Genomic DNA, 72,089 nt, shown 5'->3' with positions numbered 1-72,089 from the left:
CTACTACTTGCACACAACCTAGAGACATGATTGCTCTCGGATTGTAATTTGCAATGACTATGCAAGAAAACATAATTCTGTTACGCGAAAACTCACACACACAAACCCGCCGCGGCGTCAGCCATTTTGCGCGCGCCGGTGCGATGGGTGTGTGAGGGTCACGAAGAGGCATGCCAGGATCCTTGCATTTGCTCCAGCTGGCGCTCGCCTTCCCCCGCATCGCGAACTCATCGAACCAATCGAACGCAACTCATCGGCCGCTCCTCGCTGCCTTTCGAGGCCCGAGGGGCGCCGCGGTCGGGCCTCGAAAGGGAGCGAGGAGCTGCCGATGAGTTCGATTTTGTGGCGAATGGACGCGCTTTTTTTTAGGGCTCCGTGGCAGCGACGATATCATAAGCTTTGGGTCTGCTTTCAGCTTGCTTCTGTTTTTGATTTGCTGATCCTTTGGACCTTTAAGTAATAATTTGGTGGGGTTTTTTTTGTCTCGCTTTTTTCGTGTGCGCGGGTGTGTTTCGTCTACGTTTGGTTTTGCAGGATAGGTAAAGCGTCCATTCGCGCCACGTACTTCAACACGTGCAACCGGGTGGGACGTTGAGTCTTTATAGTCGTTAAATAGTAGCTTGGAAGTGGCAAGACTAATAGCTATTAGTGGTTTTACTGTGTGTGTTGGTAGGAAAGTGAGAGCGCGGCCACGTGGTTGAGCACGTGCGAAAACGTGTCATACCTTAAGTCTCTGTGGCATTGATTGATTTTAAAACACTGGTGAGAATTACTTTGCGACATTTTAAGGATTTAGATCCCGTGCGTATCAGTTTTTGCCAGAAGGCACGTACTCTGCATTGTTAGTATTATAGTATTTGCATTAGAAAAAGCTGTGCAATACATGGCAAGAAAGCCGGGAAAGCGGGCAGTGTGCGGGCGGACCCTCAAGGTAGATGAGGGGACGGATGAGAATGGAGAGGGAATCGAATCAATCGGCACACACTGTGATGTCGATGCTAGGCTGAAGAAAATGGAGGCTTTCCAGGAAGAGCTTGTCAAACTGGTTGAAGAGCTCAAAAATGAGCTAAATAGGGAGCGTGATACACGGAAGGTACTGCAAAAAAGTTCAGCCAAGGAAAAGCTGAGCAGGCGCGTCATTGTTAACGAGAATGGTCGTGACAATGGAACGCAGTCGCCCGACGTGACAGGAAAGGAAGTGCCAGCAAATCACGTGGAATGCATGCAACGGGGTGAGGGGTTAGCTGGAAAGAGCGGCACCTACCTTGAGGTCGCCACGCGGAAAAAGCAGGAGCCCAGGGGACAATGCCCCTTGTCGAGCCCGAATCACGCGGAAAAGGACAAAGGGAAGCAGGGAGAGGTAGGAGAGAGTGAAAGGGTGATTATCGCTGGTGATTCAAACCAGGCTAGGTGCTCAGAAGCAATTGTGGAGAGGGTGAAAGGCAATGAGAGAGTGGCGGTAGGGACATTTCAGGGGCGGACGCTGGGTTCTGTCATGGAGCGAGCAAAAGCAAAGCTCGCGGAAAATGCCCACGTGCGCAACCTTGTAATAGTAGCAGGTGGGCTAAATGACGTCCTAAAAAGGAAAGGGACAGGACTAGCCCAGCGCTTGGCGAAGGGGGTGGACGGCTTGCGCGAGCTGTCCCCTCAGGTGCAGATCGTGGTGTGCACGGTGCCGGAGGTGCCTGTACGTGACAATCACGTACTATAGCCGTAGTGGCTGCTAATGAGGCGATATGGAAAATGAGCTGAGAGAAAGGCTTCGAGGTTGTGACAGGGATGTGAGAAGGTGTGGTGGTTTTAAATGAGACGGGATGCACTTCAATTACGGGCTGGCATGAGAAGTGGGCTGGCGACTTCTAGGTCGCGCTGTTGCTTTGTAGAGGGTCCACGGACGCCCAGGAGGCCAGAGTAGGTAGTAATGAAGAAGGTCCCCTAAGAGAACCTCCGAATAGTATCGCCGTCAATAACAGAAAAAGGATGAAAGCAAGAAAGAAAGCTCGCCATGCAATAGGCTACATAAATAAACAGGTCGGCAGAAGAAAGGAAAAGTGGGCAGAGACTGAGGAACAGTTAAATAGAGGACAAATAGGAGTGTATGCGTTTACAGAAACGCACCTTAGAGATTCGGAAGAGCCGCCAGTGATTGAGAATTATGTTTGTGAAGGGTGCAACAGAACTAAGTCGGAAAGGGAGGGGGAGTCGGAATGCTCATTCACCAGGGAGCCAAATGGAAAAGAGTAAATTCAAGATTTCAAGAGCATCTTTGGTTATCAGGTACAATGAGAGGGAAAAAAACTTGGCTGGGCGTTACGTATTGTTACGGTTGGCGTGTAGCACCCCGTACAAAGAAGGATGCTCGACTACCATGCCCCATCGAAACGAAGGGTGAATTCCCAATTTGTTCCCCGCAGGGGCGTCTGCGCAAGCAGGCATTTGGTGTGTTGCGACACCACGTACCCGAGCACACGAGGGTTGGTACTTCCCGCGTGTAGCCGTGCGCGGCTTAGCCGCGTCTGGGGAAAGGGGGATCCTGGGGGTTGAGCTGATGCTGGGTGTTTGGACCTTTAAGGCCCCCCGGCGGAGGCAACACACCCTTTTTGCCTCTGCTTCACATAGACGGCACCTCCAGACTGACCCACCTGGAGGACATCGGCAGTCGCCTTTTCCTGTCTCTCCCTCCTCGAATCTTCGTCTTTATCTCTCACTTTTTGACCTTTCCTGTCTCCTTCTCTCTTCTTTTTACTTCCTTTCTCCTGGCGGCAAGGGTTAACCCTGTGTGGCTATCCAACCTTGGGTACACCATATTCGGTTATAGTGACGGCGTACGACTGGCGTCGTGCAGACTTGTATGCAAGCTCTGCCGCGTCCCCTCGTTGGGCTCCGTGGTGGGCGGTCGGCGCTGTTGCCGAATGTATACATTTATTCATGGAAACTTCTTTCCCCTCCCTTGCTGATCGCCCTCAGAAACGAGGGCGCACCGAAGATGCCTTCAAGTTTTTCGGACGCCAAACCCAGAATTTTCCCCGCTTTCACGTTATTCATTCTGAAAAGCCAAACAAAGTAGTCCGAAACATTTCACCATTCCTTGTTTCAAAATCCCTGACTGATGTTTTTGGCCCAGGTTACAAGGTGTCGAGGATGGCAAGCGGCGACCTCCTCTTGGAACTCCGCGATGTAAAACAATATGAAAAACTACAGCAACTAGTGTCATTTGGAGAGACCCCCATAACAGTAACCCCGCACCGTACAATGAACACCACCCGCGGCGTTGTGTCAGACGATGACTTGCTGGAGCTCACTGAGGCTGAACTCTTGGAGGGCTTCAGCGAGCAAAATGTTATCAATGTCAAAAGAATAAAGATGAGGCGAGATGGTAAAGAGATCCAAACCAAGCACCTAATAATCACCTTTGGTTCAAGTGTCCTGCCCGAGTCAATCGAGGCCGGGTACATCAAGCTTCGTGTCAGGCCATACGTGCCCAATCCACTGCGATGTTTCAAATGCCAGCGCTTCGGCCACAGTTCGCAGAGCTGCCGAGGCCGCCAAACATGTGCGAAGTGCAGTGCCCACGAACACACCTCTGAAGCTTGTGACAATGCTCTCCACTGTGTAAACTGTGATGGGGAGCACGCCGCGTACTCGCGATCGTGCCCATCCTGGAAAAAAGAAAAGGAAATAGTAACAGTTAAAGTAAAAGAAAATATAAGTTTCAAAGAGGCACGCAGGCGGGTATCTTACCTGCCCAAGAAAACATTTGCCGATGTGGCGCGTAAGGGGGCAGCGTCACAACGGCCTCCGGTGGCTGTCCGACCTACAGGCAGTGAGTCGGCAGTTACGCCATCTGCCCCCGCGACGGTTGCAGCTAGCGCTGCTCCGCCAACCGAGGAGAAGGGACCATCGACCCCGAAGGTGGGCGCAGCCGAGGCTGCCTCAACCTCCCAGGTCCCTTCCAGCGCTGGCAACGGCCGGCGCAGCCAAATTCCCCAGGGAGCCCCATCGACCTCCGGGCTGGTGGGCGCAGGGGTCTTGCCCTCCAAGGCGGGACCCTCGCTGGTAACTTCCCGCTCGCAAGAGCACGTGTCCAGCGCCTCGCAAGAGGCAATGGACACTACACATGTCCTCAAGGCGCAACAACCGCCTAAGGAGCGGCGAGGCTCCCTCGAACGCTCCAGAAAGGCCAGAACCCCCGTTACAGGGCCTCGAAAGAGCTCTGTAACCTAAATCATCACCTTCCTTTCCGTACACACAGCACTTATTTACTTTCAACATGGATACACAAATCATTCAATGGAATGTCAGAGGTCTTCTTAGGAACCTTGATGATGTGCAAGAGATTATACACAAACACAATCCAAAAGTGCTGTGTCTACAGGAAACACACCTAAAAACACAACACACAAGCTTTCTCCGACAGCATGTTACTTTTCGCAAAGATCGCGATGATGCAATCGCATCATCGGGAGGTGTTGTAATTGTAATCCAAAAGAGCATAGCATGTCAACATTTACAGCTACGAACGGCCCTTGAAGCAGTGGCGGTTCGAATAGTTTTGCTTAACAAACTTATCACTATTTGCTCGATTTATATACCCCCACACTACAAACTAAACAAACATGAATTTCAGTCCTTCATAGATGAATTGCCAGAACCCTATGTTGTTCTTGGCGATTTCAATGCACACAGCACCTTGTGGGGAGACTCTCGTATCGATGCGCGAGGGCGTCTCGTTGAACAGTTCCTTTACTCTTCTGGAGCGTGCCTTCTAAATAAGAAAGAACCCACATATTGCTCGCTTGCGAACAGAACCTTTTCGTCAATAGATCTTAGTATAGTTTCCGCCTCTTTACTGCTCGAACTCGAATGGGAAGTTACGAGCAATCCTTGCGGGAGAGATCACTTCCCCGTATTGCTAAGAACATCTAAAGAAAATGAATTTCTTCCACAAGCTCCTAGGTGGAAGATTGATACAGCAGACTGGGAGAAATTCCGAACTTTAAGTAGTATTTCATGGGATGACGTGTCCTCGTTAGGAATTGATGCTGCCGTGGAATATTTTACAGCCTTCATAATAGATGCCGCAGCTAAATGTATAGCACAAGTAAATGGATTGGCATGCAAACGGCGTGTCCCGTGGTGGAACGACGATTGTAGGATCGCTCGTAAGAAACAAAACAGAGAGTGGGGGTTGCTGCGCGCCTCCCCCACTGCGGAGAATCTTATCAGTTTTAAAAAAGTAAAATCCCAAGGCAGGCGCATCCGCCGACAGGCCAGAAGAGAGAGTTGGCAGAAGTTTTTATCCGGTATCAACTCCTATACAGATGAGGCCAAAGCCTGGAACAGGGTTAATAGGATAAAAGGGCGACAAACATATTCACTTCCTTTGGTGAACACACAAGGTGAAACACTGAAAGATCAGGCAGACTCACTTGGAGAACACTTTGAGAACGTGTCGAGTCCAAACCATTATTCGCAATCCTTTTTGAAATACAAGCAAATAGAAGAATGCAAGCCAATAATACGAAAATCCAGACAGAATGAACCTTATAACCGGCCGTTTAGTATTGCTGAGATGAGAGCTGCCTTGACCACATGCAAAATCTCTGCACCGGGACCTGATAGAGTCATGTACGAAATGATCAGAAACTTACACACTGACACCAAACTTACACTACTCACGCTTTTCAACGCTATTTGGGCTACGGGATACCTCCCATCCACATGGAAAGATGCGATTGTGGTCCCTGTTCTTAAGCAGGGTAAGGACCCTTCCTTGGCTGCAAGTTACCGTCCGATAGCTCTTACAAATTGTCTTTGTAAGCTTTTTGAAAAAATGGTTAACCGCAGACTTGTGCATTTCCTTGAACTCAACAATATCCTCGATCCCTTTCAGTGTGGCTTCAGAGAAGGGCGGTCCACAACCGATCACCTTGTGCGCATTGAGGGAAACATTCGCGACGCCTTTCTACATAAACAATATTTCCTATCCGTATTCCTCGATATGGAGAAGGCGTACGACACTACGTGGCGCTATGGAATCTTGAGAGACTTGTCGGGAATTGGCATCTGTGGCAATATGCTCGTCCTAATAGAAAGCTATTTGTCCAACCGTACATTCCGCGTGAAAGTCGGCAATTCATTGTCGCGACCTTTTATACAGGAAACTGGTGTACCTCAAGGTGGTGTACTTAGCTGCACGCTCTTCATCGTGAAAATGAACTCCCTTCGTGCTTCATTACCGCCAGCCATTTTTTATTCTGTTTACGTAGACGACATACAGATAGGCTTCAAATCCTGCAACCTTACTGTATGTGAGAGGCAAGTTCAACAGGGCTTGAACAAAGTGTCCAAATGGGCAGAAGAAAACGGATTTAAAGTTAACCCCAACAAAAGTTCTTGTGTGCTTTTCACAAGAAAGAGAGGGCTCATTGCAGAACCCAGTATCGAAATGAATGGTCAGCGAATTCCTGTGAACAAAGAACACAAATTCTTAGGCATCATACTTGATTCGAAATTAACTTTTATTCCACACATAAAGTACCTCAAGGTCAAATGTTTAAAAACAATGAACTTACTCAAAGTGTTATCCCACACAACATGGGGCAGCGACAGGAAATGTTTAATGAATCTTTACAAGAGCCTCATTCGATCACGGTTGGACTACGGTGCCGTGATATATCATTCTGCAGCCCCGAGCGCGCTAAAGATGCTAGATCCGGTCCACCATCTAGGAATCCGACTGGCCACTGGAGCTTTCAGAACAAGTCCTATTGAAAGCTTATATGCAGAATCGAATGAGTGGTCACTTCATATCCAGAGAACATACATCAGCCAAACATATTTTTTGAAAGTCCACTCTAACCCTAAACATCCCTGTTTTAACACCATTAATGATATGACATATGCTACACTGTTTCATAACCGTCCTTCCGTAAGACAGCCTTTCTCGCTGCGTGTGAGGGAGCTTAGTCATGAAATGCGTGTTCCACTCCTCGAACTTCGCCTAATGCATCCAGCCAAGCTGCTACCTCCTTGGGAGTGGCAGCTCATACAATGCGATATATCTTTCATGCAAGTTACGAAACACGCTTCAGACATTGAAATCCAAATGCATTTCCGGGAACTCCAGCACAAACACTCCTGCACGGAGTTCTACACAGACGCATCGAAGTCACACGACGGGGTGTCCTACGCAGCCGTCGGGCCATCCTTCTCGGAAACCGATGTACTACATGCAGAAACTAGTATCTTTACGGCTGAGGCCTACGCACTATTGTCGGCTGTGAAACATATCAGAAAATCAAAACTCCAGAAAGCAGTCATATATACGGATTCCCTTAGCGTTGTGAAGGCCTTGATGGCATTCTGTAACCACAAAAATCCGGTAATTAACGAACTCTATTCTGCTCTGTGTAAAGCGTATATAGGTAATCAGCACGTCATCATATGCTGGGTGCCAGGTCATAGGGGCATCGAAGGTAACGTTGTGGCGGACCAGATGGCCACGTCAGTTGCATCACATTCTGCTAATCACACCGCTGCAGTTCCTGTCACAGACCTGAAGCCCTTCCTACGGAGGAAACTACGGAACCAGTGGCAACGCCTATGGGACGCGGAAACAAATAATAAGCTCCACGTGATAAAGCCACAGTTAGGATTCTGGCCTTCCGTAACAAAATCACGCCGGACAGATGTCCTATTCTGTCTTCTAAGAATAGGACACACATTTGGCACACATAACTTTTCACTCACCGGAAACGAGCCTCCAACCTGCGGTAGATGCGGGGAGAGGCTCACCGTCCTCCACGTCCTTCTGGAATGTCGGAAAGCCGAATATGAAAGAAAGAAACATTTTCCCATAGCATACCGGCAGCAGATCCCCCTTCATCCAGTAATGTTACTCGGCCCAGAACCGCTATTTGACACCAACGCGGTCCTAAGTTATCTGAAAGATGTTGTGTTTCATGTTTTTAGCCCCACATGTTCGTAGCGTCTCCTCTCTTCAGAGGATGGCGCTGTGATAACTATTTTGAATAGCACATGCCTCTAGGCCCTTGTGGTTGAAGGGCTCTGGCGAGGCAGCAGTGCTCCAAGAAATTTTACCATCTTATATATTTTATATTTTGCATCATCCTTCTACGATGGATTTTAATGTTCATAGTACTCGTCATTAATCATCGCCATAATTTTATAGCACATAGATTTTACGCACTTTACAGCGACTATTTTTAGGCCACTTTACAGCCAAGTCACATCTTCGTCACAGAACTCATCATTCCACCGCGAAATCACTAACACTGTCTTGGCGCTCTTTGGCCATATCTGGCCCTTGCGCCACTAAACCACATACATTACATTCCCAATTTGTTTTGGTTGTCTCGAGGGGTTGCCGGTCTGGCTGGCACCACGCAGTGCTTACAGGCCCCTTTGTGTGTGTGCGACTTTAGAGGGACCCTTTTCTCGAACTGTAAAACTCTACAGGAGAACTTCCGCGAACCAACGTCGCCTAGAAGAAAGGATCGAGCCACGACGAGGACTTACGTCAGCTGGGACAATGGCTCAGCCGCCTATCCACAACCAGACGCGCTTTCCGCGAACCAGCAACGCGCGAAAGGAAAGGGATCCGCCGCCTATCCCCTGCGAAGGCGGGCTCGTGAAAGGTCGCCGGGTGAGTGAGTGCCGCCGCCAAGCACCGTGGAACTCAGTGCATATCACGTGACGTTGACGTGAGCAAGATCCCGCCTACGACTTTAGTAGACCTATTTAAAGGGCTCCGCAATGTACTTTTTCAATTTATTATCTTCTTCTCATCTTTCACCAACCATTAAATGAACCGTGCAAGTTTCGCATTAGCCATCGTCTCGTCCTTGTCTGGTCGCTATGGTCTACCGGATGCCTGCAGCCCGCCGACAACACCATGCTACCCAACAGTAACGTCGGTCGAGTTTCGATAAACAGGCGTTGCAAGAACTGATCGGTAGCGCTGGGGTACGCTACCATGCAGAACGCAACAACTGGCGCCAGCGGTGGGATACGCTACCCTGGAGAAGGCAAGAACTGGTTGGCAGTGATTGGGATACGCTACCCTGGAGACCCGAACTTTGGACATCTAAGAGATCGTCTTCTCTTCGTCCTGGTGACAACGTTCGGAAGGAAGGTGTCAGGATTCATGACTGCATATGGTGAGTGGACGGCTTTTCTTCACTAAGATATCACTTGGCTTTACGTATTTTTGGGGGAAAGTACAGTGCAGTGATTTTTCTTTAACCGTTGACGGAAGTTTTGAGTACGTCGAGGTTGTTATAGAGTGAAGAGTTAGCAGCACTAAGGGCAGCCATGAACTTGAAGGCACTAAAGAAGCCGGAATTGTTGAGCTTGACCAGAGATTTGGGCCTCCAAATTGCCCAATCAAAGAGAACGCCGGAGATCATTGAGGCGATCGAAGCGACCGGGGCAGACAACGATGAACTTAACGAATGCATAGAGAGCATTGCACATAAGGAAGGAGAGCGCGAGCGGGCAGCACGTGAGGCCAAAGAGCGCGACCTCGAAATGAAGCGCCTAGAGATTGAGCTCCTGAAAGCTCAAAATACTGAAAGACCTAGCACAGAGGCACGTGAAAGCGAGCGCAGAATGACAGACTTGATGCCACCCTACGCAGTAGGAGGGGACATGCGTCTGTTTTTGGTGCAATTTGAGCGCACGTGTGAGAAGGCAAAATTCGCAAGAGAGACGTGGCCGCAACGCTTGCTTACGTTACTGCCACGTGAGGTAGCTGATATCATTGCCCGCATGGGGAAAGAAGAAGTAGAGGACGTTGATAAAGTTAAAGCGAGGCTGCTTAAAAAGTATAGATTATCAGCAGACGCATTCAGGCGAAAATTCAGGGAAGTCGAGAAGACCAAAAGTGGGAGTCATACATTTTGCATACACCTTGGTGGTAAACCTGGAGGAATGGCTCAGAGAAGAAGGCGCACTCGGCGACGCCGAAAAGACAATGCAGTGCATTGCTTTAGAACAGTTCTACCGCCGGTTGCCAGAAAACATGAAGTATTGGGTTTAGGATAGGCCACGCGTGGACACCAACACGAGAGCGGCCGATCTCGCTGAGGAGTACGTTACGCGCCGTGCGTTCGAAGGCAACGAAACTCCTAAGAACATAACTTATTACAGACCCGACAAGCCAAAGCGATGACCAAAGTCGAGTCAGTATAAATCAATGGAAAGGTCAGATTCGGCGAAAAATAGTGACGAGGACAGCGAGGGAAAGGAGGAGTCACCCGAACGTAGGGCAGACAACAGAAGAAAAAAACTTTCGCGGCAAAGAAACCAGTAGTTTGCTACAACTGCCAGCAAACGGGGCATATGTCCGTGGGGTGCAGAAATCCGAAACTAGTGTTGATGTCACTAAGTAGTAACGTGGAAAATCTGTACTTGCTGGAACCGTACATTCGAGACCTGATGGTAAACGGAAAACCATGTCAGGTGCTTCGTGACTCGGCAGCCACAATGGACGTGGTGCATCCGTCGTACGTAGATGAAGGCCAGTTCACGGGAGGATGTGCTTTGATAAGGTAAGCCGTAGAGGCCTCCAGTGTTTGTCTCCCTGTGGAAAAGATTCGCATTGAAGGCCCTTTTGGAGTACTGGACACTGAAGCCGCCGTCTCGGCAAATCTCCCGCCGCAGCATCCGTATTTGTTTTATAACAAATCCGAGGATTTGCTACGACGCAGGGGAATCGGGTTTAGTGAGGGAATAGTGCAAGCCCTAACTCGTTCCAAGGCAAGGGAGCTCGCGGCCAAGGCAGTGTACGAATGTCCAGTGGTGGAGGAAACAGGTTTGACGGAGGATTCTGCAACCAGCACCAAACAGGACAATCTTATAGGGGTTATTGCGGAACGTACACTAGCTAATGAAGAGGTCAGGAAAGCACCGGAGCCTGAAATGTCTCAAGGCAGAATGCAGAAGAAAGTTATTGGATGTAAGCCCTGGAACATTGATTGCTGAGCAGGAATTGCGCAAACTCCAAAGCAATGCTAAGCATTACCAGAGTCCATGGAAGGACTCTGGCATTACTATGACAGGACGGGTCGAATGCAACGCTTTGAAGTTGGGGAAAAGGTAATAATCCTGAAACACTCATTGAAAGACAAACTACCGGTTCAATGGGAAGGACCGGTTGACATAATTCAAAAATTATCTGAAACAAACTACGTAATCGCGGTACCGGGAAAACAAAGGACACAAGTGTACGAAAGCAATCTACTTAAACCCTAACGGCAGAGGGGGGCCATCGTGAACATGTCCTGTAACCAACCTGAGGAGATGCCTGTCGACTTTCCCGAGTTAACATCAGTAACGGGGGCAAAAGACATTCACGAGACCATTGACAAGCTAGTAGAGCAGGCAGAGTTGAATCCCAATCAAAGGGCCGAACGAGGGAGCTCGTGTTTGAATTTCAAGTCATATTTTCAGAAACACCGGGCAGGACCACTGCGATCGTTCACGATATAGAGTTAACCTCATCGGACCCAGTTCTTTCGAAATCTTATCGCGTTTCACCTCGTCAACGTCAAGTCATGGCCGCTGAAGATGTTAGAGCTAGGTGTAAATGAACCCGGAGAGAGTGATTATACCTCGCCTCTTATCTTGGTTGAGGTCCCAGGAAAGGAGCCGCGACCGTGTATACACTATCGCCGGCTCAACATAATCAGGAAGGACCAGACCTACCCAATACCACATATCGAGGAAAGGCTTGTGAAAGTGAGCAGTGCTAATTTCATATCTACGCTCGATTTAGTCAGAGGGTACCGGCAGGTTCCGTTGACCGAGAGGGCAATCTACGAAACACAGAACCTCTTAAAAACCTCTTCAAACGGCTACAAACGCCTATAGACATCTTGGTCTATGATAAGACTGAAAATAGAATTTCTTCTAAACATAACCTCAGCACTTGGAATACGCTAGTATATATTCTATCTGCGGCAAAATCCACTACTGGTGTCACTAGAGCCTATTTTGGTAAACACATTCAGAATGTCTAACTCAAGAACTTTTTTAGTTCTTATCTAAAAGTGCATAAAATGCCAAACGACGTGTTAAAAGTGCGGTTACCGTCGGCCGTCGGCGTCGGCTAATAAAAGACGCCACAGACAAATCGAACTCATCGGAAGCAACATAATAAGTTGGCTCTAATGTTAAATAATTTCACACCAGAACTTCAACAATCAAGGGCGTGTTATTGTTTTCCATACGGGGCGTGCACACGACGCCTGGAAACCATTATATGCTCACGCAGCAGGTATACTGACAGCAGCAGGAGCGAAACGCCGGTGTTGCACAGCGGTGTCAGGGAGCCACAGCGTTGCGATCACTTCGGCGGCGCGCTCCAAATTGGAGGCACGCTCCAAATCCGTCAGGCATCTCATTCCGTGCCGGAAACATTGGGAGGCAGGAAGTTTGAAAAAACGGCCACTGCCGCCCGCAATGTCTCGGTCGTGGGTTCGTTATGCCAGTTGTGCGTCATTCCAAGCCGTTCTATACATTTATACTGCATATTAACTGGAGTCATTTAGCTGTGCTGATGCTGTTTGCCGTGTGTTTTGCATCAGTGCTTTGTGACATCGGCTGTATTGTGTGTTTTCGCCGACGGCTTACTACCACAATGGCGGGAACTGCGTTCGCGGCCTTCCTGTCTCGATGCGTCTTTGTACGTCGCACGTTTGGATAACACTTTTTCTGGTAAGTGAAATACATTGCACTTCGTTTTTCGTCAACAATGTGAATATTTTTAGGTGTTGCTCGCGACGATTCTTGATGGATGGGCTCTGCTGCCCTGCGGGTTTTCGTCATCTTTACTTTTATACGAGGGTTCTGCTTGTGTTCAGCAGTTCAGCACTACCGCGCTCCACGACTTCCGCAACACCAGTCAGAACTTCGCCCTGATCTTTGTGGTTAACGCAGCACGAACCAACCGAAGGGAGTGCATTCGAAGACGACGCGCTGACTGTAATGCTGAACCATACTGAACTCGCCCTATTTTGTGTCCTTTTGTTCTTGCGTGTGCGCGCGTGTGTGTCAGTGACTATGCAGTTTGTAGCGTTCCCACTTGATAGCAAAACAAAAATATAACTGCAATGTTTACTTCATCTATACAATTACAAATGCAATCGTCTGCTGATGTACAAATTTCACTTGTGTTTTGTTCCAAATAAGCAGCAACACTTTTAGCCTAGTAGGCGCTTCATCTGGGAGTGCAATCACGACAGCTTGGCATTTATTAATGAGTGACTGTGACTTGGTCACCTTATTTGTAATTGCAAATCTGTCTTTCAACTGACTTGATGCTCTCTTATTTTGTTCCTTTCACTCTATAGACGGCTGGACATCCTTGTACCTTGACGCTAGCTGGAAGTCGGGACCTCATCATGATATGTGTAAGCCAATGTACTGTACCCTCTCTGGTCCTCCCAGTGTTATTTATATGGGTTAAGGCCAGGTAGCGCTTCCTGGTAAAATAGCTAGTTGGTGTGTCACAAACGCGCATATTTTTTGCACTGGTCCATTTTAAGCTGCCACTATTATAACCAATTTCTCAGTGCCAGTGTACATACACAGTTCTACTAACAATTACTTTCCCTAAGCCTTCCAAAATTTACCTGTAGGTAGTCAGTGCTATGCAGGAACTCAAAAATTAGCTCTGTTGCGTCACACGAGTATTCCACACATGAGTAAAAATTTGCTACAACAGTGTACATTACACCTTGCTTCCCTAATGCACAAATGTATTCAAGACAGTATTTGATTAGTTCTGTATTCTAAATGTTTTCTGTGTGATTTAGTTTCTTTACAGGAATTTACTGTACAGCATCAGCAAGCAGTCTAATTTAAGATTTATGTGTGCTGTAAAAGGTGTGCTTTGCCGCTAGAATTGATAAAACATGGGCCGAGGCTTCCATACAAGGACGAACTTCAATTTCGCTCATCCACGGTCCGCACTTGGCTGGTGCTTGCAAAGTTAATCACATCAGGTAGCTTGTTGCCAGACTGTTTTTTAACCTTATTGTGAGGAGATCACACACTGACGTGTAGAGGCGCCTGCGTCTGAGATAGAGAATGTGCTGCAACATATGTGCGTGTAGAACAGGCATGACGCTGAGGGTTCCCGCAGTTTGCAGCTAGAGGTGCTTTTAAAATTTTGTCATAACTGCAATTTTACCTGTGTTGTTTTTTATCACCTATTTCAATAATATCATTGCAGGTATTATCAGAATTTAGCAATCTATTTGCCCTGGCCTATTAGCCTGCCACATTTGACTTTTCACTAGGTGGGCAATCATTCAGCATGGACCATTACTTGAATACACCTTTTTGCGTGCAGTGGCTTCTCAATTACAAGTCAACATAGATGCTCAGAATTACCTGAAGCTATAGATGCACTGATGAATTTGCTACCTATACGAATCACTTTGCACTTTCTCGCGCGAACAGCATGTTAACACTTCCAAGACAATGGACAATGTTATCGTTTGATCACATCATGAGATACTTGCAATTTTGTATGACGTATCATCCAAGGTAATGCATCATTTGTGTGAGGTATTGCCCTAAGCCAATTAGGGTCACATGAAGATATATCAACAAAAGTGATTGATCCCACTAGGAGTGTTGCTTTGGAACGCTACTTTATCACCAGTCCTCCTTTGCATGCTACCTGCTTACTCTGTACTGTGTCATGTTTAAGTTTGAAAGAAAGGCAACAGCTAGACAGTGCGAAATGCCAAACTTGCTTTTAGTTCAGCAACATAAAACGCTATTTAACTTTTTAATTAAGTTAGTATATCATTTACCTGCAGAGTGGATTACTCTTTTAAACTGATTATATTTTGCAGGAAGCTTCTCAGACTTGTTTGACAGGTTGATAAGTGGCTTTTTAGCCACAAGACACCATATATATTTAAAGGCTGACTGACTCTGCTATGCAATTTAATAACTATATGCCAGGAAATACACTAGTCATTTTAAACGTCATCACATGGATACCTTAAGATACCCGTGATTTAAGAGAAAGGAGTGCTTAAATTTATTTTTAACGCGAGCCAAACTTCTTACTTAGTACATATTGCTAATTGAAGTTCCAATTTCAACATTTCCATTTTCTCCCTCGCCTTATTTTCCTCTTCTGTGCAGATATTGCTTGCCCTTGTCTACAAGAACCGTCACGCGTGGCCTGTGACAGCAAGCTTTTGGGGGCAGCAAGTGCTCTCCTACGAAGGCTGGCCTGCTCTGGTAGCGGCGGCAATCATCTTCAAGATTTATCCATGATCACCTTTGCTGCTATTTGTCACTCTTGTTAATTACACTTTCTGCATCTTTTGTAATTTATTAGGTAATAAAGTATGACTATGTGACATGGTGTGAAGTACATGTCTTGCTGCATTTTCGCTTGCAATCATCTTTTATGCATGAAAAGCTCATGGTACAGTGTATAAAAAAATAACAGCATATTATGATTTATCTTTCAGTTCTGGTAACATGCAACGTGCAAGGAATTCACTAATGGATGGTATGCCAAAGAACTGGCCATTATTTCTGCGTTATGCTGTGCAAGCACGTGGCGTTACCTTACAAGGCGCACCCACAAAGTAAGTTACAATTTACTTTTAAATGAAGCATGGACATCAGAAGAATATATATATATTGCTAGTTAGAGTGGTTCGCAGAGTGTTTTTCCAGATGTGTACTATCCTCTATTTCTTAATTCATTGCAGCAAAGCGTTGTGTTTCGTATACTGGAGTCAGGCTATTGTGCCCCCTGTAGCTGAAATCAGGATGCAATTTTTGCCTGAACTGCAGCTTCACTGACAAAATGTTTCCCTGCTAGAAACTATTTCAATTTAGTGGAGACCTAGCAGGGCGAAGTTTTGTCAATAATGACGTGTTTGATGCAGGGATGTTCTTGTTTAGGTCAATGGGCGAACATTGGCATGATATCAGCATACAATACAGATCTTGTTTTATTTGCAAAATAAATCTGACAGGCGGCATTCAATTTATTGGTCTAATTAAAAAGCACTAATTGACCAACGAGGCTGTACTACTCTATTCCCATGGTTCACATCTGGAAAAACTACCTGTGCATCACTCTATCCGACAACATAAACTTTTTTTCTGATGTCCATGCCTCGTTTAAAATAGATTGTAACTGTGGGCAAACGTTGTGTTACTGTAACAGCTGCCGCAAAAATTAGAGGGAATGTCTAATAAAAGTATTCAGTTCTTGTCAAGCTGTCCATTAGCCAACTTTTAGCATAATATTAGCAGGGCTTACTGAAGTACTTCTAGACGTCAATGGCTAGATAATGTCTTGATCAAGACAGCTACTAGATTTTTGAATTAGCCGTACAATACATCTTTTAGACGTCAAATAGCTGCTTGCGTGTTTCGTGGGAAGCAGGCTTGCGGCGTTTATTTACCCGATCGGAACCTTTCAGTCGAAAGTCCTGAGCTTTGGATTGAAGAATGCTCCCTATTGTTTCTCTAGCCTTATGGACCAAGTGCTACGGGGAATGGAGGACTTTGCACTTCCGTATCTCGACGACATAGCAATCTGTTCTTCTTCCTGGGCGGACCATATGCAACACTTGCGAACCGTGTTCTGTCGTCTACGAGAGGCTAACTTAACTGTCAAGGCTCCTAAATGCCAATTATGGCGCGCGGAGGTAGCTTATCTAGGTCATGTAATAGAGCAAGGCCATCGTCGGCCCTCCGAGGTTAAACTGACCGCAATAGACTACTTCCCGCAACAACGCACCAAGCGGGACATCAGGTCATTCCTTGGCTTGGCAGGTTATTACCAAAGATATCCCGCGTAATTCCGAGATTGCAAGTTCCTTGACAGATGCTCTAAGGTATTGCCCTAAGCCAATTATGGTCATATGAAAATATATCAATAAAAGTGGTTGATCCGGCTAGGAGTGTTGCTTTGGAACACTACTTTATCACCAGTCCTCCTTTGCATTCTACCTGCTTACTCTGTACACTGTCATGCTTAAGTTTGAAAGAAAGGCAACAGCTAGGCGGCGCAAAATGCCAAACTTGCTTTTAGTTCAACAATATAAAACACTATCTTTTTAATTAAATTAGTACATCATTTACCTGCAGAGTGAATCACTGTTTTAAACTGATTATATTTTGCAGGAAGCTTCTCGGACTTGTTTGACAGGTTGATAAATGGCTTTTAGCCACAAAACACCATATAATAATTTAAAGGTTGACTTTGACTCTGCTATGCAACTTTATGACTATTGGCCTCGAGCTCCACCACTGGAAAAGCTGGCGCCACCGTCGGCGTGACGTGCTAGGAGGGATCACGTGGCCACAGCGGCCGCGTCGGCTGCTTCGGGCGCGCCGAAGCGAGCTGGAAACGAGTTCAAATTCCCTCGTACGCTGCGGTCCTCATTTAGTGGCGAAATTTTCCCGCTTCGAGTCTCTCCTTTACAACGCTTCAAAGCACTACAATAGGTAGTGGCTGCCTTTGAAGGCGCGCAACATGGTAGGCTACTGCTCGGTTCCGCAGGGCCGTACGCACGTAACGGAGGCCGGTGTCAGCCTTATTCACACGTCGCCGCAGGACAAGAAGCTGCGTGAAGCTTGGCTAGCGAAACATAAAACCGGCAAACAGTCATCGGCCACAACTCGGGTATGCACGAAGCACAGACGCGACGAAGATTTATGCTACGTCGCCCGGTCTGCGATGTTCTGAAAACGCGCACTGAGACGCTCGCCCGAGTCCGCTGCCCGACTAATGTCATGACGGTTTGGTCTATGAACTTGTCGATGCTATAGACATTGGCAAGTTCACTGGAGTGAAAAGGCAGCGGTAAGATGCACATTTAACGAAAGCATGGCATATGGTCATGTTTTTGTTATGAATTAATGCACTGGATTACAAAAAAGGAGCAGCGGGAAACACCGATAAACATACAGTGCGACGCAACTCGAGAAATAATATTGAAAGGTAAAAGAATTTACAAGAATAGAAAGATTGAATCGTCGCGACGGGACATCACAGTCCCCGTAGGTGTCGAAGTCTCTACAATGAAATTATTTTTGAACAGCTCTGATAGCGCCCACGCAACAATGGTTGCTTGTATACTGTCAAATGCTCATATTCTGCGGCCTAAATCTCATGGCACGGTGCGAAAACGCGCGCGCGGAGAAAGCGAAACAGTGCGCGGACAAGCATGTAGACGCGCAGTCGGTCTCTGCGAATCTGCGCGATCGCTGCATTGAGGCTTCGCTCTATTACGCTCCATTTAGTTATACAAACACTATAAGAACATATTTCACATAGTGTGCTCTCAGCGTTTGCCTACCTTTCATGCAAAAAGCCGTTTCGGGAGACTCCATCGCGGCGACCGCGCGCAGTGGCGTTCACTGTACGTATTTGGTAAGGAGATAGCGTCTGTAAACGATTGTGTGCTTTCAGTTTGCCCAAGATTATTATTTAGACAGTAAGAAACTTCTCTCGTTTCGAAAGTACTTATAGAAATGTCCGGGAGAGCTCCCGCGTGATCCCTCATACTACACCAGCGAGGCGCTTCCGATAGATGGCGACTCCGTAACTCCTCGCCGCCAATATGCCAGGAACAAGGTCTCTGAGTTGTGGTGCTGGCTTACATTCCCAGGGTTCTACTGGGACACAGAAATACTCAAGAAAGTGGATGGGAAAACGACGCCGCTGTAGCTCAATTGGTAGAGCATTGCACGCGAAATGCGAAGGTTGTGGGTTCGGTTCACACCTGCGGCAAGGTGTTTTTTCATCCACTTTAATTTCCATTAATTTATCGTTTCTTTATTTCATTTATTAAGCACAAGTATTTTCCCCTATGTTGTCCTTGGTGTCAGTGTTTGTTGGCTTCTTATGATAGGAAATACAATAGTCATTTTAAACATCATCGCAATTTAAGATACCCGTAATTTAAGAGAAAGGAGTGCTAAATTTATCTTTAATGTGAGCCAAACTTCTTACTTAGCACATATTGCTAATTGAAGTTCCAATTTCAATATTCCCATTTCCTCCCTCGCCTTTTTCTTCCTCTTCTGTGCAGGTGTTGTTTGCCTATGTCTACAAGAACCCTCACGCGTGGTCTGTGACAGCAAGCTTTTGTGGGCAGCAAGTGCTCTACAACGAAGGCTGGCCTACTCTGGCAGCGGCGGCAATCATCTTCAAGATTTATCCATGATCACCTTTGCTGCTATTTGTCACTCTTGTTGATTACACTTTCTGCATCTTTTCTAATTTATTAGGTAATAAAGTATGAGTATGTGACATGGTGTGAAGTTGATGTCTTTCTGCATTTTCGCTTGCAATCATCTTTTATGCATGAAAAGCTCATGGTACAGTGTAGAAAAAAAACAGCATATTATGATTTATCTCTGGTAACATGCAACGTGCAAGGAATTCACTAATGGATGGTATGCCAAAGAACTGGCCATTATTTCTGCGTTATGCTGTGCAAGCACGTGGCGTTACCTTACAAGGCGCACCCACAAAGTAAGTTACAATTTACTTTTAAATGAAGCATGGACATCAGAAGAATATATATATATATATATATATATATATATATATATATATATATTGCTAGTTAGAGTGGTTCAGAGTGTTTTTCCAGATGTGTACTATCCTCTATTTCTTAATTCATTGCAGCAAAGCGTTGTGTTTCGTATACTGGAGTCAGGCTATTGTGCCCCCTGTAGCTGAAACCAGCATAGAATTTTTGCCTGAACTGCAGCATCACTGACAAAATGTTTCCCTGCTAGAAACTATTTCAATTTGTAGGAGACCCAGCCGGGCAAAGTTTTGTCAATAATGACGTGTTTCATGCAGAGATGTTCTTGTTTAGGTCAGTTGGTGAACATTGGAATGATAGCAGGCAATACAGATCTTGTTTTATTTGCAAAATAATTCTGACAGGTGGCATTCAATTCATTGGTCTAATTAAAAAGCACTAATTGACCAATGAGGCTGTGCTACACTATTTCCATGGTTCACATCTGGAAAAACTACCTGTGCATCACTCTATCCGACAACATAAACTTTTTTTCTGATGTCCATGCCTCGTTTAAAGTAGATTGTAACTGTGGGAAAACGTCGTGTTACTGTAACAGCTGCCGCAAAAAATTAGAGGGAATGTCTAATAAAAGTATTCAGTTCTTGCCAAGCTGTCCATTAGCCAACTTTTAGCGTAACGTTAGCAGGGCTTACTGAAGTACTTCTAGACGTCCATGGCTACAAAATGTCTTGATCAAGACAGCTACTAGGCTTTTGAATTAGCCATTCAAGACATCTTTTAGACATCAAATAGCTGCTTGCGTGTTTCGTGGGTGGGCAGCAGCTTAGCGCTGCTATCGGGAGCTTATCCACGCGTTTTTTTCCCTTCCGCAGAGCGAGCTACGAATGAAACATTTGGTCATTTCGAGCCGCAATGAGGCAAGCTTGTTCTTTTGGGCATGAACATCATGGACAACCGCTGTGTTCTATTGAATGTTTCTAAGCATGACGAAACTAACACCTGACAGTGTCACATATGTACGTACGTTCATTGTATAATTTCACAAGCTAAATCGGATACATTTAATTTAATTTGTAATCGGATACCGCGCGTTCTCGACTCTGCCGGGCGACTTCGTCTGCCGTATACGCACGACACACTGCGACTGCCGTGTGCGCACCGCAGCGTTGTTTGGCCGTGGTCGTAAGACGATCTGTGCACAGCAGGTGTAAAAACCAACTTCGATGACCATTTTGCGCACTAAATCTTGTGGAAGGTCAATATGAGCCATTTGCGTGATTACAGCAACGTATATATACTTCTGTACACTGATAACGAGCGAGAGTTTGCTACATTGCGATTTATGAACGGGGCTGTATAGTGCGCCCCCCCCCCCCATGAGCCGCTACTCTTCTCAACTTCTTTGTGAGTGTATTCTTAGACTGCCAAGATTTGCTGCCTGTGTTAAGGAAAAGGCAGGAACGCCCGCTGGTGACGCAGCACTTTTTTTCTTCTGTTACATGGGCGATGTATAAAATTCTTGTGCTTTTAGAGCGGTTTATGTAACATGCATAGTGACAGAGTGAAACTAAAGCTAATGGATGTTCTGTTGTTTTGTATTTCTTGTTATGCATCAAGCACAACATTATTTGGGTATGCACCGTAGCATTTCAACATAAAACATATGTATGCTGACTTCAGTTTATTGCATGTGCAAGGCTTACAAGCTCAAAATTTGAAGCATGTGTTGTGAATATCACCTGGCCGTTGGTTTCAACCTCAAGATGCGTATGTATAAATGAGCAAAGGATAAGTGGAATGCCCATACACTCTAGGCTTCTCAAAGTCTTCAGCACAAAAGTGGTCCTGCAGATGTTTGTTGTATGGTTAGAAGTGTGATGCTGGTCACGCTAACGCTGGGCTGCCCAAGGAGGCTCCCAGGGCTTTTTTGAATGAAACCCTGTTTCAGACATGTGAAACAAGAAAAACATGGAAGACAGCTGCAATAATAAGTTGAAAGACCCAACTAAAGAGACGAAGAACACGTTAGAAAGGTTTAGAAGTTTACGCAGTGAGACAATCAAAATAGCTCCATTGAGATGTAAACGCGCATGTGGCCGCAAACACGCAGCTTCAAGGATTGCTAACATTTAACCCATTTCTATTTTTCTACCAGTGCCAACACAACTGCACAGAAAGCGGCCGTTATGTGGACGCACGACATGCACTGACCATGTTTTTATTGACTGCGATCGTCACGGTCTGCGAAAAACAAGTGCCATATATGGGTCGAGTGACTCGAGGCGACAGCGCGCTCACGTGCTCGGAGAAATAATACGAATACCTGGTGCACGTAAGGAAGCGGAATTCTCGCGCGACAAGTGTGCCTTCGCGTGCCACGATCACGGATTAACCGCGTGTGTTGAGCAACAAACGCGTGCACGTGTACCCCCGTCAAGCGTGCAAGACGCGAACGATCCCTGCTATGAACTCCTATTTTCGTAGCATCGCTAACACGGCGTGCACTTCGCTTAAATATCTTCTAAAACAGTGCCGAAAAGCACAAGCAAGGTGTACTTATACCTCGCACACGCGGGTGTTTTTTGTAGGCTTGCTTCCGGCATTACGCTTCTGCTTCCAGCTTTACGTCTCACGGAGAGTCCGTTTTCGTTAAACTATAGGCTGCGGGTATAGCTCGCAGCGTGATTGGCGTGGTCTTTGAGAAGTGACGAGCCTTATTGCACTCGCAGCAGGGCAGAAAAAAAGTGCAAATCGACGCAAAACTCGGGCTATAAACGTGCTTTGCCACAGCCAGGGCTCAATACTACCCAAGCCGGTACTACCCAGATAGCGTTTTGCGCGCCGCCACCAGGCGCCGCTGCTATACCTCAAACTCCAGCGCAAGACGCCCATTGTGCTAGTTTGGGCAGTCGTGTGTTTCTCACTGTTTTCGGTTGCGCTGTCCTTTGTCAAGTAAGTATTGTGCTTTGTTGTCTTACTTGGCGCTGCATGTGCAGCGATTTGTTTGTATGATTTGGAGAGCAGCTGAGTTTTTCATTCGAGAGCGCCTAGTGGAGGACACTAATTTGCTCTTCAAGCTCATTGTCTTGTCGCCATGGCTATGCGAGGCGCATTTTCAGTGACGTTGCAATTGAGGCGTTAAGAGTAGTATTAAGATGAAAGAGACGAAATGTTGCTTTTGGGTGCCTGGCATCGGGATCGGCCGTCACGCGTGAAACTAGCAAGTTTTGCAGGATGCGAAGGAAGGCGGGAATGCTGTGTCTGCGCACATTACCAATATCCTCTAGACAGCCGTCACTGTGGTATTTCAGTCTTCCGTTTAGCAAGAATGTTGCAAACAAGAGAGCTGACAAACTGGCCCACGGCGCTGTTTCTTGGGCGCCGCTTATTGACCATGTTTGCTCAGGTGCTGATGCTCTCCACCTTGGGCCTGCTGCCACCTTCTTTCGAGCGAGTCGTCTTGCCAGAGACCGGCGAAAGGGTAGGACCACCAAGCTTCTGCGACCTATCCATGGATCCTCTGCATGTTGCGCCGCTTTATTCGGATGCATCGTTCCCCTTCATCCGACAACATGGGACAGCATCGGCTAACCCGGCAGCTGATAAAAGCGCGCATTTCGACGGCAACTTGGGCCACGGCGCTGCTTCTGGGGCGCAACGCTTATTGACTATGTTTGCTCAGGTTAGTTACTATGAAACTCGTTGCTACCGAGGCAATGATGTTTGCCTCTTAGCAGTGCCGTGGCCACCCGATTTTTTTTTATTCACATACCCTAAGGGCCCTTTACGAGCATTACATAGGGGGTTAAAAAGGAAAAACCAATAAAGTGATCATATTGCATAACACAGTGAAAAATCAGAAAAGCATAATCAAACATGCGCTCAGGAAAACAGGGAACATATCAGGATAAAAGGAGTGTTTGAGAACACGCACCCACGTGGACCACAATGCTCAAGACAGTGCAAAAATGAATACACTTCTGATAATAATCTGTTAAGGACCAGCACAGAGTAAGCACTTCAGTTTGTTTACAAATGCGTCGTAATTATTTTCGGAAACGATTGCTGCAGGTAGTTTATTCCAATGATAAATGGCAAGGAACAATGGCGAATGACGCATAAGTTTGGTGTGAGCTGTCTTGAGTTGCAATTTGAAGCAGTATAGTCTGTGGGATGTCGTGTCTGCCGAAGGACGAATCCCAACATAAAAACGTAACGCTTCTTTATTCGACTAACGATGGCAGCGGACGGACATACCAACGCAACGTTCGTCACAGTAGCGGAAGGTAGAAGGCGGTCTGTCTCAGCCAGGCAGCCTGTTTTTATAGCCACCGTCGGTGACGCATACCTCGGTTGACGTGGCGGTGGCGCTATGTTTTATCGACCATGCAGTCCAGCGCGCAGCTGTGTTATGCCGGGGCCAGATGATAAGAAGACGGAGGGTGCGCAGAAGTATGCGCGGAGTGTGTCGCCACAAGTCTAATCGGGGGAAAATGCGATGTGCTGGTTTGATATGAGATTCTGTGAACGGCGAAGGACTGTGATAGAGCTTGTGAAAGTTGTTATGTTGTTTGAGTGAGTTGCGTTGGGTTTAAAGATGCTGCGGCACGAAGCCGCGAGTGACAGGCTCCATTGAGAAGAACAACTCTGGCGACCACGACTGGCCTAGCCTTTATTAAACTGTCGGATGTGTAGGGGGCGCCAGAAGATACATAAGACTTCTTGAGTGACGATTACAACAATAAAACACGCACTTCATGACGTTCAGTTCTGAAATCTGGCCGGTGGCCGTATGGCTCTTCCAGCCCTTGTCACGTATGTCGAAGCATGTCTTGCTTCTTCAGGAGAGTTGTGAGGCGTAGCATCGTGGGCACTTATTGGCCCTGATTCATCCAGGGTGTAAGTCTTCTGCTGTACGAATGGCTTCACGGACCACCTAAGAGCGTGGCCTCAGGTGCATACAGTTACGCACATAAATTGCTCCACTTGTGGTTTGCACTGTATAGCGCCTTCGTTGAGGACCAACCTGTGTGACGACTACTTCTTTCCAGTCATTCTTGTGCCTCACCCATACAGGTTGATGTTTCTTCAGAGGTTCAAGTATTCGAGTGTGGTTGTCTCCATATCTGTGGTGTGCACTCTGCGTTTGAGGAGCTTCTCATATGCATCTGTGGGGTATTGTGGTTTCAGATTATGGGGCAATGTCGGTATGAACGTTCTCAATTTCCTGCTCATTAACAGCTCTGCTGGGGAAGACGCCCCAATGGTTGGGGTTGCACGGTGGTTGAGGAGAACCAAAGACAGATCTTTGCCATCGCTGTGCGACTTGATCAGCATGGACTTAACAGTCTGTATTGTTCTCTCGACTTGCCCATTAGACCTCGGGTAGAGGGTTGATGGCGGTTCATGAGCAATGTCCCATCCTTGGAGGAATGCTCTGAATGCTTGCGAGTCAAACGGTGGTCCCTGATGAGAGATGAGCACATTGGAGAGTCCAAAACGTGAAAAAGATGTCCTTCAGGACCAAAATAACTGAAGTTGCCGTAGTGGTTTCCATACGTTTCACTTCAACATACTTTGAAAAGTAGTCAACAACAAGGATATATGTATTGCCTTGACAGTGAAAGAAATCAACGGCCAACTTTTTCCATGGTCGTGCTGGCAGATCTCTGTCAAGCAATGGTTGCTGAGGGTTTGCCTTCTGGGTGGATTGGCAGGTGTCACAGCTTGAGACAAGGGTGGCAATGTGCTTGTTGAGTGTGGGCCAACAAACACTGGCTTGCTAGTCCTTTACAAGCCACAATGCCACGATGTGCCTGATGGAGTTTCTCTAGAACATCAGCCTGGAGAACTGCTGGAATGACAAGCCGTTGACCACAGCAAATGAAACCGTCTGTGATATACAGTTCACTCCTTATGTGAAAGTATTGTCTTGCCATAGGATGAACATCAGAAGGGCGATCAGGCCATCCTTGTTGAATGTACTTGGTTAGTTGTTGCAAGACTGGATCCCGACTTGTTGCTTCTTGGATCTGCTTGAGCTTGGTGGGCGACGCTTGAAACAGACTGGACGCCAACAGTCCTGGATCACTGTCTGCAGTTTCCATCTTGGATTCGGGGTTTGGGGATCTTGACAAAGCATCAGCCACAGTTAGCTGTTTCCCCGGTACATACACAAGTTTAGTGCTATAGCACTGCAGCCGGAGCAAAAGTCTTTGCAGTCTTGGTGACATTTTTGTTAGGTCCTTTATCTGCAGTCCAACAAGAGATTTGTGGTCTGTTTCCACTATTACAGAGCGTCCAAAAGTGTAATAGTGGAACCGCTCACATGCGAACACCACAGCTAGAAGTTCTTTCTCTATTTGTGCATAACGTTGTTGGGGAGGTGTAAGAGCTGCAGAAGCATATGCGATTGGTCTGCCTTGCTGCAAGAGAACCGATCCCAGGCCGTATCAGCTGGCATCCGTTGAAATTGTGATCGGCTTGGATGGGTCAAAATAACGCAACACAGGTGCTGTTGTGAGCTTCTGTTTGGTGAGCTTGAAAGTGTCTGTGCTGGCTTGTCCAGTGCCACGCTACATCTGCCTTGAGAAGCTCACGCAGAGGACTGGTAGTTGCCGAAAAATTAGGGATGAACTTCGTGAGATATGCCACCATTCCTAAGAATCTTTGCAGTTCTGACTTGTTTGATGGAAGTGACATGGCCTCAATCGATCTGACCTTGTCAGAGTCTGGGGATCGCCCATTTGAAGAGAGCTGGTGACCCAGATATGTAATGGCTGAAAGTCCTAACTTCAGTTTTGGTTTGTTAAGCTTCAGGTTGTTTTGTCTAGCTATGGTCAGAACAGTTCTGAGATGGATTTTGTGTTCTTCCGAAGTCCTTGAGGCAACCAGTATGTCATCAAGATACGGCTTCACAATGGCCTGCCCTTCAAATACCTTGTCAATGGCCTGCTGGAACAGCTCGGGGGCTGTCGCAAGCCCAAACGGTAACGGCCCCATGGTGTTGCGAATGTGCGAAGCCGTGAACTTGGTTGATCCAAAGTAAGTTGCTAGAAAGCACTCTTGGCATCAATGACAGAGAAGACGGTTGAGCCATTCAGACTTGCAAAACGCTCTTCTGGTACTGGTATGCGGTAGTGTTGCCTTTTTAGTGCTGCATTGAGGTTCCGTGTATCAAGGCACAAACGAACAGTTCCGTCTTTTTTGGTTATCACAACTATGGGGGGACCCATTCACTATGTTATCACTCTCGCCTGATTACGCCATTTTCCTGCATGCGCTTCAGCTCTACTTTGACCTTTTCCTCGAGTGCACTAGGTACTCTGCGAGGAGCACAAACTGTCGGCACTGCACCTTCACGCAGTTGGATGCTATAACGTCCCGGAACCTGGCCGATTCCTTCAAATATGCCAGGGAAATCATTCAGTACCTTCTGAAACTGTTTTTGCAGCACTGTGTCAGTGGACTTTGCCGTTGCTTGAAGGGTCTTTACACGGGAAAGCAAGTGCAGAGTTGTGCATGCAGCGGCTACTAATATCGGCTTGAGTGGCTCCTTGACCAGCAGAAGTCTCAGGCGGCACTCCGCGTTTGTTTACAGCACAAGACAGTTCACATTCACTGTCTACTGGAAGCTGGTGGCCACTGTACGTATATAGTCACTTTAGCTGTGGTTGGTTTGGTTGCTGGTCTGCACGGCCACTGCTTGAACATATGCTCTGAAATTACGTTGACGTCCGAACCGATGTCTAACTTGAATGTCACCTCGTGCCCGTTAACACTGACAGTTTCGCTCCAGTCTGTTGCGTCGGCACTGACACTGCACGCAGTCATGCAGCCCAAGTATAATTCCTCCTGCGAATCTTGTTGTAGATACTCATGAAGCAGTCCGACTCGCGGTCGATGCGCTGCTGTCTGCCGACGCGGCTGCTTGCACAGGTGCGCGAAATGGCCAAGTTTGTCGCAGTTGTAACAGTTTTTGCCAAAAGCTGGGCACTGTTGTCGAGGGTGCGAGGTTCCGCAGCGAGAACATTTACGATTAGACCTTTGAGACGAGCGATGAGGCTGCAGAGGCTTGTTGATACCTAGCGGACGACCAGTTGTCTTCGTGGGTTTCCGATTATACGTGTGAACAGCATTCAATTCTGGCTGCTGATCACTGGTTACGATCTCTTGCACATGTTTCTTTGATATTTCCGCTGCCTTGCATGCTGAAACGATTTTTTCAGAGTGAGGTCGCGCTCGCGAAAGAGCCGTTCGCGGAGAGCTCCATCGAGGATTCCAACCACCACGTGGTCGCCGATGAGTCTGTCGCACTTGTCACCGAAGTCGCATTTCTACGTTTGTCGTCGAAGGTCAGTAACAAAATCGTCAATTGACTGACCTGGCTTTTGTACCATCGAGTTGAACACCGCCGCTGCTTGTATGACGTTCTTGTACGGGCAATATAACTCGTCAGACTTGTCAAGTATGTATTTCACTGGGTCTGCGTCTTCGTTTTCGGCGGCAGGGTCTGGAGGGAACGTCTGTGCGATGCGTAGAGCATGCGGGCCAAGTACATGAAGCAACAATGCATTCCGCGCTGATTTAGGCTTAGTGTTGTACTCACAAGCCAGTTCATATATGGTGAATGCTTCCCGCCATTCTTCCCATGCGGTCTGAGGAGTGTCACCAGGTTCTAAGTGAGCCGGGGGCTGGACGAAAACGTTGGCCATTGTGTTGATTTCAGGTGTTGCGGGCACGATCTGCTTACACTTCTGACACCATGTTATGCTGTTTGAGTTAGTTGCGTTGGGTTTAAAGATGCGGCGGCACGAAGCCGGAAGTGACAGACTCCATTGAGAGGAACAACTCTGGCGGCCACGACTGGCCTAGCCTTTATTAAACTGTCCGATGTGTAGGGGGCGCCAGGAGATACATAACGAAAGTGACATAGCAGGGTGACAAGTCTTAGCTTTTGAAGTGAGCTTAAATTTAGAGATGATTTAATACCTGTGATGCTGGTGTAGCGAGCGTATTTTCTTGTGATAAACCTAGAAGCCTTATTTTGAAGTGATTCCAGTTAAATCGGCAAGATAAGCTTGATGCGGGTTCCAGATGAAACCGGCATATTCTAGTTGTGATCTGACTAAAGTTGTGTATGCTAAGAGTTTGGTCACCTGATTTGCAAAGTACAAGTTGCGCCTAATGAAACCGAGGCTTTTGGATGCATTGGTGGTTATATATTCAATGTGTTTGTGCCATGTTAAATCAGAAGAAACGTGGTCACCTAGGTAAGCGGTACGCTTGACTGCTAAGCGTGTATACGTTTGACTGCCTTCTACCTTTGGCGTCTTCTCATGTGTAGTGGCGATATTGAACCAAATCGCGGCCCTATGACTAAGGCGCAGGAAGAAAAGTTGGAGTTGGTTTATGGCGCCGTTTCACAGCTTGAAGCCAATAATGCTAACATGCTTGAATCAGTGAATAAAATCTTGCATATTCACCTAGCTCTAAAAAACGATCTAGATTCATTGACGAAAAGAGCACATGAGCTTGAATGTAAAGTCCAGTCGGTTGCGTCAACGGCAGCCCCCTCAGGTAAACAGGGCCTCTCAGACCTTCAAGCCAAAATTGACGACTTGGAAAATCTTTCTTGAAGGTCAAACGTGATATTTTATGCAATTGACGACGGGGAACAATTTGAAACATGGGAATCGTCTGAACGCCTTGTGCGTCACTTCTGGATGAACCGACTTGACTTTTCGACTTCGTCCCTAGCCAGGGCTCACCGCATAGGTCGCTTCTCCTCAGATAAAAAGCGCCCCATCATTGCTAAACTTTTTAATGACAAAAAAGTGAAAACCATTCTGAACAAAGGCTTCAAACTAAAAAAAAAACGCCCTTCAATGTCGCACGGGACTATTCTGAGGCTGTGCGGGACAAACGCAGGAAGTTATTGCAGTTTTCAAAAGCACTAAGGAAGGAAGGTGATCGTGTGCGTCTTGTTTTTGACAAGCTGTGCCTAAATAACGACACTTGCATTTGGGACACAAGTTCTAATTGCGCGGTGAGTGTAGAACGGACCGACGCACGCTCAGCGATCGCCCCACCGACGTGACGTGCCCCTTCTAAGCGTCAAGCACATGTAACCACCCAATATCGTTCAGACGGAAAGGTCTCTTTCTTCTACACTAGTATCAGAAGTGTTCTTTGTAAAAGTGTTCAACTATCTTCAATTATTGACTCAAGTTCGCCTTCCATCATCGCACTAATAGAAACGTGGCTGAATGATACTGTTTCCGATAGTAATATTCTTGTCAGTCATGTAGATTTTAACTTTTTTCGCTGCGATAGAAAGGATGGAAGAGGCGGTGGTTTGTTTATTGGAATTTGTAAAGATTTCATTGCTATACCTATCCTTGTTAACTCATTTCTTGAAAGCGTCTTTGTGTCCCTGAGGCTTAGTTCCAATGATCTCATTGTTGAGGTTTTTTATCGCCCCCTAAACATGAGTGCGACCTTCGAAAGTGAATTTCATCGCGTTGTTGTTGAAATATGCGGGCGGTTTCCAAATTCGTTTCTTATAATCTTTGGAGACTTTAACTATCCCAATATTCAATGGTCTACACTATCTGTTTCAGCCAATGATACTCAGGCACAGGAATTTCTTGATTCTTGCCTTGATTTTTCGTTGTGCCAGCTCATCGAAAAACCTACACGTTGATCGAGCACATGCGCAAACATTGTTGACCTAATTTTAACTTCTCATCCTGATCTGCTTACTGACATAGCCCATCTCGATGGTCTTTCTGATCATGACATAATTACTGGAAGCTTAACTTGTTCACTTAACAAAAAGAGAGTTGCTGGAAAGTGTATAAGGTGTTATAAACGAGCCAATTTTGATGCAATATGTATCGAATTATCCCATTTCACGGAACATTTTTAGGTGGCCACTTGCCACGTTTCATAGAAGATAACTGGAACCTTTTTAAAAATACTCTTTCAAACTTAATTGACAAATACATTCCAGTTATGACTGTCAAAACAAGCAACATTTCTCCATGATTCAATCAGCAATTACGTCGACTTAATAATAAAAAGAAACGACTTTTCAGAATGGCAGACAAAAACAGATTATCGGCTTCGTGGTGTCGCTAAAAAAGTGTGACAAGGAATATCAACAGCTTTTAAAAACTACTCGTTGTCGCTTTTTCAGTCGTGATTTGTCATCGTTACTAATAAACAACCCTCTAATAAATAACCCTCGGCGCTTTTGGCGCACAATAAATCCCAGCAACCACCCCGATGTAACTCTTGCTAATACCACTGGTTCTCCTGTTACTGAATCCGAATGTGCTAAGTTATTAAATGATTCATTCTCAACAGTTTTTACTCTTGAGGATATTACTGCATGCCCTAACATTCATGTTCTTTCCGGTATTAATATGACTGAAAAAATAATTGACGAAGCTGGTATTTTATCTCTACTAGGAAAATTAAAAACTTTATCTGCATCCGATCATAGTGGCTTCAACAACAAAATACTTAAACATATTTCTTCTGGTATCTATCGTTGCTTGGCAGCCATCTTTTCTCTATCATTATCGTCAGGAACCATTCCTCAGGACTGGCTAATAGCAAAAGTAGTGCCCATATTCAAATAAGGGGATCGCTCGTCCCCACTTAATTACAGAGCTATATCTTTAACTATAGTACCATCTGTAAACTCAACACATTATACACTCACAAGTAATTACATATTTAGAGGAATACAATATCATCAACTACCAGCACGGTTTTCGCAAGGGCTTCTCATGCGAAACACAACTTGCAGGATTTAATGAGGATTTACACTCATCATTGGACGCCGGCTTCTAAATTGACGCCATATTCCTTGACTTCTCAAAAGCGTTCGATCGAGTTCCTCACCACCGGCTCTTACTAAAACTTAGACAACTTAATATTCACCCACTTGTTCTGGCGTGGGTGCAAGCCTTCCTCTCTAGTAGACAACAGTTCACGTCGGTCAATAACTTTGACTTTCCTTTCGTCCCAGTTTCATCCAGTGTTCCTCAAGGAAGTGTGCTCGGTCCATTGCTTTTGTTAATTTATATACATGACTTACCCTCCTCCGTCAAATCTAGAGTTAGGCTATTCGCTGACGATGGTGTTATTTACCGCAAATCTGTTCTGAAGCTGACCGCCGATCTCTGCAATCTGACCTTGACTCCTTAACTTCGTGGTACACAACGTGGCTAATCACTAAATCCTTCAAAAACTAAGTTGATGTCTTTCACTAAAAAGCTTCTCGCATTCCAACGTCTTACTAGCTAAATAATACTTCAGTGGAACTTATGACCACGTACAAATATCTTGGAGTTAACTATCAGTCTGACCTGTCCTGGCATTACCATATTAAAGTCACCCTTGCTTCAGCAAACCGCTCACTTGGGTTTCTTAAACTTAACTTGTGTGGGGATGCGCGACTCTCGCGTGTCCCCTGATATCTTGTTTCCCCGCATGGCTCCTGTCTTCTGTAGTGCGGCGTCGCCGCGTGGCCTGTCGCCCGCGGCGGTCGGAGTGGTTGAGGCGCAGTGCGAGAGATGGCGCGAGTGTTGCGCTGCTAGCGCCGCCTCACGGCAGGGTTACTTGGGGGGTGCGGGAAAGATAAGGGTCTCTCTTGGACGGCGGGCCGGCGAGTGCCGCGGACGTCCCGCGCGCGCGCCGATCCATGCTTCTGCGAGACTGCCTCGCGTGCCCTGCCTTCGAACGCGCCACCGTTCGCGTGACCGTACGCGCGAACGACCATGCGTTGGGACCCAGCATAGGGCGAACATATTCGCTCGCTATCCGGTCGCGGTGAGTCGGACTTCTAGATTTGTCGCGCGCCCATCGGCATGTTTTGTCGATAGCAACTCGGCTAGCTGGTATTGATCTATGAAGGGTGCAATAAATGCCCTTGTGATTGTTCGTACTACTGTGTTGTCGTTCCTTTGTCCCAAGAGCACGGGTGAGAGAACCACACACTTGAAACATACCCCATCGCACTTACGTAAACTGGTTTATATCACTTTAATCCGTCCTAAAATATAATATGCCTCAGCCATTTGGGATCACGACTACATTATTAAAAACATCAAAGCCCTGCAGAACCGTGCTGTGCATTTTATTTTTTCGGATTTCTCACGTCAGACCAGCGTCACTTCATTGAAGAATCGTGCTGAACTGCATGTGTTATCATGTCGTCGTAAAATCGCTCGCTTATCACTTCTTCATAAGCTCTACCATCACGCATCACATCGCGAGGACTTCTTTAGGCCACCCCCTGCCATCTTTCCCCGCCGTGATCACCCTTTCAATATCGAAAGCTTCACGTGTCGCACACTAACTTATGCCAGATCTTTCATGCCGTACACCATAACCGAGTGGAATAACTTGCCATCACACATCGCAACCGTCACCGACATAAATGAATTCCAGAAACTTCTAATCATTAATGAAAGTGCGTAAACCTTTCTTGTGTCATGTCCCCCCCCCCATTTTTTTACACTACGAATGGTGTTAAAAATGTTTTTGTCTTCTGTGTAACATGAATATTTTTATCGTTATTGTTCCTATTTTTATTGCGGTGTTCTGCCTTTTGCTTTTATGTTCACGTGTTGTGTTGTTTTCTGATTTGTTATACATTAATGGCCTGAGTGCTTTCTACGACCCACATTACACTCCATTTTTCTGTGCTTGTTATTCGTATTCTCTTTTTGTACACTTCTGATTATTATTAGTACTACGATAATCTTATTGGCCTTGTGTTATTTTTTGTGATTATTGTTTATTAGTTCCCGTTTTTTTCGACTTATTACTAACTACTTTTTACTAACTTATTATTACTAACTAACGAGCGTGCGCCCTAACAGCGCACGCTCGTTAGTGCGCTGGTTCCTGGCTTGGAAGGCTTGGAGAGCGTGCTCTGCCTTCTCTCGCCGTTCGGTGCTGGCATACGTGGCAAGCAACTGTCTCCGAAATTCCTCCCATGAAGATAGCGCCGCTTCATGAGTCACGTACCATGTCCTCGCTGACTCTTCTAACGCGAAGTACACGTTGCGAAGCTTCTTTGCCTTGTCCCAGCCATTGAAATCTGCGACTCGCTCGAAGTGATCTCACCAGTCTTCCACATCTTCGAACGAATCGCCGTGGAAGGACTCGGAGGTGCGTGGTGGGTACACGATGAGCTGAGACGATGCCACCGGGCTGGTCATGGTTGCACTGTCGCGGGCAACTGTTGCCTGCATTGCTGCAGCAACAGGCAGTCCGAACTCGGGCGGATCTCCTTGGAGGCAGCGGCTTGTGCGCTGGTATACTGGAGTCAGTTCTCCGGATTCCAATCGCTGAGGGTCGGTGCTCCGCTCTCTTGCGAACTGGGGACTTACAATCATACCCCGCACCTCCACTAGAAATGTAGTGCTCTTCAATGAAGCACACTAAACAAACTGGTTTATTGTGGGCGAACTTGCGCACGGAAACTTAAGCCTAAAGCACTTTCACGCAATTTGCAAGCAGAGTTAACAGCAGCCTATCAACAGCTAACCGTGTCTCCACACCGAAGACAGTTTTTCGCGCCCCGAAGACCAAGAGCCACGCCGTGACTTCTCATTGGATGGGGGGACTCGGGCGCTGCCGTGTGCGCGTGCACGGGAGACACGCGCTGTACCGCCATACGCGAGCCGTTGCTGGCGCTTTTCTAATGACGATGCGATGAGTAATGCCTAGGGGCTTTAGCGATGAGGCGCTTGGAAGGGTACGACACGACAGTGCTCGTAACTGGCGTGTGGAGAGCTGTCTGCGGCACTATGGGTTATTTTCACAGCAATTTTAGCCTTGTATTGCGGAATGGATTTGTACATAATTAATTGCATATATTGGTCCCTACCTGGAGGTCTTAGTTGAAAATGTGATTACAAGGCGATAGTGCGCCAATAAATGCAGCAATACCGGACTAACGCTTGGTAACTTAGGGTGGTGTCTTGAATAGTAGTAAGCAGATGACAGATGACATAAAACGTGATAATATATTAAGTACATAGTGGCTTTAATTCTTGCTTCATTGCAATGTGCCAACCCATCGTTCTCATTCAGACCACTGGCATCAACACAGTGGATCCTGGTCAAAGGGCGGGAGAATACGTGGATATACATCGGGGCATCTTCCCTCATCGGCTTTTAAGGACGTCCTGCAAATCGTTTAAGAAATGCAAGGAACCAGATTGATAGCACAGGAAAGGCGAGTGAACGCAATTTACATTGCTTATAAATAGTTGAAATGCTCAGTATACTTAATGTCGAATCTGCATATTATGTGCCCATTTCATTGAACAGCCAGTTCAAAACAATTTCCGCAATACGTTTTGATAGTTAGCATTGGTTATGTTCATTTTTTTATCTTGATACAGTGTTGTAGTTCCATATTTTGTGCTCATGCCACTTCATAAAATTTAGCATTCTTTCCCATTGTAGCTTAAGTGTGCTGCTATATGCTTCATTAGAAGCAGCAAAAATATGAGTGTGAAACCTGCCCACTTATCTGGCAAGCACACCGAGTAGAAACACTTAAAGTTCAGTGCTACCAAGGGTGAGCGCATATATGTGTCGGAGATGGTATGTGGGCAAGTCGTCCTGGTAAAGCCACTGCATCTGCATTCAAAACATTTCAACTACCAGCGTAGTGCAAAATTTCGTGTCCACTTCGACTAAATGGAGCACCAGTGCAAATATCTGGGCATATCTGTCCAGGGCAGCAAGTGTGTCTACATTGAAGACATTTCAAGTACCAGCATGTACGGCAATGCCATGGCCAGCGGAGCTGTAGCGCACCAAGCGTTGTTCCCCCAAGCTGTTCATCAATTGAACTCTGCTTGGACTCTGTGCCAAATATAATTTTTGGATGTGGAGGGGTTTTCTACACCATGAACCAAGAGCGCCAAGCCATCAGCTCTTCCGAGGCCCATGTTCTAAACGGGCGTGGAAAGAGCCTTCGGCCAATTCACCGCTCTGTTTCGATGGAGCATTTATCTACCGCAACGTCATTTTCCGACGAGCAGAAGACGCAATCGGCGACAGAGAACGCCGCCGCGCGTTCTTCGACAAAAACGAAGACGCCCGAGGTGGATAACGAGGGAGTGGCCACCGATCCCATCGTCGCCAATTTCCCTCCCAACAGCGAGAGGTGGACACTCCGACCGAGGAAAGGATGGAGGAAGATGCTGCCCCGAACATTTACGACGACAAAACTGACGACGACACAGGTGGCTGTTGGAAGAAAGTCATACATAAGCGACGCATCCGTCAAACGCACGCTAAGACGTAACACTCCGAGAACATCTTGGGCATTCCGGACGCCTCCCAGCCTAAGGTACGCAAGCGCAGTCGGAATCAGAACCTGCCTCAACTTCCTTTGCACGATCAAAAGATAATTCTGCGGCCTCACGGAGGACTTTGCCTTGATAAGTGGACGCGCCCAGAACTCGCCAGTGCTCTATGGAGTGCAGCCGGCTTGACCACTGACGATCGTCAGAACATCATATTCCGACTGCGACCTCAGCAGAACTTGGCAATCATCAGCACACCCCAGTCACACGTAGCCGACGCATTGTACAAGGTGAGGGAGCTGAACCTTGGTCAGCGGGTCTATCCCATCACAACATATCTTGCGGCCCCAGACAACTCATGCAAGGGAATTGTTCCTGGTCTTTTGCACGGTACACCGTCTTCCAAGCTAGTGGATGAGCTTTTGGCTCCTGGAACTCAAATACTTCAAGCACGAATGATGGGTCAAACCAACGTTGCGTTGGTAACATTTGAAGGACTTAAAGTGCCTCGCTATGTGCGTTTCTATGGTGCAGAACTCCGCTGCTACCCCCATCGACCCCGCCAACTAGTCTGCAAGATATGTCACAAGCTCGGCCATTGGGTTGAGTACTGTCCTACGCCGCACGTGGTCATTTGCGCGACGTGCGGGACTCACAACCCCACCCCGTCACATCCGTGCACCCCACACTGCAGATCCTGTGACGGGACCCACCCTACAGCGGATCCACACTGCCCGCGGCGGGCTAGGCAGACACTGAACAAAGCTTGGGTGCGGAAAGCTCTCGAGAAAGAGCAGCGTGAACTTCAACCCTCCGGCGACCCGACCACTACCACAGATACGGCGGAGACCCGAACGTCGCGCGCCCCAACGAAGGAGACCAGACAAGACCGGTCGGAGACCCGTTCGAGATCCCGTCGCAAGTTCCGGAGCCGCTTCAAGTCTCGGTCCCGATCCCGCGAGGCATCGGTGCGCCTCCCAGAGAGGCCCCCTCCTTCCCCATCTTCCCAACAACCCTACAAGAGGGCCCTGCAAACCAACGCCCCAGCCAAGGTGACCCTGGTCCCTTCAGGGGTGCAGCGGACCCCGGAGAAGAAAACAGCAATGGAGGTGCCTCGGGAGGTAGGTCGGGCGGAGGGTCCCCCACAGCTCGCTCCGCCCCCTAAATCTCTCCCTACCCCTTCCGCTATTACCAATTCGTTATCAAATCCCGATCCTCTAATAGAAATAGCCCGCCTACGTCGTGACATGGAGGCGCGCTGTGAGCGCCTGCAAAAACGAATGGACGCGCTGGTGGCAGACATGAGCACTAGTATGCAGGCGGCTCTGGACAGGATAGAACGACAAATGGAGGCCCTACAAATAGGGATTACGGAGCAAGTGAAATCATGTATAGAGTGCACTTTCGCACGCATACAAGTACCTGAGCTTAGCGGTAACAACGAAAGCGCGCCCTCCGACCAAGGCTCTCGGCCGCAACCTTCAAATGTGGGCACCCGGCGTCCGCATCCCTATGCACGACCGCCTGCTTCTTCTCGCGATGATGATGGCGCCGCGTAACGCGGAGCAACTAGTGGTGTGGCAGTGTAATTGTAGGGGATTCCGCCGAAAACGAGGTTCCCTACAGCAGTATATCGCCGCATCCACGAACCCTCCCGATGTCATCCTTTTACAGGAAGTCAACTGCACCCCTTCTTTTTCCGGCTACAACACGCTCTCGGGTGTCTTTCGTCTTGTGAGAGCCTTAGTTTCGAAACATGTTACATGTCGCATGCATACCACTAACATTGACTTTCCTCACCAAATATTGGAAATAATTACGCAAGGTAAACGCAGCGAGAGTCTGTTTATGCTCAATGCATAGAGTTCCCCCCGCTCGCGGAACGCACTGTTTTCAGCACCTACTAACAGAATTAGGTAGGTTTGGACGGGTTTGTGTGGTGGCCGGCGACTTTAACGCTCCGCATACTGCATGGGGTCACGTTAAATCGCAGATTAAAGGGACCCGCTTATGGAATGTCATCTGTAACATGAGATACACACTGCTTACCGACCCAGAGCACCCCACTCGGATGGGCAACAGCGTATCTCGTGACACCTGCCCTGACCTTACCTTTGTGCGCAATGCTGGCCCAGTCGTTGCGCACGGGCCTTTAGAGGAGCACCTTGGTAGTGACTACATTGTAGCAACCACCTTGTCATTACGGGGTGCGCGCAGGCCCGAGCGAAATGTGCGTATAACGGATTGGGCGAAATTCAGGGGACGTCGCCAGGACCCACCTGAGCGCCAAGGGTACGAACGCTGGCTTGACTCTCTCGCACAAGATCTAGAGGCCACCACGAGCACACTGCGCACCACAACCGAGACACCAGACATAGACCCGCATTTACTTCATCTTTGGGTTACTTCATCTTTGGAACGCCCGCAGAGGGTTGACACGACGATGGAAACGACAACGCCTCAACCGCAAACTTAGGAAACGTATAGATCAAATTACACGGGATTCTCAGGAGTATGCAGAGATCCTTACGAGGAATAACTGGCGAGGATTTTGCGATCGCCTCTCAGGCACATTGAGTACAACAAAAACGTGGTTGATGCTTCGCTCACTCACAGATCCCACCACAACAAAGGGAAAAACATTTCAACAGCTGCACATCCTAATTCACGAGTACAGGGACGATGTCTCGACACTCCTCAGAGAGCTAGAGAAGCATTTCATACCCACAGGCCCGCCGCCACAGTACCCTGACTATCCTTATGTAGGCGAGGCGAATGAATTGCTCGATGCAGACATCACATCTGACGAGTTGCGGGTGGCCCTACAAGACCTACGCCGCAACACGGCACCGGGAGCCGACCACATCCGATTCGCCACCCTTCGTAACCTCAGTGACGCGGATATTAACCACCTCACCCATATCTTCAATGATTGCTGGTGCTAGGGCATGCGTCCCCAAGCATGGCGACACGCCGACATCACGCTGATCCCCAAACCGGGCAAGCCTGTTAAGGTTGAAAACTTACGACCCATCTCCCTAACATCCTGCATTGGTAAGCTCATGGAGCATGTACTCTTGCGGCGTCTGCAGCCCTTCCTCGAAGAAAAATAATTCTTTTCTAACTCTCAATTCGGATATCGGGCTCACCTGTCTGCCAAAGATGTGCTTTTACAATTTCGGGAGGAAGTCATAGGACCTCCGTCGTCCGCCCAAACGAGAGCACTCATCGCCTTAGACCTAAAAGGGGCATTCGATATTGTTGAACATGACCTCATCCTTCAATGTTGCACATTCACACTGTGGAATTCGTATGTACAACTATATCCGCGCATTTCTTCGAGATCGCACAGCCACCGTAGGAATGGGACCGCATCGATCCGGTGCGATTCGCCTTAGGACGTGGGACACCCCAGGGCTCAGTTCTTTCCCCTACTCTATTCAATATCGCGCTCGCAGGGCTCCCCCGGCTACTCGACCAGATCCCTGATGTCGCCCACGCTATTTATGCGGACGACATTACTATCTGGTCGACACGGGGTTCCGACGGAGCCATCCAGGACCGACTGCAGCAAGCAGTCGATACAGTTTCCGAGTACGCGAGAAAATGCGGTTTAAGATGTGCTCCGGAAAAGTCGGAGCTCATAATCATTCGCCCCCGGAGCCGTTCCTCTACTCCCCCTATCACTGTGCACGTGGATGGCACGCCGATACCACAGGTTAATCGTGCTTGTATCCTCGGCCTACACGTCCAAGCGGATGGCAGGACTAACTACACTGTTTGCCTTCTATCCAGACAGATTGAGCAAATTCTGGCCATGATCCGGAGGGTCTCCAACAGGCGCTCGGGCCTTCGAGAAGAGGACCTGCTGCGCTTGGTGGAGGCATGCGTGATCAGCCGCCTTACATACCATCTCCCATTTCAGCGGTTGACCCAAGCGCAACAACTTCGCATAGACGTAATGATTCGCAAAGCGACGAAGCTGGCCCATGGCCTCCCGAACTGTACTTCCACACACAGTCTCGTTAACTTAGGGACACATTACACAGCCGAGCTGCTAGAGGCACATTGGGTCAGCCATCGCCAGCGTCTCCTACTCACTCCTACTGGCCGCCATCTTCTCACACGGCTAGGATACTCTGTCCCACCCCTTGAGTCTGAAACCCGTCCAACGATCTTGTCGTCAGCGATACGCGAAGCACTAAGTATTCATCCATTGCCACGTAATATGCAACCCGAGCATGACAAAGGGCGGCGCAAAGCCCGTGTACGATACATTGGCCGCATGCTTGCAAACATCCCGGAAACACATACTTTATACACGGACACATCACGCACTCAAGAGGGCTATACGTCGGTAGTTTTGGATGGCACCGAATCCCTGAGAGACTCTGCTGCAATGCGCGGAACAAATGCCGCTTACGGAGAAATTCTCGGTGTTGCTCTTGCAATTCGATACGCCATCCGTGTTCCTGAGGAAGTGTATATATTGACGGACTCGCAACAGGCATGCCGGGCGTTCCTATCAGGACATGGCATCCCGAGAGCGGCGCACCAAATTCTCAAACAGATCCCGCAAAATACACCAACCACACCTCCCCGCATCCACTTACTCTGGACCCCTGGTCATACCTCGCTGCCGGGTAACGAACGCGCACATGCGGTTGTCCGAGAAATTTCCCTCCGGGCGACTCGGCGTGGTGAGGCGACTATAGTCGGATACAACTTTAGAAAAAAGGGAAGGCCCCGCCCAGATGACCGAAGCGCGACAGCCGATTGCCTCCGCGACTAAAATAGTCGCGCTCAAAAAATCGTGCTCCTGAAACTCGAAATTCTCGGTATAAATAAATGCTTTTGTATTTTGATGACTGGTTTAGTAGAGCTCTCATGTGCCTCAGCACATGCCGGATAGCGACAGAAAAATAACCCCGTGCCTTCTAGAACGCTGCCCGTCGTCTGCTCTTTAGCTTCATTGCAAGTGACAAAAATAGAAAGAGCAGCTCTACATGGCTTTTGCGCTTGTTCGCATGTACATGGTGTATCTACTACTCGTTTTCCAACTTAAAATAAATCAGTTGCTATCGAAAAAGTACTTATTTAAAACAATACATTTATCGCTGAAGCACACAGCTGACGCGACTTGGCCCAGTTCGAAGCGCGGGCGGCCATCTTCTTCGTCGGCGGGGTCACCGGCCGTCCGGCTCATGACGTCAGTCCAGAGTGCGCGCCTATTGGTGGATGCTCGTGTGCATCCGCGTCGGAGGAGTAAACGCCCCCTTTTTCCTAAAGTTGTATCCGACGGTAGTTCAGAGTGGGGGGATCCCTTGCTCCGTTACAAAGACATGCTCCGTCATTATACACGCATTCGTCGCACCCACGCCGCACCACCGCCGTCCATCTCGCGGGAGGAAGCAGTGGCATTACGCCAGTTACAAACCGCAACTTTTCCAAATCTTGTCTCTCTCAACAAATTCTACACACACTGTTATGCAGATCGTTGCCTTGGCTGTGGCAGCTCGCCCACAATCTTCCACGTCACGATTGAGTGCACTGCAAACCTCTTTCCTCCCTTGCCAACTCTCCTTTACCCCCTACGCAACAAAGAGCTGTGGGACGATGCCCTCCGCGACGGACTTCCCAAGGTCCTCCGAGCTGTGATACAACGGGCTCGAAACATCGCCGGAATCATCTTAGGGAGCCTGGACTGAGGGTTCCTCCCACACTGCTCTCGCCATTCAAATATTATTAATAAAGAGGTTTTACTCTCTTGGATGTGAAAGTGAGGGTGAACTGGTAAAGCATTGGCTCGGGGCTACATGTGTGAAAGGTCTTTGTCATTCAGAGTGCTTTTTACAGCGAAGCTGTTAGCCCCTACTTAGTCGGCATTTTTTGTGTCCGTGTCCGTTACCGAAAATGTGGGCCAATCGCGGCGGCAGTGCAGGGCCAGAAGCGATGGCTCGTACTCCCGTAAGGCAGAGGCTTCAGCAAAGTGAAGCGCACAGTGCATACATTCTTTGGAAGCACGGATGCAACATATAGAACAGCGTACCTTTCAATAAAGAACAAGCGCAAAACAGGCTCCCGAGCGACATAATTGATAAGGTGCGCCTGGTAAAAATCCGAAGCACGTAGCGTTCCCCGCATGTTTCCCGATAGCGATTACTGCTGCGCAAGCTGCCGCGGCGATGTCAGCTTGCGACATGGGAAGTGACGTTCCTTGCCTTACGTTTATGGAATAACCAGACTAGCACCTAATTTTAGTGTTGTTGCAGGTGGGCTCGGTGACTGCACCACAGCGCAGCCGCCTAATCCGCTTACCTTTGCGATGCAGACGACCGTCCTCGCATTTGCCAGCCTGCTGCTGCCGTCCCTGACAGGCCTGTCTACGGGGGCGTCATCGATGTGCGCACTGCCGTACACTGGAGGTGACCCTGGCTCCTGCCATCCACCGCCCGGCGAGTGCTCGTCCCTACTGGATGTGCCGCCAGAGGAGCTGCACACACCGGAAATCACAGTACCATGGATGGCCACATCGACATCAGCAACAATGCCAACATGTATAAAAGAGCTTCACCCGCTGACACCGCTTCGTGGGCTCGGTGACTGCACCACAGCGCAGCCGCCTAATCCGCTTACCTTTGCGATGCAGACGACCGTCCTCGCATTTGCCAGCCTGCTGCTGCCGTCCCTGACAGGCCTGTCTACGGGGGCGTCATCGATGTGCGCACTGCCGTACACTGGAGGTGACCCTGGCTCCTGCCATCCACCGCCCGGCGAGTGCTCGTCCCTACTGGATGTGCCGCCAGAGGAGCTGCACACACCGGAAATCACAGTACCATGGATGGCCACATCGACATCAGCAACAATGCCAACATGTATAAAAGAGCTTCACCCGCTGACACCGCTTCGTGGGCTCGGTGACTGCACCACAGCGCAGCCGCCTAATCCGCTTACCTTTGCGATGCAGACGACCGTCCTCGCATTTGCCAGCCTGCTGCTGCCGTCCCTGACAGGCCTGTCTACGGGGGCGTCATCGATGTGCGCACTGCCGTACACTGGAGGTGACCCTGGCTCCTGCCATCCACCGCCCGGCGAGTGCTCGTCCCTACTGGATGTGCCGCCAGAGGAGCTGCACACACCGGAAATCACAGTACCATGGATGGCCACATCGACATCAGCAACAATGCCAACATGTATAAAAGAGCTTCACCCGCTGACACCGCTTCGTGGGCTCGGTGACTGCACCACAGCGCAGCCGCCTAATCCGCTTACCTTTGCGATGCAGACGACCGTCCTCGCATTTGCCAGCCTGCTGCTGCCGTCCCTGACAGGCCTGTCTACGGGGGCGTCATCGGTGTGCGCACTGCCGTACACTGGAGGTGACCCTGGCTCCTGCCATCCACCGCCCGGCGAGTGCTCGTCCCTACTGGATGTGCCGCCAGAGGAGCTGCACACACCGGAAATCACAGTACCATGGATGGCCACATCGACATCAGCAACAATGCCAACATGTATAAAAGAGCTTCACCCGCTGACACCGCTTCGTGGGCTCGGTGACTGCACCACAGCGCAGCCGCCTAATCCGCTTACCTTTGCGATGCAGACGACCGTCCTCGCATTTGCCAGCCTGCTGCTGCCGTCCCTGACAGGCCTGTCTACGGGGGCGTCATCGGTGTGCGCACTGCCGTACACTGGAGGTGACCCTGGCTCCTGCCATCCACCGCCCGGCGAGTGCTCGTCCCTACTGGATGTGCCGCCAGAGGAGCTGCACACACCGGAAATCACAGTACCATGGATGGCCACATCGACATCAGCAACAATGCCAACATGTATAAAAGAGCTTCACCCGCTGACACCGCTTCGTGGGCTCGGTGACTGCACCACAGCGCAGCCGCCTAATCCGCTTACCTTTGCGATGCAGACGACCGTCCTCGCATTTGCCAGCCTGCTGCTGCCGTCCCTGACAGGCCTGTCTACGGGGGCGTCATCGATGTGCGCACTGCCGTACACTGGAGGTGACCCTGGCTCCTGCCATCCACCGCCCGGCGAGTGCTCGTCCCTACTGGATGTGCCGCCAGAGGAGCTGCACACACCGGAAATCACAGTACCATGGATGGCCACATCGACATCAGCAACAATGCCAACATGTATAAAAGAGCTTCACCCGCTGACACCGCTTCGTGGGCTCGGTGACTGCACCACAGCGCAGCCGCCTAATCCGCTTACCTTTGCGATGCAGACGACCGTCCTCGCATTTGCCAGCCTGCTGCTGCCGTCCCTGACAGGCCTGTCTACGGGGGCGTCATCGGTGTGCGCACTGCCGTACACTGGAGGTGACCCTGGCTCCTGCCATCCACCGCCCGGCGAGTGCTCGTCCCTACTGGATGTGCCGCCAGAGGAGCTGCACACACCGGAAATCACAGTACCATGGATGGCCACATCGACATCAGCAACAATGCCAACATGTATAAAAGAGCTTCACCCGCTGACACCGCTTCGTGGGCTCGGTGACTGCACCACAGCGCAGCCGCCTAATCCGCTTACCTTTGCGATGCAGACGACCGTCCTCGCATTTGCCAGCCTGCTGCTGCCGTCCCTGACAGGCCTGTCTACGGGGGCGTCATCGGTGTGCGCACTGCCGTACACTGGAGGTGACCCTGGCTCCTGCCATCCACCGCCCGGCGAGTGCTCGTCCCTACTGGATGTGCCGCCAGAGGAGCTGCACACACCGGAAATCACAGTACCATGGATGGCCACATCGACATCAGCAACAATGCCAACATGTATAAAAGAGCTTCACCCGCTGACACCGCTTCGTGGGCTCGGTGACTGCACCACAGCGCAGCCGCCTAATCCGCTTACCTTTGCGATGCAGACGACCGTCCTCGCATTTGCCAGCCTGCTGCTGCCGTCCCTGACAGGCCTGTCTACGGGGGCGTCATCGGTGTGCGCACTGCCGTACACTGGAGGTGACCCTGGCTCCTGCCATCCACCGCCCGGCGAGTGCTCGTCCCTACTGGATGTGCCGCCAGAGGAGCTGCACACACCGGAAATCACAGTACCATGGATGGCCACATCGACATCAGCAACAATGCCAACATGTATAAAAGAGCTTCACCCGCTGACACCGCTTCGTGGGCTCGGTGACTGCACCACAGCGCAGCCGCCTAATCCGCTTACCTTTGCGATGCAGACGACCGTCCTCGCATTTGCCAGCCTGCTGCTGCCGTCCCTGACAGGCCTGTCTACGGGGGCGTCATCGATGTGCGCACTGCCGTACACTGGAGGTGACCCTGGCTCCTGCCATCCACCGCCCGGCGAGTGCTCGTCCCTACTGGATGTGCCGCCAGAGGAGCTGCACACACCGGAAATCACAGTACCATGGATGGCCACATCGACATCAGCAACAATGCCAACATGTATAAAAGAGCTTCACCCGCTGACACCGCTTCGTGGGCTCGGTGACTGCACCACAGCGTAGCCGCCTAATCCGCTTACCTTTGCGATGCAGGTCAGTACATCATATGCCCTCTTCGCTAAAAAATCCAGTAATTATATTTTGGTGCAGTTTCCGAGCCCGCACTGCTGTGTTGCCATTGCCGTTGAGTGTGCTCACGTAATTCATTCCTTGCTCATGCTATCAGGTGATGTTGAGACTAACCCTGGTCCTGAGGGCAACGCTGCTGTACTCGCTGAACTACAGAAGCTAAACGCGGGACAGACCCTGTTGATTACCGAAATACAGGGCCTCAAAACACAGCTGAACACAACAGACCAAACCATAGCAAGCCTAGACAAACGAATGGCCGATCTCGAAACGCTTTACCAAACACTTCTTCACCTCAGAAACGATATTGAAATACTGCAGTCAACCACAATCGACCAAGCTAAAAAGATTAAAGAACTAGCAACACGCCTGGATGACGCGGCAAACCAATCACGTCGGAATAACCTTATTTTCTATGGCATCCCTGACCCTGCTAGCGCTGAAACATGGGCTGAGTCAGAAAAACTAGTCATTGATGTTTGCCGCAAAACTCTTGATATAACCTTGGAACCTAACGACATTGAAAGAGCGCATCGCCTCGGAAATCATTCACCCGACCGAATTCGTCCCGTAATCGTAAAATTCCTATCTCATAAAACCAAAGACTCACTGTTATCCAATGGCCATAAATTGAAAGACACAAACTACAGTATTGGAGAGGACTTCTCCCGCACCGTTCGGCACGCGCGTAAACAGTTACTAGTGTTTGCCAAAGCCAATTCCAACAAGTACTCCTTGCGCTTCAAAACCCTGCACATCGGCTCAAAACGCTATGTATTTGACGCATCATCCCAAGCCGTTAAGGAAATAGCATAGCAATTGCCCCGTCACAAAACTTTAACAAATCGTCGACCCGCTCCACCGCACAATGTTCTCTCGTTTTCGATAATATTCACTAACATCCGTAGTCTTCTTCCAAAGCGCGAACTCATATCAAACATCATGTCGTCATCCGGGAGCAACATACTAATACTAACAGAAACTTGGCTAAATAGTGATGTAACGGATACGGAAATTTTGGCCGATTTACCCAACTTCGAAGTGTATCGAAACGATCGAAAAGGCAAACGGGGGGGCGGTGTTCTCGTTGCCATTCATCGAGGCATATCATGCTCTGTTGTTGACGTCGCATCCGACATTGAAGCCATATGGCTCATCTGTCGCGCTCCCCCCGTAACAGTTCTGCTTGGCGTTTGCTACAGGCCCCCCCAGACTAATCCAGACTTCCCACGTCATCTGAACAACATCCTTCATAAACTTGTTTTCACATATCCAAATGCCCGTATTCTTCTTTTTGGTGATTTTAATTACCCCGATATTGATTGGCAGAACATAGCTAGTTCCACAATAACGTGTCATGCAGAGGCGAAGAACTTCATCGATGTCTGTTTAAATTTTAACCTCACTCAATTAATTTCCCAACCAACCCGTGTCTCACGAGAATCAGCAAACACGCTCGACCTGATACTAACAAGCAGCCCCGAGAATGTATCATCCATCAATTACCTTCCTGAAATCAGCGATCACAAAGTCATGCATGCTTTATTCTCATTTACCTCGACTCAAAAACAGACATCCGATAAAAAGATACAACTCTACGATAAGGGTAACTATAATGCAATAACTGAAGAACTTAACACCTTTTTTCCTGGATACGTATCCGCATTTCACACTCGCTCAATTCATGAAAACTGGCTGATATTCAAGAACAAATTAAATCATCTCACTAATATGTTCGTACCAAGGATTACCTTTCATACTAATCGCAATAAAGCATGGTTTACCCAGCACTTAAAACGACTCGAAAACAAAAAGAAACGATTGTTTCGTACCGCCAAACGAAACGACACGCCTGCCGCATGGGGAAAATACTTCGAGGCCGAAAAATCATACCTACTTTCTGTTCGTAACGCCAAATACTCATTTTATCACAATGACTTACCAAACTTACTTATAAGAAACCCCAAGCAATTATGGCAAGTTTTAAACCCATCACATCCTCCCGATATTAAACTGACGAATTATTCAAATGAAGCGATTACTGACCATGAATGCGCAGAATTATTTAACCATGCATTCACATCTGTGTTCTCTACCGAACTCGACGCACCTTCACAATTACCACCCTTTAACTTAGAAACCCCCATGCCGGCAGTCACGTTCGTCGAAGAAGGATCCATAATTCATAATATGAAACTTTCATCATCAGCTGGTATGGACCTGATTAATTCAAAACTATTGAAAAATGTGGAATCAATTTGTGCATCATATTTATGTCTCATTTTCTCAGTCACTCTCCTCAGGAATTTTGCCTCTTGATTGGAAAACGGGGAAGGTCGTTCCAGTCTACAAATCAGGTAACAGAGACTCGCCCTTGAATTACCGCCCCATTTCATTGACTAGTGTGCCTTGTAAAATCATGGAACATGTCATCTACTCACAAATCGTAAACTTCTTGGACCAAAACCATTTTTTTCACCCTTCACAACATGGGTTTCGTAAGGGCCTCTCTTGCGAAACCCAACTAGCGCTTTTCCTTCACGACTTGCACACTAATCTAGACCGTAATATGCAGACCGACGCCATCTTTCTTGATTTCGCTAAAGCTTTTGACAAGGTTCCCCACCGCCGGCTATTACTAAAACTCTCAAAGCTGAACTTACCCCCTAATATTCTCAAATGGATTGAAGAATTCCTAACTAACCGTTCTCAGTCAGTCTATCTTAACGGCCATCTGTCTACATCTCTCCCGGTTACATCAGGCGTCCCACAAGGTTCTGTCCTGGGTCCCCTCCTATTCTTAATATATATTAACGACTTGCCCCTGCATGTTTCCTGTAATATTCGAATTTTCGCAGATGATTGTGTTATTTACCGCACCATTAATAACTGTCACGATCAATACACTCTTCAGACAGAGCTTAACAACGTACTAAATTGGTGTAATAACTGGCTAATGTCCCTCAATCCTAGTAAATGTAAACTCATGTCCTTCACTCGTCGTCACAATCCATATCTCTTTCATTATTTAATTTCTAACACACAGATTGAGCAAGTACAATCATATAAATATCTAGGAGTCACCCTCTCTTCTAATCTATCATGGCAGGTTCATATCGGTAACATCATTTCAGCATCAAACAAAACACTCGGTTTTCTAAAACGTCACCTTCGTCTTGCCCCACCACGTGTTAAATTGCTCGCGTATAAATCACTTATAAGACCCAAATTAGAATATGCATCCCCCATCTGGAGCCCACATCAAGCATATCTAATCACCGCGTTGGAAGCTGTGCAGAATCGTGCTGCCCGATTCATTCATTCCTCATACTCATATGACGTCAGTGTTTCATCCTTGAAAGCTACATCCGGACTGTCACCCCTCTCTTTTCGCCGTCGCATTGCTAGCCTCACCCTTTATCACAAATTCTTTTATTCTCCTCTCAATCAAGCACCGTATATCACCGCCGCATCACGCATATCTCACCGCACCAGTCATCCCCTTCAAGTTGCCCGCCCACTATCACGTACTACTACGTTTTCAGCTTCGTTATTTCTTCGAGCAGCCACGGACTGGAACGGCCTACCCCATGACATCGTCGCCATCGCTTCAACACCTGCTTTTCAAGAACGCGTAACAGATCACCTTCAATGTTAAATCACCATGACTGTTTTGTTTTCCTCACTACAAATGTAATCCCACCCCTTATGTAACACCCCCTGAAATGGGGGCCTTTAAGGAATAAAACTGAACTGAACTGAACTGAGCACCGCTACGGGCGGCGGCGGGCTGTCAAAATTGCCATCACTCTAAAGCAGTAAAGCACTGCATACCCCCATAGCGGTTGTAGTGGTGGTATTAAACAGCTTCGCCGGACGTACAGCCGCCCTGATTTTTAATAATATAGCGCGAGCGTCGACTGAACTGCTGGTGAGCGCCTTATAACGGCGATAAGCGTGCAACAAGGCGAGAGTTCGCGCACGAGCCTTGTTGCCTTGTTGCACTCGCCTTGTTGCACGCTCTTGTTGCACGCTTATCGCCGTTATAAGGCGCTCACCAGCAGTTCAGTCGACGCTCGCGCTGTATTATTAAAAATCAGGGCGGCTGTACACTTTCGCATGACCGGGATGGCGAGCCAATTTCGCTTATTTACTTTCGGAGACTGAAGATGTGTTCAAGGTGTACTAATGTATTCATGTGTTTGCAAATGATTCATTGCGACAATTATGCCTGTTTTTGCGAGAGTGGTACGTGCCTTTTGTACAATGCTGTTTATATAAACGGATTCAAATTTATTCTGACCATTGCTGCCTTGGTTACTGAAGCTCTGCTTCCTGTGCATTCCAGTTAATTTCCAGGTTCAAAAATTCAATTATGGGGTTTTACCTGCCAAAACCACTATCTGATTATGAGGCACGCCGTAGTGGGGGGCTCCAGAAATTTGGACCCCTTGGGGTTCTTTAACGTGCACCTAAATCTAAGTACATGGGTGTTTTCGCATTGAGCCCCCATCGAACGGCGGCCGCCGCGGCCGGGAAATTTTCAGGTTTATACAATTTTCTAATAATGAGGCTTGCACATTCATTTCTCGTGTACTAGAGTACTAAGATTGTTTTAGTTATGTATAGCGTTACTCAGTCCCCTACTCTGCATTGCAGTGGTGCTCACTTGTCACACAGATTTCCTTGTTTGAGTATTCTTTAGGATCATTTACTAGATTGTTTATTAGTTTTATGGTTCTTTTAATTCTCTCATTAATATATTTCATGTACCGTAGAGGCAACATTTTCAACTGAATATGTTCCCTTGTTTGCTTTTTATTACAGCATCGATTTTTGATTGTATGTGTCGTTATTCCTGCTTATGTTCTTTTAAAGCTTCTATATTATTGGTAACATAGCTTGTAGGCAGGTACCATGCGATCAAATGTCGCATTTTCATTCTGCTTCTTGCAGTTGCTGCGATATCAATTTCTAAATAACTCTAGTCTGTTCATCTGACAGCATGTGCTCTTTACTGTGCAAAATAAGAAACTTTAGCACACTTCGCGTTCTTGCTCTTCGTCATTGTATGCGTACTTACGAATTTCGTTGATGCATGTTATAGTCATTGTTGATCAATTTCTAGTTCATTAAGAATTGTTTCTTGTAGTTTTATTCATTCTTGATGTGATTTTAATTCGATTTACTGTGAATTTCTCATATATTTTGCTCAAACCTGACATAAGTATTATTTGTGCAATAAATTGTTGCTTTATGATATGCTCATTTCATGCGCTCTTGGCACAAAAGCCCTGGCCTGGTCGATTGGCAAGACGCGCCCATTTGTTAGCGGGATGTCCATTCCCACTTTAGTTATAAACATCATTCCTGCATACCAAAGGCGGTATTGCGAATTCATCCTCGTGGACATGTGCCTTTAAGGTGACTTGGTCGAGGATGCGTCGGCAAATATATATATATATATATATATATATATATATATATATATATATATATATATATATATATATATATATATATATATATATATATATATATATATATATATATATATATATATATATGCAACAGTGCTTGGCACTGCACCAGGAGCTCAGTAGCACTAGACACCGACGCTTCGAGTCATTTGGAAAGAGCGAAAACGAGCTTCAGATTATATTAAACCTTTCAAGACTACTCCTAGACCAGTTTTTAGATAACGTCTTAAAAGCGTTTAGAAATCAAATATGAAGAGCCCTGGCAAAGGGATTATTTGTGTCTTTCCCAATCCTATTTCAAGACCAGCTTTTCGAATACGTTTTGAAGAGCTGTTCTAATTAAGCCGGGCATTAGCAGGCATATACGACGTTTTACCAACGAAGTTGTCTTACTCATGTCTTCTTTAAACCGCTTATTTCGTCTCGGATAAACGATATAAAAACGTTATGCATCTCTTTTGTGCTACCTGGGTGCAATCAACAAACTGATGCTATCTTCCTCGACCATGAAAACGCTTTTGACAAAGTCTCTCACCGTCACTTATTACATAAACTTTCTTTCTTGAATTTAAACATATATGTATTAAAATGGCTAGAAACATTCCTCACTAACCGCGAGCAATTCGTCACTATCAACGACCCGTCCTCAATCAACCTTCCGGTATCTTCAGGTGTCCCTCAGGGGTCTGTTCTTGGTCCACTTCTCCTTTTAATATACATCAATGACTTACCCCTTCATGTAACTTTCAAAATTCAGATGTTCGCTGATGACTGCGTGATTTATCGTACCACTAATAATGACACTGATGGAGATAATTTGCAACAAAATCTCAACCATGTGCAGTCTTGTTGTGCCCGTTGGCTAATGACTCTTAATCCAAAAAATGTAAACATGTCATTTGCTCGTAGTCGTAAACTTTTCTTGCCTTCTTATACAATAGCCAACAATCCATTGAAACAGTAAAATCATTCATGTACATAGGCATCTTAATTTCCCGTGATCTTAACTGGGGCACGCATATCAACACGATAGTATCGGCGAACAAAACACTCGGCTTTATGAGGCGCCACTTGCGTCATGCTCCTCAGGATGTCAGACTTGTGGTGGACAAATCACTGATCAGGCCTAAAGTCGAATATGCGTCACCAATCTGGAACTCATATAAAAATATCTCGTTAACGCACTTGAGTGCTTCCAAAATCGTGCAGCAAGATACATTCAGTTTCAGTTCAGTTTATTACCTTAAAAGTCCCCCGTAGGGTCATTACATAAGGGGTGGGTTTTTATAAAAATAACGAAAACATCGTGAGAAATAATTATTTAACAAAATGGACGGTTACACGTTCTGTGAACGAAGATGTACAAGTGGTAATAGCAATGTTGGTGGGAAGGCCGTTCCAGTCTATGGCGGTACGGAAGAAAATGGAGGCTGTGAAGGCGGTTGTCCGTGCACGGGAGCGCGCTACTTGAAGTGGATGGCTGGTGCGATGAGATATGCGCGCTGCTGCTGTGATGTAACGCTCTTGATTAAGGAAAAAAAATAACTTGTGTACAGGGAAAGACTGGAAATGCGACGTCGGCATGAAAGCATTAACAAGCCGGATTCTGATTTCAGAGATGAAACGCTGACGTCGTATGAGTATAAGGTATGAATGAATCTAACAGCACGATTTTGTACTGATTCTCATGCGTCGTTGAGATATACTTGATGCGGGTTCCAGATGGCTGACGCGTATTCCAGCTTAGGCCTGACAAGTGACTTATATGCTAGTAATTTTACATCTGGTGGGACATGTAGATTCCGTTTTAGAAAACCGAAGGTTTTGTTAGCTGCGGAGATAATGCTAGTGACATGTGCGCGCCAACGGGGGGGGGGGGGGGGGACAAATCGTGAGAGGGTTACACCTAGATGCGCGTAGGATTGTACAGATTCTAATGGTGAGTTATTAATTGTGTATGGGAAGAAGGGTTGCGACGGCGGGAGGACACGAATTTACATTTGGCGGCGTTAAGGGTCATCAGCGAATTGCTGCACCATTCTAAAACACTATTAAGATCATTTTGGAGAGCAGTATGGTCAGAGGAGCTTTGTTAGAGCGGTAGATGACGCAGTCGTTTGCAAACATGCGGATATTATAGGAGACACGCTGAGGTAAATCATTAATATATATTAAATATAACAGGGAACCAAGAACAGATCCTTGGGGCACGCCAGAGGTTAATGGGAGGGGACTTGATAGGTTATTGTTGACTAAAACTATTTGTGTGCGATTAGACAAAAATTCCTTTATCCAGATTAGAACGTTAAGGCCCAAGTTCAACAGTTGAAGTTTTAGTAGCAAATGTCGGTGGGATACTTTATCAAATGCCTTTGCAAAATCGAAAAAAGATTGCGTTAGTTTGTACATTGATGTCCAGGTAAGTATGCGAGTTCTGAACGAAAAAAGCTAATTGAGTTTCGCAAGAGAAACATTTGCGAAAACCATGTTGTGAAGGGTGAAAAAAGTGATTACTGTCCAAGAAAGCAATGATTTCAGAGTAGATGACATGTTCCATGATTTTGCACGGCACGCTTGTTAGTGAGATGGGTCGATAATTTAATGGAGAATTCCTGTTACCTGTTGTGCAGACTGGAACGACCTTTCCCACTTTCAAATCATCCGGCATGTTTCCTGAAGAGAGTGACTATGAGAACAGTACGGACAAGTATGATGCAGCCACGTGTCTTGTGTTTCTTAGAAGTTTAGAGTTAATTTCATCAATGCCAAATGAAGATGATTGGTTAGTTTTCTGGATTATGGATGAAATTCCCTCAGCACAAAACGTGATGCATGGCATGTGATTTTCAATATTGTGCAAAGGTAAAGAAATATTGTTACGGAAAGGAAGAAGCGTGCGTCTATTTACAGATGGCTTTAATGGCTGGGCCAAGAAGCGTAGAGCAGCGGTAAACAAAACTCGTCGTCTCTTAGAGCACCAGCATAGTCCTCTTCTTCACACATTACCGACTGTGACATCACCCCCGTCGGAAAAAGCACCTTATTGGTGCGGCTCATCTGTCCGAGAAAGGTAAGGTTTGAGACGGCTGACGTGGATGATGTCAGAGAGAGGCGAAGGCACCGTGGCATCCAGCGGAGACACTTCATATGTGGCAGGGGTCACCTGGCGAAGGATGCGGTAAGGGCCATAGTATCGCGAGAGGAATTTCTCCGAAAGACCAACACGCCGAGTTGGATACCAGACTAGCACAAGAGCACCTGGTTCGTAATACACGTCGTGATGGCGCTGGTCGTAACGGCACTTCTGGCGTGTCTGTGAAGCAGAAAGGCGAATACGGGCAATCTGGCGTGCTTGGTTCGCTGTGGTTGTGACATCCCGAGTGTACTATGTCGGCGAGTCGAGCGTGGTCGAGAGGAGTGTCTCGAAAGGCAAAGTTGGCTCACGGCCGAAGAGGAGATAGAAGGGGGAATAGCCTGCTGTGTCGTGGCGCGAAGAATTGTAGGCGAACGTGACAAATGGTAGAGCAATGTCCCAGTCGCGATGATCGGAGGAAACATACATTGCTAGCATGTCAGTTAATGTGCGGTTCAGGCGTTCGGTAAGACCGTTAGTTTCAGGATGGTAAGCGGTAGTAAGTTTGTGTTTAGTAGCACATGATCGAAGTAGGTCGTCTATGACTTTGGAAAGAAAGTATCTGCCGCGATCGGTGAGACGTTGACGAGGTGCACCGTGGTGCAAGATAACGTCGTGAAGCAAGAAATCAGCGACGTCTGTAGCGCAGCTGGTCGGTAGGGCTCTAGTAATGGCATAGCGAGTTGTATAGTCCGTAGCGACGGCAATCCACCTATTTCCGTCATTCGATATAGGGAATGGTCCGAGAAGATCAACGCCAACGCGAAGAAAAGGGTCGGCCGGTATATCCAAAGGCTGCAGCAGTCCGGCAGGAGGCACAGCTGGTCTTTTCCGGCGTTGACACGACTCACACGCGGCAACATAGCGCCGAACGGAGCGGTTGAGACGGGGCCAGAAAAACCGTCGCCGAATTCGGTCATAGGTCCGCGTAACGCCAAGGTGTCCAGCGGTGGCAACGTCGTGCAGTTGCTGCAGTACAGTCTGTCGCAGATGAGACGGAATGACGGTTAGGAGCTCGGGCCCGTCGGGGTGCATGTTGCGGCGATACAGGGTTCCATCTTGTAGTACGAACATGTGAAGGGATGGGTCAGACGGATCAGAGAGGAGGCGTTCGATAATGGGGCGTAACGACTCATCGCGTCGTTTTTCAGCGCCAATGTCTTGCAAGGCAGAGAGCGAAAGAACGCAGATCGGTGCGACATCCACTAAGCCGTCCGGTAGATCGACGGGATGACGAGATAGGCAGTCGGCGTCCTGATGTAGACGACCCGACTTGTGGACCACAGTGTATGTGTATTCCTGCAGCCGTAGGGCCCAGCGACCGAGGCGTCCGGTGGGATCCTTAAGGGAGGAAAGCCAACAAAGGGCGTGGTGGTCGGTTGTAACTGTAAATGGCCGACCATATATATAGGGTCTGAACTTGCCCACCGCCCAAATGAGGGCGAGACACTCGCGCTCAGTAATCGAGTAATTGTGCTCTGCGGGAGAGAGGAGGCGGCTGGCGTAGGCGATGACGCGGTCGTGCCCACATTGGCGTTGAGCTAAAACTGCGCCGATGCCGTAGCCACTAGCGTCAGTTCGGATTTCTGTAGGAGCGGAGGCGTCAAAATGGGCGAGAACAGGAGGTGTGGTGAGCAGCGTGATGAGCTGCGAGAAAGCAGACGTTTGTCCAGAGCCCCAACAGAAAGGAACGTCTTTCTTCAGGAGGTCAGTCAGGGGACGGGCAACATGAGCGAAATTTTCCACAAACCTGCGGAAGTACGAGCAAAGGCCAATAAAGCTGCGAACATCTTTGGCACAAGTTGGTACGGGGGAATTCTGCACAACATGAACTTTAGCGGGGTCGGGGCGAATGCCTGACGAATCGACGAGGTGTCCGAGCATAGTTATTTGGCGGTGACCGAAGTGGCACTTGGACGAGTTGAGCTGCAAGCCAGCGGTGCGAAAAACAGAAAGAACAGATGAAAGTCTTTCAAGATGAGTCGCAAAAGTTGAAGAGAATACGATGACGTCATCCAAGTAGCACGAACAGATGGACCATTTCAAACCACGCAAGAGCATGTCCATCATCCGTTCAAAGGTCGCCGGGGCATTGCACAAGCCAAAAGGCATTACCCGGAACTGATATAGGCCGTCTGGTGTGACGAATGCGGTCTTTTCACGGTCCATTTCATCCACGGCAATTTGCCAATATCCAGAGCGAAGGTCTATAGATGAAAAATGGCTGTGGCTTAGCTAAGGTTAAGCCCAGAATGCGAAGCATACTAGCCTTTATTTTAACGCGACAGCGTTAAGGAGCTCGTGTCGCAGAAAAGCCGGTGTCGTCGGCTCAGGCGTGCGGCGCTTGCTCAGGCGGACATTTCGTTGTCGCGCCGAACGCTGCGTTGCTCGACGCTCACCGCGTCCGATGCGGGGCGCGTAGTCGCTGCGCCGTAGCAAAGCCACCTAGAAACAGTCTCTGTAGCACGCCGCAACCTTCCCTTCTCATTCCAACGAGCTGCTCTGTCTTCAGGAGCCATCTCACCGCGTGAGTGTCTAGCAGAGGCAAGCGCAGCTGCTTATATACCGCCGCGACGCCGCGAGCGACGGCGCGAGTTGGAGCCCCGTTTCTCCTCTGTCGTGACGTCACGGTGTCACGTGGTCAGCCTTGAAGACGACGCCGCGAGCGACGGCGCGAGTTGGAGCCCCGTTTCTCCTCTGTCGTGACGTCATGGTGTCACGTGGTATTGAAGGCGACACCGCCGCGCCTGAGGAGCTGGGTTGAGCTCTAGTAATATGCTTCGCATAAAATAAGTGGCACCGTGGAGACAATCCAGAGCATCGTCAATGCGGGGAAGTGGATATACATCTTTCTTGGTGATCGTGTTTAGATGACGATAGTCAACGCAGAATCGCCAGCTGTTATCCTTCTTTTTGACGAGAACAACAGGGGACGCCCACGGGCTGGAAGAGTGTTCAATAACCCCTTTGGCAAGCATCTTGTCAACCTCGCTCTGGATAACGTGTCGCTCAGAAGGCGACACCCGGTATGGGCGTCGGCGAACAGGTGCTGCATCGTCGGTATTTATACGATGCTTCACGACCGTAGTTAGACACAAAGGGCGATCTTTCAGGTCGAAAATGTCGGAGTAGGACTCGAGGAGGCAACGGAGCTCTGCGGCTTGTTGGGTCGAGAGGTCCAGTGCAATCATCTTTGTAAAGTCGTCGGTCGGGGCTGATGTAGACGGCGGAGAATGACCATTGGTCGAAGACGGCGCAACAGATAGAGCGGAAATGTGGCACTCGTGCGTCGGTGACAACGTGGCAAGAGACATGCCTCGAGGAACTACTTGTGGGCACTGTCCGAAATTTAGGATGGGAAGACATGTGTGATTGTCCGCAACAGAAACGATGGTGTGTGGGAAGGAGACATTGTGAGAAAGCAGGCCTGAAGTCGCGGGAGTAAGGACGTAGTCTCCGTCAGGTACAGGTGGGCAGGCTAAGACAGGGATGCAGGTTGCTGCAAGAGATGGCAGGCGTATAAAATCCGCGGAACAAAGCTGAGTTGGAGCTTGAGCAGGAAGGCCAACGGGAACAGGTGGGGGTAGGTCAAGTTGTACAACGCCGGCGGAACAGTCAATCAGAGCAGAATGGGCGGCCAGAAAGTCGAGTCCGAGGATCACATTGTGAGGGCAACGTTCGAGCACACTAAACAGAACGGACGTGTGGCGACTGGCGACACTGACACGAGCAGTACACATTCCAAGCACAACCGGAGTTCCACCGTCGGCGACCTGTAGCAGTCGAGTCGGAGCAGGAGTCACTACTTTCTTCAAGCGCGTTCGAAGCTCCGCACTCATAATGGAAATTTGGGCTCCAGTGTCGATGAGTGCTGTAACGGGCAAACCATCCACGTCCACGTCCAGAAGGTTCCGATTAGTAGGCAGGGTCAGCAGAGGAATTTCAGGCCGGTGTTCTAGAGCAGCGTCACCTCCAGGAGCTGCCCCAGTTAGTTTCCCGTCGGAGAGCGGCGACGGTAAGCTGGGGATGGAGAGCGACGCAGCTGGGGCAAACTGGAGCAGCGACTATGTGGTGATGGTGATCGGCTGGTCACGGTGGCTCGAGCGTTGTCAGGTGCGTCTTCAACCTCGGTGGAGAGGGATGGCGGGCGGGGATTCAGTGGGGAGCGGCGGTAGGCGGGAAAGCTTGGTCGAGAGTGGGCTGGCCAGGAGCTTCGACAGTGGCGAGAGATGTGGCCCACACGTCCACAGTAAAAGCAGATGGGTCTATCATCATGGGTGCGCCATTCAGCCGGGTTGCGATAGCCCGGATATGGACTGTATTGGCTCCGGCGAACAGGGGCAGAGGCAGCAGACGAAGCAAAGTCAGGACGGCTGGCGGAGCAGATGAACGGAAGACCTACATTGGCAAGTTCTTGGCGAATGACCGACTGAATGAGTGACACAAGCGGCCTGGAATCGTCAAAGCACTGCATCACAGGCGTGGCAGGAGACGCTGCTTCGATTTCTCGCCGAACGATACGTACGACGTTCTCGGAGGAGGTGGGCTCACGCGGTGGACAAATGTCTTCGCACGTCGATGAAGCTGCGGTCTTGGGTAGCCGCGTAAACTGTTGAACTATGCGGCGACTCTTCGCGTCTTCAAAGCGGCGACATTCGTTAATGATCTCATTGACCGTTGTTACGTTCTTATAAACAAGCAGGTTAAACGCGTCGTCCGCGATGCCTTTTAAGACGTGGCTGACCTTGTCTGCCTCTGTCATATTGTTATCTACTTGGCGGCAAAGAGCGAGGACGTCCTGGATATACGCCACGTAAGATTCAGTGGACGTCTGTACACGGGTGTTGTCCCACCTGTTGTGTGCGCTGACCCGTTCGTAATTCTGCAACCAGTCATCGACGTCAACGTTGTCGATCCCGGAAAACATGCCAGGGTCGCGAGGCTGGGCCAGGATGACCGTCGGTGGCGACGACGGGGCCGTGGTCGAACTCTCTCCTTCGGATGACATGGTGGCCAGGTTACGTCCGCTGCGGAGCTCCGCCTTGCGCAAGTGATTACCCCGCACCTCCACCAATGATGTTACGGAAAGGAAGAAGCGTGCGTCTATTTACAGATGGCTTTTAATGGCTGGGCCAAGAAGCGTAGAGCAGCGGTAAACAAAACTACCCTCTTCCTCGTCGTCTCTCAGACCACCAGCATAGTCCTCTTCTTCACACATTACCGACTGTGACAATGTTTGTTTCGATTTCTTTTGTGAATGCTGTTGCAAATGCGGAATTAAAAGTGTCAGCGCATTTAGTATCAGTCATAACCTCGTGTGAGTCATTGGTGAGCATAATAGTGTGAATAGGATGAGGGTTTATTACTTGCCAAAAGTGTCTTTGGTTAGTGCGCAGGAAATTTGGCAGTTTGGTGCCATAAAAGAAACGCTTTGTGCTGCGGATAGCAATCAAATATTTGTTTTCAACTTTGTAGTAGATTTCCCATCGATGCGAGTTCCCGTTATTTTTAGCCGCTCGGTAAAACGTTTCTATTTATTTTCTAGTTTTTTAAGGCGTTAGTAAACCACGGTTTTTGATTACTGGGGCGAATGTGAACTTTAGGAATACATTTGTTAGCCAGATCTGTTGACTTATCATTAAACATCGACCAGTTACCAAATATTGACTGATTGCGATACGTGACCCATTCATCCTATTCATATGACGTAAGCACCTCATTCTTAAAAGAAAAATCTGAGTTACAGTCGCCCTCGCACCGCTGTAAGATAGCTAGCGTTGGTCTTTTTGATAAGTTTTTCTACAGTTCACTTGATCGTGTGCCGTACATCATTCCACCCGCAAGAATATCACAATGCACGAGTCATGCGCTCCAAGTTTTAAAACCACGCTCACACGCAACTACCTTCTCTGCTTCTTGTTTTTCTCGAAAAGCAACTGACTGGAATGCCCTTCGCCACCATGTTGTATATACAAATAATCACGATGTGTTCATTGCTGATGTTGCTTCAATTTTCTCAAATTACCTTTTCTTCCACAAATTCATCGCCTACCGTGCGTTTTCGATTGTATGCAATGTATCTACGTACCTTTTTTCAAATGTTCCAATAGTTACTGGAGTGAATTGTCCATTGCTGATGTTTCTTTTCTTCGGCCAAAATAATTGTTTTTTTTCTAATTTACAATTTGTCGCGAGTATGTATTTGTTTGTATACGGTATCTACCACTTTTCAAATGTCCCGTTTGTTATCACGTTGAACTGTCGTTACAAGACTGTCTCTATCATAACACGCTAACAGGTCTTAGTACGCAGGCTATGCGCAATCAAATACATATTCCTTCTGTTTGGACAAATACCTGCTCATGGTAACTGATGGGGATGGAGTGGACAAAAAAACAGCAGCTCCAAAAATCTGGTTTCACTGGTATCAACAGTGTTTTAGAAGTGTACATTGCCATACTTCCCGATGCCTCCTTGGGTGACATCAGCAAGGACCAGCTTGAGGCAAGGGGCTATGGACGTCTTTACGAGCTAAAAGTGCATGTATGCATGGAGAGCACATTGCGTCCAAAAAGTGTGCGCTTCACAGGGGCGCTGGAAAAGGAACACATTATTGAAAGTCAGCAAAGATAAGCTTCTCTGCTACTAAACACCCAACACTGTTGTTATGTAATGACCTCTGAAAGAATCCCTCTCAAAGTGGAAATCATCTTTGTGCATCCATAGAAGGGGCAGACAGGCAAAGACCCTTCAACGATGCTGGCAGCTTCAAAAGGCCCACTTTGCACATCCTGAAAGCTTCATTCTTAGCCTTTGCTGGGTGCAAGCATTCTACTGTCCAAAAGTTGTCACTGAGAGCACTGTTGGTTTGGTGACAATACATTTCAGAAGCGATTGTAACAAGCGTTCCTTTCTAGTTGGTCTGGAGGCTCATGGTGTTTCCACGGACACACCATGAGACGAGCAAGGCGACTGAATGCCTCTAAGCACTTGTTCGTTTTAAAGCGAAGGCTTTACTGGCCGCGAACTTGCGATTTCGCTGTGGCCGTGCTCCGAGAAGGCACATATGACGTCACATCGCGTTCCTCGTCGTTGCGTTCGCCTCTCCTCCAGCTGCGTCGCATGCCTGATAAGATGTCGGAGGATTGAAATGGAGAGCTCACGTGCGCCTCAACCACAGTTGAGGCGGCAGTATGGACGACAATTCTGATAAGCAGGAGGAGGCCTGGAATCGACATCGGAACGAGATGAAGAGGAAACGAATCGCACAGGAAACAAACGAATAGTGCGCCGAACGACTGGCTAAACGCCGCAACATAGCTAGAGAACCAGACTAACCTGGACTTACAGTCGATTAACGAAGGCTAACCATGCTATGCCTTAGCTTTCGCTACGTATATCCTGGCATAGCCGAGCTAAGCCACTGCAAATTTTTTCACACTGTTCTCTTAGTAACAACCATGAGACCTGGCACTAACAAGCTCAAGTTTGGCACTCGTGCGGTTACTGCGTAAGATGCATAATAAAAATAAGCACAAAAACAAAACACAAGGGAAATGATAAAGCACGATTTAACACCTAGTATTGCTGCAGCACACCACTTTCTTTTATTTGGTCTGCTCGTGCTATATTTTTTTTACTATATGTGGGTGTGAACTCCTGTGCACAGCTTACTGCAGAGAGCATAGGTGATGTTCCCAAGCTCAATCAGTGTCTGCTTTTTATATACAATATGTGTTGGCTCAAAGAGGCTCGAAACACTGCAACAGAAGCTTCTAATAGAACACGTTCGTGGTAGAAAAAAAAAGCTGTGCTGCAACCATCTTGTCCCCGTAATAAAAATTGTGCTTCCATATCAGCTTCAGCCCTCCAGTTTAAAGTAAAGTACCAGTGCACTTATAAACAACGAATGAGTTCTCAAAGAGCATGTGCAGTCCAGCCAAAAGCATGGGCATGAATCCGCATTGTGCTTCAGCATTGAAGGTGAATAACGCATTCTATAATGGCGATGTGTTTTAGTAAGCTTTCCCCAATACGAATTTGTAATATGGTGAAACATGTTACTACAAAGAATTGTCAATGAAGCTTACCACGAGCGCAGATGCACTTGCAGATTATATCACAATTGAAAATAATGAGCACAGTGTACACCTACGTGCCCTTTCCACTCTTACTATGATTTACTGCGCGATGCTTATTTCCACCTCCAACACACTATCAATAAGCTTCACCGCATCACACCCCTGTATCGCGGTGTAGCAAGCTTCAAAGACGTTGAATAATTGGGCTTTCCAAAATTACCTTTCTCGCAATACATTAATGTTTCGCAGTGAAGCCTAAGTAATGTACTGCGGTGAAGCATACTGTAACAAGCATGTGACGCCCCCTCGGGCATAATCTTCGTTGGCCCGCCAGGCTTGGTGGTCTGTGAGGCTCTGTAGGCAACACTGGCCACCGCACCAATAAACACCGGTACAGTGCTCTAGAATATGGGGTACTGGGTTCAGGAGCCGCCGCGCTCCATGCGATGCGGTGAGGCGGCGAGTGTCGACAGGTCCCGGATCTAAGCGGTGGCGCTGTTGTAGCGTGGGCTGTAGGCTCGGCGCGCCCGCGCGCGCGGCTAGCAGTCCTACCAGGCCTACCAAGCTGCCTGCAGCTCTTTGTTGCTTTTTGTGCGGCGCATTTTTCTCTTTGTGAGTTCGCGGCGTTAAGACTACGGTCATGCCGAATCGTCGGCGTCAACGGCATTGTTTTGCTCCCGGTTGCAAAACGGGATACCAGTGGACGAAAGGCGATCAGCCATCGCTCTTCGCTGTGCCAAAGGATGAGAACCGACGCAAGCAGTGGGAACGCAACCTTCATCGAAAAGATAAGGATTTGGACGAAACCTGCTCTGTGTGTGAGCTACATTTCGAGACATCATGCATTGTGAGGGACTTTATACACATCATTGACGGCAAAGAAGTCCGCATTCCGCGTGGAAAGCAGGAACTTTTACCCGATGCGGTGCCAACTTTGCTGCCGAACGCGCCGAGCTATCTGTCAAAGAAAACACCGCTACAGAGACCACCTAGAAAGAGGAAAAGCACAAGTACATATCCTCATGAAGCGAAAAGACCACAAAGTAATGATTCCGACGTTTACAAGGAATCGAGGTGTCCGGACATTGACACTGAGAGTAGCGTGTTGGCGAACGACCAAGACCCTTGCGAAGTTGACGAAGCATCTGTGCCGGACGATTTTTCTATGCTGGATGTTCCTTCAGAATACTGGAGCTGCCATCGCATACCTGATTACAGTGGGACTGTGTACTGCAAGCTAAGAATGGGTGAAAATCAATGCGTGGAGTCAGAGAGGGTGGTGGTGCTTTCACGCGATGATAGGCCCGGCGCCGCATATAGTGCGCACCTTCGCGGCCACTTAGTAGAAACGGGACGCATTGCCAGCCGTGAGGAAGGAAACAAACTGCTTCGAAGTGTCGACCTATACCGCCTATGTAAAGGAGCACTGTCCGTTAGCAGCATGCCGAAAAACAGCCTTACCAAAGGACTTCAAGCGCAGTTGACCCTACACGACGGCACATACTTCAGTAAACGATGCGCCGGAAAGGAGCCATCTGAAGGTATGCAGAGTGCTTTCAAATTATTTCAGTTTTGCTTCGAACTTCACAATGTAATGTATGTACGATTAGATAACAAGGCCGACGTTGTGGTCATTTATTTTTCCTCTGTTTTGTTCTACTTTGCAGGACAGGCATGCGTATCCTGCCGCTACCTCAGAAAGGCCTTACTGACGCGGTGTTCAAGGGTAAAGCGGTCAATTAGAAAGACTGTGCAAAGTACAACGCAGAAGCTGCGTTCAGTGCGACAAAAGAACCGGAGGTTATCATCACGAATGAGTGACCTGAAAGATGAGCTCTGCAAGATGCAAGAGAAAAATGCTTCTAAGCCTATGGAAGTGCTCGAGGCAGAAATCTCAGCCCTGGATCCTAAACAGCAAGAATGCGTGAGACAGTGTTTCTCGGCAGCGAAAAAAAAAAGCAGCAAGGGAAATGTGTACAGTAAAGCTTGGATTCTCGAATGCATATTAATGAAGATGAAAAGTGCCAAGTTGTATGAACATCTCCGAAATCACAACATTATTTGCCTGCCAAGCAAGAGTACACTAAAGCGCTATTTACGGGCTTACAAAGCCAATTTCGGGTTCAGCCACAGAGTACTTCGCCAACTGAAGAAAAAAACTCGACGCATGGATAGCTTCAAACTTCGTGGCGGCCTTTTGGTTGATGAAATCAAATTGTCTGAACACCTAAATGTGACATCATGTGGTCGTATTGAAGGGTTCGTTGACTTGGGCCCGTTTACAACTGACGGACAGAATGTTCCATCTGATCATGGGATGGTCGTAATGTTTGTGCCGTTTACTGGCCGATGGTCGCAAATGATTGGCACTTTTGCTACTAGTGGCAATGTCAAGGCTGAAATGCTGGCAAAAATTCTAATAGAAGCCACAATTGTCGCCGAGGCCAGTGGACTTCTGGTTGATTTCATTACATGTGATGGTGCGTCATGGAATCGTCGTATGTGGAACCTATTGGGAATTGGCGTAAAGAATGGAAAGATCACATGCAGCCGAGAACACCCTGTGGACCCTTCTCGACAGTTGTTTTTCCTATCGGATTTTCCCCATCTACTAAAATGCCTGAGGAACTCTCTACTCAAAGGTCCTCTGAACACTCCAAGTGGTATGGTGAGTGCCGATCCTTGCATAATAGCACTTGTGCTAGCAAGCCTTATGAAAGCTGCGGTCTAGCTACTCCGTTTTTTGACAGCTCAACATGTGGTATGTTAACTGTTCCAGGTTTCCATCCAGCCTGTCAAACAGGCCTTCAAGCTCGACTCGAGCCAGCTCACTCTAAAGGCAATGCCTGGCTTGACATCTGCACACCTGGAACCTAATGGGTTTGAAAAGATGAGGGTCACACTTGCATTCCAGCTATTTGGAAATCGTGTTATCAATGGCCTACACTTCTACAAGGAGAAGTTAGAATCGTCTTGGGGCAACATTGATGCAACAATATCATTCTTCAGGTAAGCAAGCGTTTCTTTAGAAACATCACTACCTATTCGTAATTGGATTGAAGGGCACTAAAATATTATCGCGAACCATTCAAAGCTCTGTTTTCTTTTTTTTAGCTGCCGTCGGCATGTGGCCTTATCAGTGTGATTGTAGCGCGCGGGTCATTTATATATGTATTCTCTGTTCGACGGGTAAACAGGTATTCTCTGTTCGACGACCAGCGAGTACGTTTGTAGCTATCGCCAACGCCGAGTGGATTTGCGGGTGCAAGTCAGCCCAATAAAGAGTTCACACGAGTGCTACACCTACCTACCAATTCATTTGTTGCCTGCGGCATTGTCACCACCACGTGACATTATAGCAATGACAGCAATAGCATTTGTTGATGACTGTCGGACACGTTAACCTCAATGTTCATTTCTCACTTTTCTGCATAACTGCATTCTTGCTCCTATGCTTATTTAATATATTATTGCGACAGCAACGTAATTTGGTTATTGTACCATGTGGTGTCCTATGTCTGCACTAAAGTTCGCCTTTCCCTTTTTCAGAACTGTCAGCAGTCTCATAAGGATCATGACGTCTCGGTTTACAGTGCAAGCATTGCGTCCAGGCTCTAATAGTGTGCAGCAAATCAAGGACTTCCTGCAGCTGTTATCACGCTGGGAAACGTATGCAAATGGTGCAGGATTCATAAGTTCGTCAACAGCAGTTGGCTTTAAGGTCACACTTTCTGCCACCCTCGAACTATTGGACTTCCTGAGTACACAGGGCTTTAAGTATTTAATGACATCGCGCTTGAGCCAGGATCTATTGGAGAACTTTTTCGGTATTGTAAGGCAGTCCTGTGGATCTAACGATCACCCTACACCAACCCAATTTTTGATTGTAGTGAATTGTCTTTCATTTTACAATCTAGCGAGCGTAGTGAGATCAGGAAACGCCGACAGCAATGAGCCACTTAGTTCCTTGCTGGACGCATATGATGCCAACGCTGCAGAGGAAGACATTGACAAACTCATAGAGTCGGGCAATCTCTCATTGGCTGAAGGCAAACTACGCCAAATATCTCCAGATCACAGCGGTTATGTTATTGAAAACAGCGATGACCGGCTAATACACTACATGGCAGGTTATGTAGCGCGCAAGTTCATTGCACGCAGTGACTGTGTCGAATGCAAAAACTTGCTTCTACAGGCGCCAAATGAGAAAAGCCAGGACAATGAGTTCACTGCAATTTGTGACAAAGGAGGGTTGCTCTACCCGTCCCGTGTGCTTTTTTTGACGGTGAGAAGGCTGGAAAACCTTTTCACAACTTTTTTTAGTCAGGAACAGCTGTGCAGTAACAGCGTAGTAGATGTTATGGTGCTGGGCAAATCTCAGATTTCATGTGGTGTAGGGTGCAGCCAGCATTCAGAAGCGCTCACAGCCAGCATTGTCAAGTTTTATGTTTTGACAAGGCTGCATTTTTATGTTAGATCAATCAATGAGTCGCGAGAAGCTCGCAGGAAAAAGAAGCTTCATGCTAAGATGGGCAAGTGCTCATAGTCGCGCGGCTAAATGTACTGTGCAAACAAGAAAACACGGCATTCCTTTGAGAAATTCAAGAATATGTTTCACATTGTGCATAGTTGGAGCGCTGCAATAAAGGAGTGCTTTATTTTATAAAAGTTATTTTGTCTTGTCTTGCATTCATCAGCGTTTATACATCGGCAATTGACCCTTCGTTTTGAAGAAAAAGAAATGCATGCATCAGAACAATTAAAGCAGGGGCATGCATACCACACTTAAAATTATCGCATTCGGATATAGTTCGCGGTACACACAACGGTCTCTAAGTGAAGCGTTTTTTTTTTTATTGCGATTTCTCGTTGCCCCGCCCCTCTACTAAAACACTTCCGATGGCTCAAGCTGGAGTACGCTCGGCCACGTTTGCCGACAATTTCGAGTGGGCCGCTGGATAACCCCGATGATCGATAGAATGTTTACTCCTCTCCCTTTACTCATCCTTTCCTATGGGCGGCGATAATACTACTATGCACTAACGTTGAAATATGGGAGCCGTACCTGCAAAAGAGCACGATCAGCGTTGCGAAGGATCAACGGGGCCGCTCGTCCGCACGACCGCGCTATCGGCTGTTGGCTACTACTATATCTAATTCTCTTGATTCGCCGACAATATCTGTGTACAGCCTCACCTATTTGTAGGACCTCTTTTAAAAGACAGAGCCTTGTTTATTTCTGCGACAATTCTATACACAGTGCGCAGCCACGGCGCGGCGCGCCGCATTTCATACAGCCTATGCTCTGGTGGCGCCATCTGGTATCGTCGACACAACCGCCTCACCGGCGGCCGCTCCCTGAACCCACTACTCATATTCTAGAGCACTGTAACACCGGTAGAGTGTACTAGATTGGGAGAGTGGGTCCAACGAGGGATCCGCGCTGAGACATTTATTGAAAATCCAGATGGCGCCACCATCGCTTTCTGGACGCCACGCCAAGCCTGTGGCATGTTGCGTGTTTCGCGTCCAAGCCTTGGGGTGGTGCCACCGTATAAACGACGACAGCGCACCGCCGGCAGCGGTAATCGAAACGCCAGCTAAGCCTTTATTATGTAAACTTTATTTGCAACACACCAAACGAGCCCGCATAGAAAAACATTTCCATCTGAAATGATAAACATTTCGAAGCAAATTCAGCTTAAACACAGAAAATTTTTATAACGCGACTTGTCGAATGGTTAACTGCAAGAGAGAGAGAGAAGGCATTCCGGACCAGAAGACGAACAGTCGTGACAGAATTCGCCCTTGTGAAAGCTACGTGTTTCTGCTCAAACAGGAGGCACTGGCTCAAATCAAGTAGCAGTTTATGAATATTGTGAACGAAGTGGCATGACATCTTCAGCTACAAAAGTGGAGGAACTTTAGCAGCATACCAGCGTGCAACGGCTTCATGTGGTCGGATATACTTCATTCGGCGGCGGACAGCTTGTGTTCACCAGAAATATGGCGAGACTGTACGTAGTATCTTCTTGCACATAAACAACTATGCATGTTACGCACCAGTATATGTTTGAAACGCTATTCATGTGCTTTTTATTTCATGTAAACATCGATGATGTTATAATAAAGCTGTTCATTGGGAGCAAGTTAGTGTGATTAGCGTCGTGATTTCTCTCGGCCTATGCAGCAGTGCCAACTTCCAAAGGTAAATGTACAAGCTAATTGTGAGTCCTAAATAATATATATATATATATATATATATATATATATATACATATAGGGATATACCTGGCCAAAGCAAGCAGGCAGCGCGCGCAACAGCAATAGCAGACGACGCCGGCGTCGGTCGTCTGCTGTGCGGTACTCCTCACAAGCGTCATCGCGCTTTCGATACACATTTAACTTTCTAAGCAACTAGAAATTATTCAGACGTCGCGTCATTTTTAAATTTAGATTGTAAGTGAATAATATTCGAAACATTATCTATTATTAGTAAGTAAACATTGTTCTGGTATCAGTGCAACTACCGTTAGAATCCTGGCGGCGCTAGCGTCGGCTGCGAAAATCGGCGCCGTTGGTTGTATGGGAATGTCACGGGCTTGGCCACGCCTAGTGTGCTAGATTGGGAGAGTGGGTCCAATGAGGGCTCAGCGTTGAGGCATTTTTTAATGATAATCCAGATGGCGCCAATGTCGCCTTCTGGACGCCTCGCCAAGCCCGTGACACGTGACATTCCCATAGGGCCAATGAAGCCGATTTTCGCAGGCGACGCTGGCGCCGCCTGGATTCTAACGGTAGTTGCACTGATACCAGAAAAATAATTACTTACTTATAATAATGTCTTGAATATTATTCCCTTACAATCTAAATTTAAAAATGACAGGCGACGTCTGAATAATTTTTAGTTGCTTAGAAAGTTACATGTGCATCGAAAGCGCAATGACGCTTGTGAGGAATACCGCACAGCAGACGACCGAAACCGGCGTCGTCTGCTTCTGCTATTGGTTTTGCGCTGCCCGCTTGCTTTGGCCAGGTATATCCCACTATATATATATATATATATATATATATATATATATATATATATATATATATATATATATATATATATATATATTCTTATTTACCTTTGAAGGTTGGCACTGCTGCATAGGCCGAGAGAAATCACGACGCTAATCACACTAACTTGCTCCCAATGAACAGCTTTATTATAACATCATCGATGTTTACATGAAATAAAAAGCACATGCATAGCGTTTCAAAGATATACTGGTGCGTAACATGGATAGTTGTTTATGTGCAAAAAGATACTACGTACAGTCTCGCCACACATTTCTGGTGAACACAAGCTGTCCGCCGCTGAATGAAGAAACACATCCGACCACATAATGCCGTCGCACACTGGTATGTTGCTAAAGTTCCTCCACTTTTGCAGCTGAAGATGTCACGTCACTTCGTTCACAATATTGATAAACTGCAACTTGATTTGAGCCAGTTCTTCCTGTTTGAGCAGAAGCACATAGCTTGCACAAGGGCGAATTCTGTCGCGACTGTTCGATTTCTGGTCCAGAATGCTTGCTTTCTCTCTTGCAGTTAAAGGGCCCCTGAAACGGTTCGGACAAATTTTGTAGACGCGTAGGGTACAGCTTAAGTAGAACATTCGCACCACAATTTAAGTGAAGCGTTACGTATTAATGGAGCTACAAGCGATTAGAAGTTACCCTCCTCCCTAGCCATGCTTTTCCTCCTCAACTCGTTCGCCGAGCGAGCGGGGCTAAGCTCCGCCTTCACTGGTTCAGCGTCACGATGCGACATCACATCGTCCACTTCCGGTTGTTTTGGAGCCCGCCCGCGCGAGACCTCTCCGCTAGCCGCTTGGCCGTCGACCCCAAGCCAGAGCTATCGAAGCAGCGTGCGTTGCAAGCATTCTGTCGTAGCGCCGAACATGTTTTGTATTCCGGTAACCACAGGCAAGCTGGTCATTTCGGCAAATGACTGGAGGCATAAACTCAAGCTGATGAAGGAACATTAGCGTAGACGTACGTGAGCGGCCTGATCGGTCTGCACGGTCCATACACTTGTTGGCGCAGCGCTTAACCAGCCAAACAAAGCGCTAATATTGCTCTAACCAAGAGTAAAACAATTTAAACATTTATAAAAACAAGTTTTGATGATTACACTCCTGCGAAAAATACACACCAGCAGCAAAGAAGAATACACTTCGTTGCTGCTACTGTGTATGGTTGAGCTTTGTGCCACCAGGTGGCTGCACCATGCAGACCATTCATATTTGCCCTTCTGCTCATCTCATGGCTCATCCCGTTACGGCACAGTTAAGCGGCCAGACTCTGTCCCCTTGCGCTTGCGTCTGCCCTAATACCGGACTCGCGAAATGCTATTGCGCTAGTAATCTTCCGGTGTAAAATGACGGCCACAAACGCGCAAATCCTGGCGCCGATCGGATAGCGGCAGTCTGATGCGCAGCAGGCAGTTCGCTCGTACGCTGCCTTGCAGAGGGACACGATGTCGCAGCTTGACATATTGCCAGTCGCTACGTTTGCAGTCCACAAGGCAACAAAGTCCAATCATAGTGCTCGCGAAAAGACTGAGACCGACTCTGACCGCGGAGCTCTCTTCAAAATGGAGTACGTTGTAACACAAGCAGACGACACACGCTGTGTGCCGGAAGTGCTTAAGTGTACTGAAAAATTGTTCTTGTACATTCTCTTTATGTTACTTTCATTTCATAAAAACAAATTAACTAACATTCCAACTATTACGAAGATAATTTGTTTACCGTAAAGTTGGAAAAATTATCGATCACGCGCCCTTGTCAGCCAATCGGATAGCTCGCCCCACTGACGTCGTATGGGTGATTTCGGTCATATGGGTAGGGGCGGCTTAAAATTCCGCCGAGCAGTGCGCTGCGATCGGCAGCGATGTGCATATTTAAAACCTTATAATAAATTACACGCTTTACGCGGAGCACTTAGATGTGTCAATTATTGATCAGAAGGACCTACTCTAACGACTCAATACGTTTGTAGAAAATCGTCAAAAGCGTTTCAGGGTCCCTTTAACCATTCGAGAAGTCACGTTATAAAAATTTTCAGCGTTTAAGCTGAATTTGCTTCGGAAAATTTATAATTTCGGATAGAAATGATTTTTTGTACGTACGGGTTTGATGCGTTGCAAATAAAGTTTACATAATAAAGGCTTAGCTGTCGTTTCGATTACCGCTGCCGGCGGCGCGCTGTCGTCGTTTCGATGGTGGCGCCACCCTAAGGCTTGGACGCGAAACACGCCACATGCCACAGGCTTGGCCTCGCCCCCACGCGCGGCGGAGGCACGGTCGGCAGCGTCAGAGCGTGCCGAACCGCTGCGCTGTGCATCGCGCATGTTGCAAAGAGCAGAAGCCAAAGCCAGGCTCGTATCCAGGCAAGACCGCGAATTTATAGCGTCCTCGATCACCCGCACCGGTGCGCACCGGGGCGCCTTGATGCGCACTTTCATCCTCGATCAACCGCACCGGTGCGCACCGACCATCCTCGATCACCGGAAGCGCACCCTGTTGGAGCGGTTTTCCATTGCCCCGTCTCGCACCGAGAAAATCGGCGGTGCGCCGGGGTGCAATCCCAACAAGCACTGCGGGACGCGCGCGCGCACTGCCGACTGCACAACCGTGGATGCTCTGGCCCGATAGCTGCGGTTGCAACGGAGTTGACGGAGTTGGCCAGTGGAGATGTCGGCAATGAGAAAGGAAGCGCTGCTAATTGCCGCAATCGATGAGTTTTTTTCAAGTTCGTCTGACAGCGAAGACGGCATGCTTATCGACCTCTTCCAAAAACAATGTGGTGAAGAGCGGCCGAAAGTGGACAGGTTCGTTGAAAGGATCGTCAGGAATGGCTCGTCAGGATTA

At 47.8% G+C, this 72,089-nt stretch overlaps 3 protein-coding genes across 3 annotated transcripts; 2 read left to right on the top strand and 1 right to left on the bottom strand.

Moving 5' to 3' along the window:
- Positions 1-3,031: 3,031 nt before the first annotated feature.
- LOC142566221 (uncharacterized) lies at positions 3,032-26,582 on the bottom strand. Its single transcript, XM_075677062.1, has 4 exons — positions 26,520-26,582; positions 24,876-25,046; positions 3,742-4,091; positions 3,032-3,659 (listed from the first exon to the last, which is right to left on the bottom strand). The coding sequence occupies exons 1-4, from the start codon at positions 26,580-26,582 to the stop codon at positions 3,500-3,502; spliced, it is 744 nt and encodes a 247-aa protein (XP_075533177.1). The 3' UTR covers positions 3,032-3,499.
- Positions 26,583-45,425: 18,843 nt separating this feature from the next.
- Positions 45,426-46,709, top strand: LOC142565840 (uncharacterized). Its single transcript, XM_075676383.1, has one exon. The coding sequence runs from the start codon at positions 45,432-45,434 to the stop codon at positions 46,287-46,289; it is 858 nt and encodes a 285-aa protein (XP_075532498.1). The 5' UTR covers positions 45,426-45,431; the 3' UTR covers positions 46,290-46,709.
- A 17,271-nt stretch (positions 46,710-63,980) lies between these two features.
- Positions 63,981-65,180, top strand: LOC142566220 (uncharacterized). The gene is made up of 2 exons (XM_075677061.1): positions 63,981-64,835; positions 64,947-65,180. The coding sequence occupies exons 1-2, from the start codon at positions 63,981-63,983 to the stop codon at positions 65,178-65,180; spliced, it is 1,089 nt and encodes a 362-aa protein (XP_075533176.1).
- The last annotated feature ends 6,909 nt before the right edge of the window (positions 65,181-72,089 follow it).

The sequence above is a fragment of the Dermacentor variabilis genome, unplaced genomic scaffold, assembly GCF_050947875.1.
Source record: "Dermacentor variabilis isolate Ectoservices unplaced genomic scaffold, ASM5094787v1 scaffold_12, whole genome shotgun sequence".
Taxonomy (NCBI): domain Eukaryota; kingdom Metazoa; phylum Arthropoda; class Arachnida; order Ixodida; family Ixodidae; genus Dermacentor; species Dermacentor variabilis.
Note: the sequence above shows the minus strand (reverse complement) of the source record. Positions and strands in the feature narration are given on the sequence as shown.

Bases quoted from the DNA above. Each gene is read 5' to 3' on its own strand.
- LOC142566221 (XM_075677062.1), bottom strand. From the start codon at position 26,582: ATGGGGCCGTTACCGTTTGGGCTTGCGACAGCCCCCGAGCTGTTCCAG. The intron at 25,047-26,519 runs GTATTTGAAGGG...ATCTCTCATCAG, and splicing joins TCCAGCAGGCCATTGACAAG to GGACCACCGTTTGACTCGCA. The intron at 4,092-24,875 runs GTTCTCCTCAAC...GCCTCTTGCGAG, and splicing joins ATGGCAAAGATCTGTCTTTG to GCGCTGGACACGTGCTCTTG.
- LOC142565840 (XM_075676383.1), top strand. From the start codon at position 45,432: ATGCAGGTCAGTACATCATATGCCCTCTTCGCTAAAAAATCCAGTAAT.
- LOC142566220 (XM_075677061.1), top strand. From the start codon at position 63,981: ATGAGTGACCTGAAAGATGAGCTCTGCAAGATGCAAGAGAAAAATGCT. The intron at 64,836-64,946 runs GTGAGTGCCGAT...TAACTGTTCCAG, and splicing joins TGAACACTCCAAGTGGTATG to GTTTCCATCCAGCCTGTCAA.